This window comes from Teleopsis dalmanni, chromosome 2, assembly GCF_002237135.1.
Source record: "Teleopsis dalmanni isolate 2A chromosome 2, ASM223713v2, whole genome shotgun sequence".
NCBI lineage: Eukaryota > Metazoa > Arthropoda > Insecta > Diptera > Diopsidae > Teleopsis > Teleopsis dalmanni.
In genome coordinates, this window is record NC_051847.1 from 199,509,625 (window position 1) to 199,575,877 (window position 66,253).

A 66,253-nucleotide genomic window follows, 5' to 3' on the forward strand; every position below is an offset into this window, starting at 1 on the left:
TTTTTTCTTGCATAATAAAAACTTTTCAATTTGACTTTTCTCCCCTGCATTTCTCGAGCATTTGAACATTTGAACGAGATATTTTCCTCAAGAAGCGGCGAAAGAATTACGCGCAAATGTCGCTGTCACAGTCGTTGTGACTTAAAGATAATATTTTGCAATTGTGTTGCCAAAATATATTTTTTGAGATTTTTTTCCTTCCTTACTTTTGATTTTTTTATGCTTGGTTTTCTTTGGAGTTTCCTTTTTTGCATTTCAACTTAAATGAATGGCATTACAGTTCAGATACTGTGGACTCGCGAATGGCAACTCACTCAGTACACAGCATCCAGCATTCAGCATCCAGCATACAGCATCCAGCAATGAGCAGCAACTAGCAACCAACCCAGAATGGCGTAGAACAAATTTATCTTTCCGAAATTAGAAGGACACATTGCAGGATGGATACAACAAATAATGTGAACATGATTACGAATAAATTTCAAAAGTTTTTTCATAGAAATAAAAATGAAACAAAAAAAAATAAAAAAGTAAGTCGAAAGTCCAAAGTAATTGAAATGTTAACTAAGTACTTCATGTAGTTAGCATAACCATTACCATTGCTTTTATTCAGCGGACTGTCCATCGTAAATGAAGTTAGTGTTGAGAAATTCTTTAGTACTCGTAATATTAAGGAGAAGACGTAGTGTTGTTATTTTATTTTTAAACATTTTATCTATAAATGTTATTTGCATAATTTAGTCGATTAAATTGAAGAGCGTTTGATTTTGTTAGTATTGAATTACAAGTATTCCATATAAAATATTATACTCATACCTGTTATTAGATTTTTTAAGATAGATTAGGTTGCATGCTTCCTTCAAAAGAATGTAAAAGTTTTCTTCGAATAATGTTTCGAAGGCATTAAGCACCTTTATTGTCTGGTTTGCCCCAGTACACTTAAATGATTTTAACTGCCTTCATGTGTTCATTGATACGGGATTGGAGCTTTGCTTACATATTCGAAAAGAAAAAAATTCTATTGACACTAGTGGTTTTAACTTCGAATTTTACGATATTCGATGCATTGATTTTTGTTTTCGAGAAATGTCGCTTTATCATGCAGTGTCTTTTATTTCATCAAGGAAGTCATCATGTGTATGGTAGCTATATATCATATATGACAATGTTTCTTAAACGTGTCCAACTGTTTGTTTGGGTAGCTGACACTGACATTTACTGGTATATACCGAGCGTGATGTTACTGTTGTTGGTGTTTTTGTTGCCATCACCAAAAAATCTATGTGTATAGATTAAACGATGAATAAGGTTAAAAGGAAGTACTTGCTGGCTATCGCTTGAATGCACAGTTAGTTTCTAGTACCTGTATTTGAAGTCAACATGATATTCATTGTTTTTCAACTTCACCATTATAAATAAAAACAATATCAACCCAGAAGCCAATAGGTGTCAGTACAGGATTAGTAAACGAATGAAATGTAGACCATTCCCTCCATAGATAATGTTTATACCTTACTTATTAACAAAAGAGCATCAGAATGATAAAGCACTAATTCATATTAAAAGAGCTGATGAAGACCACCGCAGTTGACGAGCTGTAAAAGTTTTAATACGGCATTAATAATATTCTAGAAAATTTTGTGACGATACCACAATAAAAAAAAAGGTAGTTGGAGTAGATATATATAAGGAACAACCATATTTCCGATGGAGAGGTACAAGAATATTAACTGATTTTGATGCACCAAATTTGAAAAGGCAAGGGCAGAGTAGTGTTGTCTGAGACGAAAGTCGCCTTTGTCCGAAATATAAAAAGAGTCTCGACACGGTTATGCTACCTAAATTAATAAGAAAATGACGACCGGTAATGGTATATAAGTATAAATTTTGGCTGGATTTTAACGCATACATAATGTAGTTTAATTTGGCAACATTTTTTTTAACACTTATATTTTTTGTGAATGGAGGATACGTTAGGGTACGTTAGGTTAGTTTATGCCTACGACCCGAAAGACCCACTCAGGCTTATTGCCCAATTGTGTTGTCTTATAATAACTAAAGGATTTAAAAATCACCTTCAGCCTTTGGGGTGCTTAACTCCTTGAGCTGGGCATGTTTCTCAAAGAAGGAAATAATGGTTAATTGGTGCCACAGTAAAAGAACAGATGTGAGTTACTTTTTTGTTTCCTATACAACTGCTACAGTAGTGATTAAATAGGAAATTTAAACAGAAGATGTTCGCAGTATTGTTTATATCCTCGGATCAGGATTGTCATGTTGAGAACAGGATTGACATGTTGATCAATATAAACATGCACAGTTGCCATTTGGCGCAAATCAAAATAAAGTATTTTTTAGAAGTTTATTACAAATTATTCTATACTAAAAATAATATTAATTGAATCGTATTAAACTATGTTACAGTTAAAAAATATGATATTCTTGAAAATTACTTAATTTTTTTTCTCTTTTATTTTTAATTTTTTTTTTGTAAAATTGATTGCTGTTTAAAAAATGGACTATTTTTTTATAATTTATATTTAAATTTTGCAATCATTTTCCATTCAATGGCTTAACTAAATACACTTCATTTTTATATCAACAAAGTTTACCAAAACATTTTTTTTTTCTTCCATTTGAATGTCTGTCTGTCATCTGGTATTTTCTCCTAAATAGTTAGAACTGTTTGCGTTCATCCGTCTATTACCGTCTGTCCCGCTTGTCCCATTTGTTTCATTTGTCCCGTCTGACTTTTATTAAATTTTGTCAAACCATTTATGCCGAATTTTGTAGAGTCTCTGGACTTTATTTCTCACCACAAACAATAACAATAAAAAACAATTTAAATACGAATTCTGTTAAAATTTGCTTAAAATCTGAAAATATAAAATTGAAATTTACTTAAATGGATTTTGTGGCTACAAAATGCAATCAGCAACAGACAGCAACTACAGCGATATCAACATAAACATTGACTGCTGCGACGACAACAACAACAACAACGAACATAGCTGCAGCAACAACAACAGTGAAAGCGGCAGCACCAAATGCAGCTCATTAATGGCGTTGGTAATTTTGTTGGTGGCACTAACATAAAATAGCAATAACAAGGCGAACGAGGCGAACAACGGCACCGACACCGAAGGACATCAACAAAAATGACACTTCGCCATTTTAACACCCAACAAAATGGCCGCGAGTTAATTACGTTACATCGCATTGCAGCTTGTGCACGACATTTTTTTTATTAATTCTGATTTTTTTTTATTTAATTTTTTTATTTTTTATTGTGATTTCTCTCATTTTTCTGCATTGCGGTTACGACATAATTCCTTTCTGTTTATTTTTCTTTTTAATTTTTTTTTTTGCGTTTTTGGTTGAGGTTCAATTTAAATCTTTTTATCAAAGTGTCAATAAATTAATTTTTATAATTCCTTGCAACTGATTTTGAACGTTGACAATGTCTCTTTACTTCGTCCTTAAATAAATCAGAAAATTTAATGTAATAATAATCTCGTTTTAAAACGGACTAATTGGTCAATGGTTAAATTATACACTTTTTAACAAAATTTAATTTTTAAAATAATTTATTTAAACCAATATTTCAACTAGATTCTAAATATATCTTCAAAGTACCCTGAAGTTTTAAATTTTATTTTAGTTAATATATATTACAAATGAAGTATCTGTGTGTATAAAATTTTAATTTCTATTAAATAATTGCAATATGGTACATAAAAACTTCTTTATGTCATCTTTATTATCTTGAAGATATTTATAGACTATAGTCGAAATAAAGCTGCAAATAAAATAGATTTATAAAAATATGAAGGCTATAAGCCATCGCTAGCTAATCGGGCATTAGTCTCCTTATGTTAAGAGTATAAAGTCTTGTTATACAACCAAGTCATTAAGCCAAGCACAATGTATTGCTTACATCTATATAGCGATATCTGTTCGTAAAACGTAGAAATCCTGCAAAGAGCTCAAGTAAAGATTTTAAGAATGATAACTGGTACACTGTGGTATATTAGAAATAAAAACATACATTTCGATTAAAGCAGAATAAGGCAGAAACATATTTCATATCTTTAAAACCATGTGAATGTGCTGGATTGACTTCTTGCTAATAAGACAACTTCCTCTAGACTGAAACGAAATGATAGACACACCATCCTGCTTTCCTGAAGACAACCCTGATTAATTCAACTGAAACGCCGTGATATTTGATAAAAAAATCCCTGGCTACTTACTTAGGACCTTATTTAGAGGTTAAAATAGTTTACAAATCATTACATATATCAATGTAGTATGTTTATATAAAATAATTTGTAATGTGATGTTATTAGTCTTTATATTATAAAACTTATTGTGAGGCTTATATGTTTATATAAAATATGTTTATATGTATGTTTATAAAAGCATGTTTATATAAAATATTTCGTAATGTGATGTTATTAGTTATTATATTATTAAACTTATTGTTAGACTTTAATTTGAAGCGATTCAATAAAGCCATATTGTTAAAAAAAAAATAAAGTAAAAATATATATGTAATTTATAATATATATTCAAATTTTTATTCAACTTATTTATGTCGTTTTGAACGAATTTATAAATCAATATTTAATAATACATAATTTTTTAAACTATATTATTAATATAGTTTACATATGTTTAGATCTTAAAAAATATAGTTTAAAAAAATTATGCATTATTAAACATTTATCTATTAACCCGTTCGAAAGAATATAAATAAGTTAAATACAAATTTTAGTTTCGAATTAAAATTTTTTCATATAATACATATCTATTTTTAATAGAAAAATATGGGAAAAGTGAAAAAATTTCGCAACTATAAATTTTTTTAATTTTTATTTAAAAAATTTTACTAATTTTTATAAAAGAATTTACACAAGGTTTTTTTTTTAATTCTGTAAATTAGTTTTTATACTTTTTTGAATAGTAAATTTTAAAAAAGTTTTTAAACAAATCTACACTTTTTTGTTTAATTCTTTATTTTTTCCTATTTTATTTATTTTCCTTTTTTCTTATTTTATTTAGTATTTTTATTTTAAACTAACCGCAAAAAACATTAGTTAAATTCAACACCGCATTGACTTTGCTGACATTTTAATTTGCGGTCCATAGACCGAGTCGGCAATGTTTGCAGTCAGCATATGAAATTCGCCATTTTGTTATTTTAGTTCCTTGCCTTATTTGAGTTGATTTCATTTTTTAGTTAACCCCACTTCACCTTGATTCATAAATTCAAAAATATTTCATAAAACTTTGTGCACATATGAGAATTTAGTTTCTACTTTCGGCACTGCTTGTTTACCAACCAAAGTTGCAATTCATCTTACTGTTATTTATTTTGCTACCCGGCAACACTGGTCGTTTCAACTGTTAGTATTCTTTGTAAAATATGAATGCAACCTTGCAAGCTAGTATTCCTTTGTAAACTTAATATATTTGATTTCATAATACTCAAGCACACCGAAATGCGGTTGTATAAATATTTGTTCGCAACTTGAAGGTTCTTCAAACGCAAATAGTGCAATTAGTTTACTACCTATGGTACTATATTGATTATAATTTTTATACATTCAGTCCATTAGTAGGTTTGGTAATAGTACTTTTAGTCCAGTATTCGTATAAAATACATACATTGAAGAACCGAAAAGCTTTCGGAAATTCTCATTTAAAATTCGCGCGCTGTATATTTTCCGATATTTTAAGTTTATGTAGTTTGGCAGCACTGTCCTTAATTACTATGCCAAAAATGAGCGCGATCTGTCAGACAGTTCGTTTACGGCAGCTGTTGAAACCAGTTCACCTCAGTAGGGCGTTGCGAAAAAAACAATGGAAAAAAATATTGAACAAAGAGTTTGCATCAAATTTTGTGTTTCGAACGAAATTTCGTGTGCAGAATCGTTGCGAATGCTACAAAAGGCTTATGGGGAATCAGTTTTATCGAAAACTCAAGTTTATGAGTGGTACAAAGCCTTCCAGGACGGTCGTACGACCGTCGAAGACATTTCGCAACGCACTACTGAGGTGAACTGGTTTCAACAGCTGCCGTAAACGAACTGTCTGACAGATCGAGCTCATTTTTGGCATAGTAATTAAGGACAGTGCTGCCAAACTACATAAACTTAAAATATCGAAAAATATACAGCGCGCGAATTTTAAATGAGAATTTCCGAAAACTTTTCAGTCTTAATGTACATTGCCTTGGAAATTGGGCAGTGAAATCTTACAACATTCATTGAAAAAAAAATCTTACCATGGCATTTAAGATACTACTGTCTTAGTAATTTAATCAGTACTCAGCTGGGTGTGGATTTTGCATCTGTAATCCGGGTGTTTACCTAAAAGTAATCTCATCTCTTACTTGCGTTCGGTTGAAAAGTTTAAAGGAGAATTGTTGACCCATGTGTGACGTGGATCAATTCCATAGAAACAACAATCACGAACTATATGCGATATATCGCGATATACACACAGGTATAAAAGTTGAGGTTGATAGACTACGACGAACCTGCTCAATTTTTGTGTACTGATATTATGGTAAGCGGCAGCGTGGATATAACCAATGCGCTAAAAAAACAGCGTAGATTAGTACGTTTGCCAATTGGATAATATCGGAACGGTTTATTGAAAAAATTATTGTATATGAAAGAATTCCTTCGAGAGCGAAAATTTTAGAAAAAAAGAGAAAGGACTTTCAAACGATTAAGCTACAATTAACTAAAGTCACGACACAAAGGCTAATCGTCTAGCTTCGACTTTTATACCCATTCGGTTTTGTAAGAAGAATAGCAAGCTTTTTGTGCTAAATCTTTAATTGCACTAATGGGTGCAAGAAATAAGTTTTCTTTAATGTTGACTATATCAATGAGAGACTTCCTGCCAACAACCCAGTAGCCAGTAATTACTATCTATGTTCAGAAAGTGATTCCCTTTTTATCTGTATATCAGTAGTAATGTTTGTATCCATATAATTGTATCCTACTAGTCTCACATATTGTCAGTCTATTTTTGTCTAGAAATCAATTGAAGATTCTCGATATAATAGTTCATATAACCACACTGAATGTTATGAACACCTACACTGCAAAATCTTTTCGTAAAAGTTTGATGTTTTTATCATCAGTTTATCGGCTCTATATTTGATATGAGGGATTCCAAATCCTTTCTTAAAGATGGACCTATGTTGAAATTCTAGTTCTTATATTAGCATATTTAACTACATATTATTAACTTTAATATTAGTTACAACATGATAACAGCCTATGTCTATAAATGGATAACCTCACTTCATCTCAATAGATGGAGAGAGTTGAGCACTTGTAGACAGACCAAACTCATGCTGCCGAAATCGTGTGTCAGGGGAGCGATAAAAATGCTTAGCTATCCGCAGAGCACCCTAAGCTGTCTGACCACACTAATTACTGTGTGTCTACATGGCAACTTCAAGTATCACCTCAAAAAGTTAACTCTTGCTGAGGAAGATACTTGCAGAAGAAAAAGGAAACAGCGGTGCATATATTGTGCTAATGTCCAGCACTGGCAAGTAGGAGGATGACTGTCTTGGGACACCATTGGGTTGGTGATGACTTGACAGGCAACCTCAAGCTAAATGAGCTGCTTGCATTAACAAGCGATGTAGTTATGCGAACGAAAGCCACTCCAGCTTTAACTCAATAACGACATCCGAGAAAAGAAGAACGAAAAAGGATCCAAGTAGTTTCGTGGTCTACTTCGGTTAATCCTACACTTCAGTGGGGCCACTTGTTGGACGGTGCGTTGTCCCAACGTTCCACCATAAGTATAGTTAACCTTAATATTAAATTGTCAATGATGATGGTACAAATTTCTTGACTTTTTAATAAAATTTTAACAACAAATTTAGTGAGTAATAGTGAGTCGATTACTCAGTATTTTAATGAGAAAAACTCGTTGACTTTGACCTTATTTCATTTTAATTTTCCTTGAAATATAAAGCAAATACGTCAAGTAAAATGCATTCTTCTGTCAAAATAATACTCATTCAAATTTTCAAGGAACTCTGTCGTTTCTTCGTACTTCACATTAATATTTAAAATACTTTAGAGAAATAATTTCATTTATTTGCTTTGCTTTTTGATGATTTGATGGAAGTTCTAGTGTTTTCATACGAAACTCGGTTCGCAAATTGGATTTCTTCAAAGACTTCAGGAACTGCAAATGAAATGTGAGCCACAAAGCAGTTTTCATAACGAAAGGAAACCAAAATTTTGATAACTAAACCAAAATAAATACAAAGAGAGGAGAGTATCTGAAACTGCACATGCCATATGTAAATAATACGTATAATATTTGCGTTAAAAGCTTCTAAAAATCAACATTTCGTGCATTTACGGGAATTTTAGATACAAAATACGGAGAAATGAAAAACTAAAGGAAATGGTTGAATGAAAATTGGTGACATTTGAATGACACAAAATTAAAAATCACTTTTGCATTTCTGCATTTGGTGAAGAAACTTTATTATTGCATTTTTGTTTGTTGTGTGGAAAGTCTATTTTATTTTATTGCAAGTCATACGGTTTTATTGTATCCTCTGATAATATTTAATATTTTGTTTCATGGAAGCAACTTGGAAACACAAGTAAATTATATATTAACACGCCAGCAATTTTACCGAGAGTTTCTTCAACAAAGCCAGAAACCTCAGAAGTTAGTTTTGTTGTTTTCTTGCTTTCTTGTTTTCTTGTCGTTCTGCTGTCACTTCACTCGCATCGAATGCAATATAGCAAATTACGATTTTTACGCTTTCCCAGGCAAAAGAAAAACTTAGTCGAAAGTGAAGATTGAACATGGAAAACTGAGGGAAAAGCCAACCAACCAACTTGCGGAGACACAATTTCATTTCTAGCCATTTGGAGACACCAAACCGCAAAACTATGACAACTTTGCATGTCTTCGTGGCATTTTCTGATGCGTTGCACAACCGAAAATGGAAAACCTTTCAAAATTTTCGCCTTACTCCAATGCAGAATTTTCTAATTTTCTTGTTGTTTTGCGAATATTGCCACGTTTTGTTGCTTTGTTGCTTTCGTTATGGAAAATGGAAATTGAATTGCTAGCAATAAGCGACACTTTTGTCTGCTGTATTAAATTTCAAAATTGCCAATAACATCAGCAACAATGAATGCAGAATAGTGGCAGCATTTTTTGCATAAATTGAAATACAAGTAGAAACAGTCAAGTCGCCAAGTATAAAGTAAAACAGAAAATAAAATATTAAAACAAAAAAAAAAACAAAAAGGATATTGTTTTATTGTATTCAGTTGCCAGGTAAAAAATTTGTTATTATTTAAAAAAAAATTTTCAAGGATTTCAGTCGATTGGGTTTTGATATATCATTCATGTAATACACAGGGAATAGACATGAAATGACAAAGTTAATAAGTAACTATAAACTACTTTCAATAGAAATCATCAGATATATAGATTGACAGGAAACTGGCTGCTTACGAAGCGTACCACTGTAACTATGAAAAAAAAATAGCACAAGTAACTGAACTCAGCTCCAACAGAAGACAGCCAAAATGTTTGCCGTTAATAACTTCCTTACAATGGTTGGGATCCTAAGACTAGCAATAACATTCAATCATTTAAATTGAAACTATCAGTTTGCTATTCGGATTTTTCTAAGATAAGGAGAGTATAGAGACTTTCAAACTGATACCTACAGACTCACTTTTCAAATATGGATAGTTACAAACGATGTGACTAGAAGACCCATTTCCTATCAAGCAGAGCCAATATTATGCCCCATATTGTTGTGATGTCAACTAGACCAAAATATTGCATAATATGAAAGAGGGTAGAGCGCGGAGGTAGAGCTCCCAAACAACCACGAACTCACGAACTTTTGGGATTCAAGTAAAATAATTTTCATAGACTATTTGGTAAAATGGTCTATAGACCACATTTGTAGAAGAAAAACGTACCCGGTCACTTGCCAATGAAAAGTATTGCACTGTATTCTCCAGATTTGGCTCCCACTGACTATTACATGTTTTCAAACTTGAAAAGATGGCTTCAGGGAGAGATATTTGCATCAAATGATCAAGTGGGAGCTGATCACTGATTCAGTAAAACCGCACACGTATTACTTAATATCTATTAAGTACAATTCAGGAATATTAACAAATAGTTAAGATTGTACTACTCATATCCAATAAAGAATGTTTTAAAAAAAAAGAAAAAAATAATCAAGTGGAATGGAACACTGAGGTATATTTTTGAGGACTTAATAAATTGTATTATTCAAAATATATCCAAATGTTAAAAGAGCGTTGGTCTCGGTGTGTCGAGCTTAAAGCTAAAAAATATGTGTTTTTATTAGTTAGGTCGGGTGTCCACCTAGTATATATATATATATATTGTAGGTAGTGAAGAGAACTATAATATATATGTATCACTGTAATCATGATAGTTGCTGTCTGTCACAGAAGAGAAACGCAGCAGTTGTTGACAGTGGTTTGAAGGAGTCAGTCGTGTGCGGTCGGTCGTGGTAGTGAACGTATTATCATTTTTTTGAATTTCATAACATTTTATAACTTTTTTTTGCATAATAACTGCACTAATATATAACATTTCTTACACATATAATGCGTTACTATAATACATATATGTATATATTCCATGAAGTAAGTATTCCATGAAGTGGAGATGTTATTATATGTAAACGCATTAAGTACTTTAGTATTTTACGAAATTTAGGGTGTTATAATATGTTATATATAGTACGTTTCCGATTCAAAAGTGATCTGTATCACTTCAACCAGTTTATTTTGTTTCAGAAGTTTATAAGACTAAATAAGACAGTTTCCGATCGTTTTTTTGAAATCACTGAATAATAGACCCCAACGCAGATCTTTATTAAAAATGAGGTCATTCTAAATTGAAACCCAAGTAATTATAAAAGTAATTTCTTAGTTTCTCTCGCAATAATGAATTAATCAATGCAGCAGGATCAACAGTTATATACTAGTGAAACGAAATTTTAGTAAGTACATTCAGTTTGTCATGAGCCCTCATATTCCATGGAAATAATTTTATTTTTTTTTTTTGTGGCAGAAAACGACCATTCAACACTTGTCAGTTTGCATGGTGGTTTATGAGTCCTTCTACTCGACTTTGTGCCTGATTTCAAGCATAATAACCAATTGTTTTCAAGGATTTTTTTATTTGTACAGCTAAAACTTGAAAAAAACTCTTATAATTATTATGAATAAATTTTACTAAACAGACCTAGTTAAGCTCGTAGGCTCGGTTTTTGTTGGTTTCAATAACTTAAACTGTTACTTTTGTACTGAATCGTATTAATATTTGTTCAATTGTTATAATTTTGTAATGTGTTAAAATATTAAATTCATTTTTAAAAATTTTGGTGTAAATATTTTGATATTATGATTTTGAAAATTGTTCATTTATTTTGACCTAAAATTGGCTTTAAATTACATATACTTTTATGCTTTAGTACTTTCAAAAAACACTTAATAAAAATTAGCTACTGTAGTAAATAGTCCAGTATAAAAAAATATATCTATGAATGATTTAATTGGACTTTTAAAAATTTTAAAAATATTCTATATTTTCAAAATTTTCTGTATTTTATCATATCAACTTTCATACTTCAGTGAAGTGAACCGAAATGAACAGATACTGTATTATTTACAAATTGTTTACATCCAATTTGTGAATAGCACAAAATTTGTTTAAACAATTAAAAGCTCAAAAAGCAATTAAACTTAACTAATAAAACAGAAAATTGATAAACAAACTAGAGAATAAATTCCATAAAATAATGCGCTTTAAAGCTAATGCAAATGCATATAAATCAAATTTTCACACGCAAATACTGAAACACACAAACGCAGGAGCATCAATTTTGCATAGGCAGATTAATTGTATTTAGCAATAAATTATATATTTAAATATTTATTCTATCCGAACATTGAATGCAATAAATAACAAAAACAAAAGTTTAAAAATTGTTTTTAATTTGGATAAAATGAAAATATTTCTGATGCAACGCGCATCCAAAATGCAGTCCAAAATTATGCAGAGAAATGTATCCAAATATGAATTTACTAATACGTTGGCATTTCAAAGTACTTAGGTGGCCCACAATTCACGACCCACGACCCATGACCCGCGATCCGCGATCCACAATGCAGTACAAATGGCTTACAATGGGGTTAGCTCTGGAAAAGTACAGCTCTACTGCATGTAACGATGCATTTGTGCAATTGTGCATTTATGCGCATTTATTTAAGTGCATTTGTGCTATGTGCATTATTGTGCATTTCGCTTGCATTACTGGCAATACTGGCAACAATACAATGAAATCGTGTCGTCGAAGCACAATGAAGCAGGCTCAAGTGGCATTCAGCTGTGAGCGGTGAACACTGAGCAGTAAGCAGTGAGCAGGATATTTTCTAGCACCAAATGTGCAGTTCATTTGGGCTCTGATGTTCAATAAAGTTCAATGTTGGCTGTAATGTAAATGCACATACAAATGCAAACGCAAATGCAAATACACTTAATGTTCAGAACGAAAAAGTAACTGAAATTATTGCCGATAACAAAACAAGATTGCATTGACGCTAGCACCGATTTGTTGCCAGTATCCTTGCAACAAACAAATTGCCTTGTTACCTGCTTTTGTTGGTGCACTCATTTGTGTTATTTTTAATCTAAATGCAATGATTTATTTGCGATTTTTATAATATTTAATTCGATTTCCGCTCACTGCCTTCCGCTTTAATGCAAATCTGCTTTTGTGCCTCGTGCACAAATTGCCTTTGTTGCAAAAAATAATAAATTATCCTTCGATAATAATTTTTAGCTTATTGCGCTCGAACAGCCTTGGTCCGCGCTCGTATTGGCCAGTGTTGGGAAACGTGCATTTGCATTTTGATATCGTTTTGATTAACACTTGGCAAATTTGCAATCAGTTTCCGAATTTGGTTAATTTTGCAAATACTTTTCTAATTTATTAATGCAAATTGCATATGTAAATGAGACTAACTTTTCCATTTTCCATTTTCTATTTTCCATTTTCAATTTTATGTTTCATTTGTTGCTGCTGCTGCTGCTGTTGTTGTTGTTGTTGTTGTTGTTGTTGCTGCTGTTGTGTTTGTGTTATCGCCACAAAAATTTAAATAAATAAATTGAACGTGTGAAATTATTGTATAATTGGTGTGATTAAATTTGTTTAAATAAACGTGTTTATGGTAATTTTAAATTAATTTTTATTATTTATGTTTCATTGATAAAATTATGTTAGTATTCAAAGGAAAAAAAAATATCATTTCAATTTTTATCAATGTTTTTAATTATCAGATATGAACAAACGCGCATAGAATTAATTATTTGCTTGAATTTGATTTAAATTTAATGCTATATATTATATAGAAAATTAAATACCTATAATTTAATCAAAACCTAATTAAAGTAAAAGTTAATAAAACTGCCAAAGTGCACTTTTTTTATTAATTAATATGCAAACACAAAAATTCTAAATATTTAAATTAATGACACTGCTTTAATACTGATAACTAGTAAAATAGCCTGAGAAAAGATTTTAAATATGTGAATCCGAATACTTACTAATTTCCCCATTTTCTTTAAAGTAGTTGAGTTATGTAGTGGACTTAACGTACCAGACTGGAGTAGGCGGAGGCGCCTGGGTAGACATGCTGCGTCAGCTGAAAGTCGGTAACGGGTTGTTATGGCCAAATAAGTCAGTAAGTAAATAATGTATTGTGCACCTTAAAAATTTATTACCATACGCCGATAAAGAAAAATCTAATGTTGTTGTGGTAATACTTCAGTACTTGCTTGTTTTATAAGTATGAAAGTTCAGAAGTAATACTACCGTTGCAGGCAAAGGCACAACGGTAGTACTACTAGTACTGTGGTAATACGTCAGTACTATATGGAAAAGTTGAAGCTTAATTTACATCTCCAATTAAAAAACCTATGCGAAAACGCTAAAGTGTTACTTTCGGTTTAGATGAAATCTATGCCGAAGTTAACTCCTATATCAGATGAAGAAACTTGTGGAGAAGCGCAGAAGTATAACTCCCATTTCTGATGAAGAAACTTCTTGAGAAGCAGGAAAGTATAACTTTCATATCTGATGAAGAAATCTGTGGTGAAGCTCTGAAATATAACTCCCATTTCTGACGAAGAAATCTGTGGAGAAGCGCGGAAGTATAACTCTCATTATGAAAACCATTATGGAAACTCTGAAGCTTAATATTCCTTTCTGAACTTATGTGGAAGCGTTAAAGTACAACGCATGTTTCTGACAAAGAAATCTATGCAGACGTGCTAAAATATACTTATCGTTCCTATTAAAAAACCTTCGTGGAAGTATCAGCTCTTTATAGGAAAGCTTATGTGAAAGCGCCAAAGTATAGCTTTCGGTTTAGTTGAAACCTATTATCTATGAAATCTAAACGCAAAAGTATAACTACCAATTCTGAAGAAAAAACCATTATGGAAACTCTGAAGCTTAATATTCGTTTCTACTTAGGAGATTTATGTGGAAACATTAAAGTGTAACGCTTGTTTTTAACAAAGAAACCAGAAGCAGAAGTGGTAAAATATACCTCTATTTTCCATTAAAAAACTTGTGTGAAAGTGCTAAAGTGCCTACTTCTTGTAGGAAAACTTGTCTGAAATCGTTAATGTATAAGTTCCACTTCGGATGAGCAAATTTGCATGAAAGCGCTGAAGTATAACTTTCACTTTTAATGAAGAATAAGCTAATTGTAGATACTATTTATATATAAAGTAAATGATTTTTTATAGAATATCTTTACCAAATCAGAGAGCCTGGGGAACTTAATACCTTTCAACGAGTTGCGTCAAAAATAACACTCGTTTTATTTATTATTCATCATTTCTAATCTTAATATATACTTCCACTTGATACAAAATATAAAATAGGTTGTAATTATCAACAATATTACTATTAATGAAATATTTTCCGTTACCATAATTTAGTTTAAAACTGAATTTGATATATAATAACACATAATAAACAAATATTAATGCCGGCTTCGTTCTACGCTTGAGTTGCTTATATTGTATGCCTTTCTAAAGTACACTCAATCGATTTCAGCTCATTCTAAGCGCTAAAGGGTTCCTGAAACCACTTTGGTACGTTAGGTTGTTCAATTTACATAGACACCGTCACAGCAAGTGTTTAACTATACACATATGTGACATGGCACTGATACTTCTTGAAATAACCTACGCGTTTCGGAAGACTAACCTCTCTTAGCAGTATAAAACTTAAACTCCCTACAACTTTTTCGGAATAATCGACTTACATTCGAATACTAATCTCTCTTCGCTGAAGGCAATTTATACCAACGGGAACTTCTTGAAATAACCAACTCGAAACCGAATATAACATGTTGGATATAACTTTTAACAATACCAGCAGATAGGCGAATATAGATATGTAGTATAACAAATCAAAAACCTGAGGCAATGTCTGTGGGTTTAGACAATAAATTTATATGCAAAACTATGAGGTGAGATCCTTTTCTACCCTTCCAACTTGAAGTTAATTTTTAAAATAACAACAACAACTGTTTTAAGTATGAAAAATATAAAAAAAATTTCTAAAAATTAATTTTAATTTATTTTATAAAAATTTTAAATAAAAATAAATATTTTGTATGATTTAGTTTTAGTATTATAAGCCAACCACATTAATTTTTGATTTAAGTGAAGAATTTTATTTTAAATTAAATTTATGATTTAGTGCATAATAAGTTTAGTTTAGATTTTTAATTTATGAAACAAAAATTAAAACTCATTTTGGTTTAATGAATTATTTTATAATATTCTTTCGAAATCGCATTGGGGAAAATAAATATTATAAATTATACTGATAAGCTCAATCGTGCCATGCGACGTATATAAATATTCAATAGATTCATATATATTATTTAAGCAAAAAAAGAAAAGATTATAGCTGTGATTTGATTTTATTTATTTTATTAATAAATTTAATTTTATATATAAATTGAGTACCCAACACAAATCACATTACACAATTTTACCAGACTTCACGGCAGCGTCCTCTGCTGTCGGGCAAGTAGCCCGGTTGGCATGGGAAGTCAATCATCGCAACTTGCATAATACCTACTTTATCACTTTGTTGGCTCTCAATTAGTTCCTGTCTGACCAAATCCTCATTGAGTTGTGCGCATTGGTTCGGCTGTCCCTGAATCTTAATATTATTTGGACAAACAATATTCTTCACGCAATACTTGACGCAAGGTTTGGGTTGTGGTGGATCAACCTTCAGTTTCTTTTTGCACTCGAAATTGACGGTGCAACCAATATCTGCTTTAGGCACGTTGTTGTTGATGAATAATGGAAGTCGAGGCTTAGCGGTTGTTGTTGTGGTAGTAGACGTGAAACGGTTGAATAAATTAAACTCCCTTGTAAAGGCACATGCAGCCAGACAGAGTACAAGTAAGGAAATCTTCAACATGATAATGAAGTTCGCGAAACAGTACTAATATTATATTAAATAAATTATTTTTATGTATAAGCAACACTTTATTGTTTGAAATATTGTTTTTAACTAATTGTAGAGTCTCAAGTGAAATCAAATTTGATGAGCGGTGCTTGATTTCTCAGACACACCACATACGAAACTGATAAACTCTGATCCCACAGAAGAGAACGAATAGTTCAAATTTGATAATAAAAAATTTTTTTAAATTCATTTGTGTGTCTTGTCTAACTCGGTACTTTAAATCGATTAATTAATTCTAATAATAATTCTAACTTTTCGATTCAAATAAATGTGATTTATTCTTATATGTATTATAAATATTATTGTCAAATATTAAAAAATTGGAATCTGAAATTAGTTAAAGTAATTAAAAATCAGATTTGTGATTTCAATTTATTTTCAATTAGCCAAAGCCTGAAGGTGCTTAGCAAAAATCACATGAAAAATATTGCCAAATTATAATTGTTCGCGTATCGAAAATAAATTTGTAATTTTAATGTTTTTACAACACAAAAACTCTTGAACAATTTAGCAGTGATAACAAATCGTCACTGAAAAAACAACAACAAAAAACAATGTTTTGCTTTTTCACGGGTATACATTTTTCAATTAAGCAACTAATTTTATGCTAAATTTTGCCAAATTATGTATATCGTAGATAATTTGGATGTTTATTAAAATAATTTCAATTAGGCACGAGCGCGGAAGAAAAAACCTGGCAAATGTTTTTGAATTAATTAGCAGAAAATATTGTTAATCCTAAAGTATTAATTTTAATTTGAAGAGTAAACAGTCGGTTTTGTGTGATTTTCAAACACGCTACATATGTTGACACATCAGCCCAGAAACCTTTTAGCTCATAGTAAATGAGAAAATGGAGTTAAACAAATCATCTCTAAGTATTATAATCAAGCATACTAATTTTTAGTCTTCTACTATTGACGATATAACGGACTTTAACCATTTTAACTTTAAACTGAGTACAAAGCCATTAGAACCCTGGTTCCATACTATACTGGTTAGAGCACTTTAGCTTTAATTTTCCTTAAGCTCTTAATGTAGTGGAGAATCCTTATGAAATTACATTGTCTGTCCCGGTGTTGAGGCTTCATATTCAACACACTACGTTATACATTAAATATAATCTTATCTATGTACTTTAAATCTTAGAGCATCTCTAGAACACTTTCTGTGCTATCCTGATATAATGTTCTCTTGCTCTAATTTTCTTTAGCTCACAATGGAGTGTAGAATCCTCACGAAATTACTTTGTCTGCGTTATTTATATACTTTAAGTCTTAAAGTCTTAAGTGAAAGATCTAGAGATCTACAATCGCAAATTGTTTTCATTTACACTTATCAAGGGCATGTACTTTTAATTTAATACTATTGACAGTATCCAGTCATAAATATACTTAAACTCTAACTGAACCATAAAGCCCTTAAAAAATATTCATATCTATCACGATTTCGCACTTATACTATCAACGCTTTATTTTGAATGACATTCCATCACAAGTATTATTTGGATGTATTTAATCTGTGAAGTTTGTATAAGTCTGTTTCAACTGTCCTTATGTTTGTACTCTTAACGTGGTGCTATGAGTATCTTCTCAATATTTTGGATTGGTTGGGTGTTATTAAAAATTAGGCTTAGTTGTAGTACTATATTCCTTTCTGAATACATATTCAGAAAATATTAAAATTTTATACGATGACCCCATATCGCAAGTTGCATGATTTATGCGAGATATATATTTCTTTTCTCCTAAATGGAGCATAGAGCGTCAATAATAAAGATGTAAGATTATATACATTAAACTGCTCCATGTATCAGATGTATGGTGTGATGTAAGATGTGATTTCATTGTATTAGAGTATTTTTCTAATATGTATAGTTCAGTTAATTGGATAATTGGATATATTTACAATTCTTTAGTCTACTTGTGATGTGTCTAGCCTTTGTTTCTTCAATTATTTTTTTGGCATATGATTAAGTTCTTTATTTTTTTATGGAGTCAATTAAGTGTGCAATCACCTGACTATTGAGTTATATGGCCAAGTCCTTTTAAACATTTTGCCTCGAAATAATAGATGATAGTTTCAATATGATGCAGGAGATACCTTTAATCGACAGGTGATACTTTATTTTATTATTGAAGAGAATATTAGTTGCATTAGCTTTGAGTTTCTGGAATCAAATGGTTAGAGAATCCGCACATCATTTTCCCGATCGCCAAGGGTTTTGATGAACTCAAATGAAGCGCCACCAAAGAGGTAAACCATTTGTTTGAATTATATGAGATTTGTTATATTAAAAAATGTGTCAAAGCTAATATTACCTTCTCATTAGCGTAACTAAGGGACCCAGAAAAAATATAATAGAAAACGCATAATAATTTGTGTAATATTTGCTTTATAAATTTTTTAGAATAAAAAATGGAATGCTTTGTTTTTGTTTTAATTCCATTGTGGCAGCCGTAATTCCGCGAATTTGCATTTTAATTAAATAAATTATAATCGCACATATCTGCGAACATTTTAAAGCTTGTTCAGCGCAATTTTTTTTTATTTAATAAAATTGTATTTAGAAATAATAACAGCACTTCATATAAATAATGGACAAAATTGCAGCTTTGTTTTTACAACTGTTTTATTTAGAGAAATATTAATCCAAAAAAATTTGGATTTATTCATATAGACTAAGTACATACCTACGTGTAAAAAATATATGGAGTTTTTCATTATTTCTATCAAAATTAGATAAATATCATATATTTTATCAATTTTTTAAAATAATTTATTGAATAATGTATCTTTCTTTTTTACTAGTCATTTGCAGTCACATTCAATTTAAATTAGATTTTTTACTTCATGAGTAGCTACCGAATCATCTGATATAAAACATGAACGTCAAAAGCGACAGATACTTTTGCTGGGTTGGCACGATTGTGGTCAAATGCTATGGCAAATTATTGTACAAAAAACAAAATGTTTTTCTAATTGGTGTTACGTTAATTTGGTTCTCTAAAAAATTATTATAAAATCTTTCTTTTACTACAGTTTTCACCTCAACGAAACAGAAATATTAGAAATAATGTTGAGCAGAGCACAAATATTTTTAGACTAAAGGGACTAAAGGTTCTTGTCCTTGCTAGGCCAGATTATTTCATGTGGACGAAATTTTTCGTACCGAATACTTATAGTTACTTTCCATAGGACAGTCAGAGCTTTTTTAGCTGTGTTATATATATAAACTCGACATTAATTTAAATAAAGTGATTGACACGTAATATACCGTTATGACGTATCTATATACACACTTATATACCTATCATATATAATTCTATATGATTTGACTTTAACTGATATTGTGAATATTGAGATTGTAGTATTGTAACCTTTAATAGATTTGGTTTTATATTTGTGGTGCAAATATGGCTCCAGATAACACCTAATTTCACATAACTACTGCTTAGGAGTATACCCATATAACCCTATATTGGCGATATTGTTTATAAATTTTTATGTTTTTGTCTATATACTTATATTAAAAACTAAAGTTGTGGAAATAAACATTATAATAATGTCCAAACATAAAATCCCTAAATAAAAATATGTAGATAAGAATATATGTTGTACAAAAATCTTGCAGATCGATTTAACGGATTAGTAATCTATTTCGTAGAGCCAAAAAACAACACAATCAATACTACTTTTATTTAAAGTTCTTTTCAATTGTCGACAATTTTAAAATGTCATATCTCTCAGATCATCATCGAACCTGATAAAGTCTCTCTTTGCTGGGTTCCTGGACGTAAAGGTAGACTTATCCATAACAACCCTAATGTATAAACTATCTAAAATCAAAGACTAAGTCACTTTCACGGTGTCAAATGACTTTTGATGAAATTATAAAAAACTGTGAGTTTGCTAGAGTCTAATAGTTTTGATTGAAAATCTTAAGTCCTCAACACGTTAAATTTTAAAGACCGTATAACTTTATGGAAAACTAGAATCCTTTTTGTTTTCAGCAAACTTGTAGTTTGGGTATTTACTGGAATATTGACGGGGCATTATGCCTTTGTACTATTGCTTAAACACTGGAATATTCCGACAATCATTATAATGCATATAATGCATTAATTATTAATTGAAGGCCATAGGAATCTATTTTCTCAAAGATAACAAAAACAGGCTTGTTGGATCTCCATTACTATATGTAGAAGACCAAATGGTTTGACGAGGATAATACTAGTAGATAACAAGAATTAATAATAATAATAAATACAACGCACCTCTAATTTTAAGCGTCTCATAACAGATGAAGTTGATATTTCCAATTGAAAATGCTGGCATATCAGTATCTGTCGTCTAATGTAATTTAATTTAATCAAATCTAATCTAATATAATCTATAATAATCTAATCTGATCAAACTCCTTGTTAGCATCACACAAAAAATTTTTTTAACTTTTAATATTATCTATATAATATTCATAATATGCAACATCAAGATAAAAAATTGAATATATGCTACAATATTTTAAGTTAAGATTAATATTTAGAGTTGCCATCAATTTAAATTTTTATTTTCGTATTTTTTTTTAGTTGGTACATCGAATAAATTTTAATAGACTTGTTGGGTGACATATAAGTAGGAGTTCTTACTTTGGGAGATCCCCTATAAAGTGATATCAAATTCAAAGTCTGTTACTAATATACTTACACGTAAATTAAGAGCTTAATGAGTATCAATGAAGTTGCTCAGTACCCAATGGAATTTCTTAAACTTATTAAATATTTTTGTTGCTCCATCGCTTACATTGTCACTTAAGATTGTCCCACCCATCATTCTTTTGCAAAACACCAATCCACCAATGGAATCAGGCTACCTGTCAAAAACGAATACCAAATTTCACTAAAGCAGCAATTTTGAATAAAGATGCATAAGAATTTACTATTCTAAGACAACTTATTCAATAGGTAAGCCATCGTTGTGTTATAATATTGGAAAATTGAGGAGTAAAATTGATTTAATTAAAAGACCATCATTGTTTTACATCTAAATAAGTTTTATTTTTATTTAGTTTTATCAGTAATATTTCTTACACATATATATTATATATATTATAATATTAATATTAGTAATTAATGGTATTCATAATCATAATTATAATAATAATAGTACAATAATAACGTGTTTTACCATTTTATATAGCACGAATCAAGAAACATATGCTGTCAGATCCCCTCATTTTTAAATTTTAGCTTATAATTAAGAAATACACTTAAAATTAATTACACACAATTTATTTATTTATTTTTTTTTGTAATTATTTTTGATATATAAACTATTTTTTTTTGCTGACCAGTTAAAAAAAATTTATATTTTATTTTTTTTTTTTTTGCTGAAGTTTAAATTAATTTGTCTCTAAAAGAGTTTTAAAATAAAACGTTTGAAAAATTTGGAAAAATATGGAAAAAGTTAAATTGTTGATAAATTTTCTCTTAAAAGTGTTAAAAGTAATTTAACAATATTTCTCTATAAATTAAATTTGCTTTATGGTTGAAGTCTGAAACTGAATATGTACCAGTTTTATTAATTTAATTTATGTGCCAGTTTTGTTAATTTAATTTAATTTTTTTCTATTTTACCGTAAAAGAAATATTAATCAGCGAAGTAAATGCAATTGTTCTTCAGTTTTCAGTTTTACAATTAGTAATTTTATTAAAATAATTATAAATTAAATTTTTAATATGTATTTATATATTATTTATATTACAGACAAATAATTTCATGTTTGTTGTATATGATTTTTATATTTATTTTATGACAAGTTGTATTTCCTATTAATTCATTTGCGTTACTACGAACATACATAATTCACATTTTTATATAATTTTTTTTTTGTATTCTTAATTAACTTATAATATTTGCAAATGTTATATTTCATTTTATTTTATAATATTTATTTGTTATTCATTAGGTTTGAAGTATTTTTTGTTTCGATCTCATTTAATATTTGACGCATTATTAATGACAAAAAGCTTATGTATTTAATTTTTAGTTGTTTTTATTACTAATTTATTATTTATTACAATTTATCGCATTATTTACAATTATTTTTTATGCTTATTTAGTAACACATAATATTGAAGTGTTTTTGTTTTATTAAATATTTATATCAACTTATTAACTTAACACTATAAACTGACCGCACAAATTACTTATTTTATTTATAATTAACATTTAAAAATTCAAAAGAAAATTGGTGGTACATTTTTTTAATTTGTGTTTTTAATTTTTTTTAATTTAATTTTTTCTGAGTGCTTTCAAACTTAAACTAAGTTAATAAATATATATTTATAATATTTTTTTGTGTTATTTACATTAATAAATTCAAGTATTACATGCTATGTTGAATGTATTGAAAAAGCTTATATACAAAATTTTGCTATTAAAATATTTTAATTAGTTTTGATTAAATTTTATTAATTTTTCGTTTTGAGATTCTAAGTATTTTCGTTTATATTTTAAACCTTTAATTCGCATAAGTAATTATGCTTCAATATTTTGCACAGTTTATTTGACGATTCTATAACTATTTTTGTATCTTTCTATATGTGATCGAATCATATATTTATATATACAATTAAGTTTTGGTTTTATGTTATTAAAAAATATAATTTTGTGATCAAAAAAAAAATGATTCCGGAACATTAATTATAATAATTGAGTTATTATTAAAAATTATTGAAAGAGAGTATTATGAGCTTGAAATGGAGAAGAAAAATAGAAAATGTTGTTGAAAGTTCAGAACAAATAATACCAAATTCCATCCGAATAATAAGAGATGTCAAGTTAGATAGATAATATCCATTTTGCAATTCTGGATGCATTTAAATATCTCAAAATAGTACTTAGCGCTCAAGAAAATGCAACGGTGCCAAGTCAAGAACAAATAAAAGCAGCTAATTGGATCCAAAGTGCACCTAACACAAGTACAAAACATTTCTATATAAATGTTACCTGTAGATATGAAGCACGAACACTGAAAAGTAGTGTTAGAGGACACCTGATAGTTTCAAGCACGTGGAATTATCAGAATTTTTCTTTGAAAAAGTAAGCCCCCGTACAAATATTAGAAAGTTTGTTTCAAATAAACTACGAGTTGACGTTTGGTACAGCATATTTGCTGATCAGAACAATATCCTATGCTGCATATTTGTTAAAAGCATACAACAAGCGTCTGGAGAGCTAAGATAATACTCAACCATATATACTTCTCATATCGAGGAACATTACATGCCCAGTTGTAAAAGTGGTCTACGAAAACATTGTCTGCAAAGCTAACCGTTGTGTTCCTTAATTATATGGTACGTCAATTATCAATCATAGAGAATATGGAGTAATGGAATCAGTTTGTAAAGCAGTATTTTGATAATAAATGAAATGATTTGATGTGAGGACCGTTATAAAAAGAAGTTATTGTTAGAGCATGCGATGATAATAGATATTCTATCCCTCAAGAAAACTATCCATCTAAAAGAAATACTTTCCATGGAATACTAGCAATACGAGTACTAACGATATTATTTGCCAACGTTGAAAAGAGCTTTCACTTTACTTTAATAAGCACTAAATATTGGAATATATGTTATAGGTAAACGTCCTGAGATAATACAACAAAAAAAAATTTAGAAAATTTTAATAATAAAAATTTGTAAATGGAAATTATTTAGTAGAAAATTATTGGTTCAACTTATTTACAAAATCTGTAGGTGTATATATATATATATATATATACTGTATTCTATAAGTGTTTATTTAATGTAACATTTTAGCTATTGTAAAACATATGTGGCTATTATATAGTTTTTTTTTTATTATTTAATTACTCGTACTATATTGTTTAACTAATGTTTCTTGTGTTAGTTAGTCTATAAATTTTAAATATTAATTTTACACAATTACCTTAACTAATATTAATATTTCTTATGTATAAACTATTTAGTATGAATTTTATAATTTCGTATGAGACAAGACTTATACTAGGGCTGCATAAATTTATACTTATATTATGCATTGCTTAAATTATTTAATATTGAAAAAGTTAAAATTGTTTTCATTATATTTTTGTCTATATTTTTTTTTTTTTTGTTATATATTAATTATTTTTCAATTTATATATTTTTCCACTTTTTAGCTATACAAAAATAAATTTATTTAACAGTGAAGTAAAAAACTTAAATTTTTGGAACATCAGAGAAGTTATATAGAAAAAACAATTATTTAAAAAAAATTAATAAATGGTTTTTTAACTTCTATATTTTTTATTTTTTTTGTTGTTTCAATTAAAGTTTTTGTTGTTTTTCTTTTTTTTTATTTTCAGTTTTTGTTCAAAATAAATAATATCAATTTATGTTTTATAAATGTTTTGGTTTCACTTGAAGTGTAAAACACAAAAACAAAAAATAAAAAAAAAACTTATCCGAAACAAAATCCACGTCTGCTTTGATTGATAATCAGTAGAACCGCAAGCAACGCGTTGAACGCAATAAATTGTAGGGAGAGCGGCTGCAAGCCGAGGCCACCGTTGCTGCGTGATTTCGAGCTGGCAACCACTTCAGCATCCTCAGGTGGTATATCCACATTGTTGCTGGCAACAATAAATTGAAAAATATCGCTAACCTGGTAAGCGTAAGAAAAATTCGCACAAAAAAAATAAAAATAAAAATAAAAATTAAAAAAAAAAAACAGAGAAGTAGAGGGGAAAAAAAACACTGGTTAGTGGCGGTATTGAAAGCGGTACGAGTATAAATGAAGATTTAGTAACTCTGAGATAAGTTAAATTAATGTAAGTTTGTATGTGTGTGAGTCTGTGCGTCTGTGGTGAGTAAGTGGGTAAGTGGGTGGTTGGTATAGTGTCATCAGTTGACTTATGCTTGCGTGTTATTGATTTATTTAGTTTGTGGGTTTATTTATTTATTTATTGTTTTTCTTTTTAATTTTTTTCGGTGCGGTACTTACCTCATTCCAGCCATAACGATTCTTAGCCTGCACAATAGCCTCATAGTAAGCGCCCGGATGTAGATTCTTTATGGTGTAGGACATGATGTGTGTAAGCGGCTCAGATGCTGGACGATGTTCGGGTGTGAGTATGAAATCATGCCATCTGCCAGGTTGTTGGAAAGTGTCATTCATCTGGAAATTATTGTAAAGCAAAAATTGTATATCTTTTTATTGTTTTCTATGAGTCTCTTTTATTTTTAGAGTTTTTATGAGAAATTTTTTTCCGGGATGAAGTATGCTTTTGAAATTGCACGTTTCATTTATGCTTGTGTGATTTTTCACAAAACATTGTAGACTTGAATTTATGCATTGAAATTCCATGATTTTTTTTTATATGCCAGCAAGTCTGTTCTTTAAATAAGAGTTTTTGCCTGTATTAAATGTTATCTACTGAATGTGAGTGTTGAAAGAATTTCAGTAATGAAAATTAAAATAAATTTTAAAAATACTGATACGATATTTAAGTTGATGTTGGTGACATAACAGCAAAGGTTATTATATATATATATATATATGCAATAATGCAATATCGTGACATTTATTTATTTTTTCTAAGAGAGAAAAAAATTGTTATTAAATTACATTATATTGTAATTTACTAAAAGATACACGTTGAAATAATATGCCCTGAAATTCGTTAACTCGTGAGATTTATAACAAATGGAATATACATATCGTGTGGACAGTATAGCATAGCCCTGAAGCCAAGTGCGACAAGCGGCAGGCTGCCCTACTTAGCATTATCTAATCTTAGAGAAATCACTAACCGGGGTGATACGCAGATCTTAGATTAATCATTGAATAATCACGAAGCTTATGAGGAACACACAAATTAGTCAGTGAAATAGCTGGGATTCTGCGGAAACTCTCCAGTTATCAAAGATAAAAAGTGCCCAGATGAACTTACTCGGAAAAGGCTCAACAGTATAGCATAGTAAAAACTCTATTAAGCAGATATCTACGGTTTCAGCAATTCAATCCGGGTAAAGGGACTGTTTAAAAGAACTTACTTCACTATAAAAAGTAAAAAGTTGGTAAGAGATATATGTAAAACTAATGACGGTTTTGATAATTAGATCTGGGATTTACTTTAAGTGCAATTTGCATTTTTGATTGGTAAACCACGAGTAAAATGTATAATACTCAAGCTTAATTTTCACTTTCTGGATATATTGCCAGAGTAGTAATATTACCCTGAAATTAACAGCTGTTTTATATGACTTGAAAAATAAGATATAATTCGGTTCGATATATATATTTATGAAAAATAAAAATGTCTACTAACACAATCACAAAAGTGTTAGATTACCCTAAAAATGGACAACAAAATATAACAGATCGTGAGTAATTCTAGATTGAATCTCAACTCATCCATCTAAAACTTAATAAAACCAATCGATAAAAATTTCGAATGTCTTTAAGTAGTGAGATACAATAAAAAAGGTGAAAGTTGACTCTGTCCAAGATAAAAATTGTTAACGTTTTCGGCTTGGAGGATTCTACAAGTATATATAAAAAGAATGATATATTCCATATATCATTATATTTCATAAGATTAATTGCTATATGTGAAGTGAAAACAATAGAATCAATCTTATGGCTTATTTACTTAATTGAAATAAGAAGTTTTACTTCAACGAGTGGTAAGATTATCTAAGTGTAATATGCAGTAGTGATAATATTATTAGTATATACTAGTAATAACGACAATAATTGCGTTATGAATAAATCAACAGTAAAGCTGGAGTGTTAATATATAAAACTACTGGATATGGTGTTCCTACATAATGAGCAGCATATCTTAGATGAGTAGATGATCTTATTAGATTGAATCTACTAAGATCATGATCATGATGATCTGATTCTGATCATCTAGTTACTTGGAAAGTGCCACATACTTAATCCATAAAAATATATTAACTAATTTATGTTACACAATTTTAAGTATAATTAAATTTTCCATAGAAGAGACTGTAATTAATCTAAATTTTTAACCTAATAGATTGAATATTGAACTGTCTAAATTATACATTACACTTGTCTTTTGTCAAGTTTTTTGTAAGTCCTTATAAAAGCATAAGTTCTACCTATTAAATTTTTCTTATATACATGAATTAGTATATATGGCTGATAATACCCATACATAATTTATAAATAAAATAGCTCAACGAATGTGAACTGTTTGTAATATTATTATTAAAACTGGAATTCTGAAATAAAAATGTACTGTGCATTTGTAATCGATATGCAGTTAAGAAAAAATATTCAGATGAAGAGCATTAAAAGATATAACAAGAAAAAAAAAGAAAAATAATAAAAATGGAAATCAAAATGATAAAAATCTTCACTCTCATCGAATTGGAAATTTTCGATGTTTATCCTGACAACAATGTTGAAGTTGCTGAGTGGATTTATACTGAAAACAACTTGTAAATCGTGAAATTTAATATGCGAACCAGAATATAGAAAAACATAACGCAGTGAAACTGTAGAAATTGCATTGATTCATTATAAATATTCATGAAAAATACTTTTTCCAAGGTATTAAGTATCTTTACTCTTCATGCGTACTGTACTCATAGCTCTTTCAAGCGTAGTTCAAGTTAAACAAATATCGTAATTTTTATAATTTTGATGAGAATTTTTAGTGCTTGAAATGAAATTAAAATCCTAATAATTTTTTAAAGCAAAATCAAAACAAAACTTGAACTACGAAATAATATCTTATAGATTTTCATGATGAAAAACTCTTGAACTATTTTTTCATTTGAGTTTCTTTTTGGATGAATTGGTGGTTTTAATAATTAAAATAGTTTTTTATTTTGATTTTATTACATTTGGTGTTAAAATGAAAATAATTAATTATCATGTAATTCAATTTTAAGTATATTTCTTGGCTTTGGTAGTTTTTGATTTGCTTTTAAGTGGTTTCGAAATACTTTTGGCTTACACTAATTGGATTTGATTTTAATTACTAGTTTCTCATTGAATTACAAGTTGTTTTTGTGGTTGATCTGAATACTTCTTTTGTATATCGAATCAATTTATTTGTTTATATATTTTTACACTGCGGTTTTTCTCCATCGCCAAGTCCTTTAGTTAACACAGTTTCCACTCACGTGGTCTTCGGTTCCAGTATCTTCACTATTATCAGTTGAATTTTTTTCTCTTATTTTTTATTTTTTATTTTATATTTTAATCTTTAACTTTTATGGAGAATAATATTTAATTGCTTTCTAGCGTATCTCTTACATTTTGTTGAGTTAATTGGTTTTCAATTAAATGCGATTTTTTATTTTTTAATGATTTGCAAACTTCTCTGTAATTGATGAGAGATTCCCGCAAGGTGGCTTGGGTGGTAAGCAATTGGTTTATTTGTTGTGATTTCCTTCCCAGTTGCTTGTTTAATATGCAGATTAATTATTCAGTTCTTCATTTGATATTTAATTAAAAGTAAATAACGATGCAGAATATTCACTTCAATATCAATTTCAATTATTTTTTACCAATTATTTTAGTTTTCTTGCCGCGCTATTAAGTTTACGTTCGCAATATTTCAATTCATTTGTAAGTAATTTTTTTTTATTCATTTTTATTCCAATTTGACTATTAATTTTAATTGATAATGTAAAAGTATTTGCATATAATTATGTCAATATCAAAGCACTTGATTGATTTGCAATCTTAGTTTATTTATTTGAAATTGGAATAAGCGAGTTCTTATAGGATTAATCTAACGCAAAAGGACCTTATTTAGTTTAATTCAGAAAAAACAAGTCAATGACAAGAACGAGAACCTATTATGCTTACTGTAAGTCCTTCAAGGACAGTTTCGTCAAAGGAAGAATAAGAACAAAGACTTGGTTTCATTAATATTTCAATATAATTTTTTGTTAACATATCGAGTGGATGTCATAAATAAAAATATGTACTAATTGAATTATTTATATGGATATATAGTAGTCAATCCAAAAATATCAAGCTACTAAGATTACCAAATAATTATTTCTAAATTCACATAAATTTTTAGTAATAAACGTATGTACTATGTTAAACACCCGACTCTATGGTTCAGACATGACATGGTTTTATTTCTGATACCTGCAGTCTAAAGATTACGAGTGGTCAATTAAACCAATAGATGTTTTCAAAGACCACTGGTGATGGATATTTGTTGATATTCAAAAGAGCTTTATTAAATTAAAGTTAATTTAATTAAAGTTAAATTGATTAAAAATGAAAATCTTTTTTTTTTGCGCTTAAAAATTTCAACATTATTACATCCATTTCAATTCGGAATGGATTTCTTGTTATAGAACCAAAATAAATTTTAGTTATTATTTATTATTAATTAGTCCACCTTTCGTTTTTATTTTCTAAACTTAATCTCAAGGTTTGGTTCTCTGATATTTTCAATATTTGTCTAAAAAACCGTTTAAAGAGAACAGTTATGTTATATCAGTTATAAGACTTATTAATCAAAATAGTTTTTAATATCTACTTAAAACAGATAATATGGAGATCGGTAAGAAAACCATGACTATAAATAACTAATACCAGCTAGTATACAACATGGTACCTTAAGAAAAGGAATGGACAAAATCAAGACGCATGAATATCTCTAACGTTATTAATGATGGTAATAATAATAGCAATAGTTGAGATGATAATTGTGATAATGAAAATGATATTAGTAAAGGCAATAATGATAAAGTTGATGGTAATGATCTCGATAAAAAGAAAGATATTAGTAATGATAATGCTGGCGATGACAATGATAAGGACGTTAATGATTAAGATGATAGCGACGAGAATGATGATGAAGACAATGCTGATGGGGATAATGATGATAATGAGAATGGTGATGACGATGATAATGACCATGGTAAGAATGAAGATGATGACAATTTTGAGGGTGGGAATGATAATTATAATGGCGATAATGTTAACAATAATAACACAGTTGTAGATGATGGTAATGTTTATGACAGTGATAACAACGGGGATGATAACTTTATTCATACATAATTTCCAGATGTAATGAATTCTGTAGATAAGTTAAAGTAAAGAACAGATTGATATATCATACCAAATCTTGTCAGAAGTTCAAGAGTAAAGCATTTGCGAGCCAAATATGAGAAACATGTATCTTGCTTAAATTACTACCTTCAAAATAATACGTATTGTATCAATGATACTTATATTAAGAATAAGGGACATTTTTCCGTTTTGCTTTAAAAATTTAAATACTAACTCTTTTAAATGTTATTAACTTCGGGAAGGACAAGGACGATTAGTATGGAAGTTATTAATATAAAACAAATTCTTACATATATAGAAATAATTTTTTAACAATTTTTTGTTACTAAATCCAAATGAAATATTTATCAATAAAAATGTAATAATTGTAGATTGAAAGGATAATTATACTAATATTTATTATAGTTTCGGTTTTAATTATTTAATTATAGATACGATGAAAACAGCGTTACAATGTTAATTAGAAATCATGTGTCAATTTGTCAATTAATGTGACTAACATATACAATACAATACAAAATACCACAATTGATATAAACAAGAAGAATGCCTTTTGTGCTATTATTTTCAGTAATCGTAGTAATAAATTAAGCACGAATAAATTTATTCAATACTATAATTAATCATTAAACCGAATCAGACTAATTGTCTATGTAAAGTGTGTTCGAACGTTATCTTGTAATATGTTAATTAACTAATTAATTTGATGGTAGGTAACATCATAATTAATGAATGAAGAGGTGCCAATTAATTATTTCGAATGTAAAGAATTTTTAATTATTTATTAAAGTAACAAAATATAATTATAAATATATATTAAAAGTAAGTTTAACGATTTGTATCTTAAAAAATGGGTTCGCATAACCGTATAACATTTTTTATTTCTTAAGTTATGAAATCACGGTTTGAGTTTCTGAAGAGTTTGAAGACTATATAGAATTGCTTCTTTGTATGAATATAGGTTATCCATATATTATAAATCTTTATTTAACTTTTTTTCTTGTATGTACATATATATATATATATATGTATATATATATTTGTGCGAATATAGGTTATCCATATATTATAATTTTTTTTTTTAACTTTTTTTCTTGTATGTATATATATATATATATATATATATATATATATATCATAAATCTTCCCTGGTTTTGAGAATATGAGAATTTTAGTCTCATATGAATATGATCTGAATGCTTCTTTATGTTTATATCATGAATATAGATACTTTTTATTTTTAATTATTTTGTTTCACCATCCATTTCGATTAACTAATGAATACCAAATGGAATTATAAGAATGAGTTTCTTGGCAATCACTTGACACCATCATTTAAGGTGGGTAGATGTTTACTACGCATTTTACAGAATCCATTAACGTCTATGTTTTTAGATCTAATCAACTAATTGTATTGTTAGTTCGTCTTTCTATAAAAATAAGATAATATGGTTAGATATATCACTCTTCAAAAAAATATAACTGAAACGGTTTTCTAAAGTCCCACCTTTTGAAAGGTGTTACTTGAGAGAAGCATGTCTATTTATCTGATTGGCTTATTAGCCCGCCCGTACTTCTTTTAAAATAAAAAAAGATAAAATGTTTTTACTTCTCAAGTCATAGAATCTACCAATGTTAGTTTTCTTTAGACCCATAATTGAACGGTGGGAGTTAAGAGAAGCTTGTCTAGTTAACTAGTTGTATTATTGGGTCTTACTACTTTAAATATATGATAATATGAGCAGATATTTCATATTGCATTTCGCAGAATTTATCCATGTTGCTGTCTCTTTGTACCCTCTTTGAAAGATTGAAGTCAGTAAAAGCAAACCGAGTTTAATAGTTGTCGTATAAGTCTTGTTTTATTTTTTTTTTTAAATAAGTTAAGATGGACAAACATTTTGCTCTATATTTCGCAGAATATGACGATATCGATGTCGTTTAGTGCCATCTTTGAAACAAAAAAACAATGAAGACTGTCACTATATTTTTCGTTACATCATTGAGCGACTGTGTGAGATTTCTTAAGATATGAAAAAAAATGGGATTGTTATTTTATGGTGTTCATGAAGAGAATAGGAATGAGATGGCTTTATGGCGTTCACGAAAAACACCCTGTGAAACGATTACTTTTGTATTGGGAAATATGCTTTAAAAAGGTTATGTATTTAATAAAGCTCCACATTATATTATCAAAAAAGTCAATAATTAATAGAAAGAAGTGATTAGTGATTACACTGCCTTTATTAATGTAGCTATGGTGTGGGCTGCTGCATTGTGCGATTTTTTAATAGAAGTACCGATGACTTCATTGTTTCTAGGAATAAAACTATATTGCCTGCCAGTTTGATTTACTGTCGGTATAGCATTTGATATAAAAGTTTTGAAAATCGTTGGTTTATGCGTGCAAAGCGATAGCGATTTTAGCCTAGGGAAAAACAAGCTGACTGTACGTATCTTAAGAAATCGCTTTATAGATTTAAAAAAGTTCTGGAAATTGGAGCTCGTTATATGTTTTTGTAATCTTTCATAATGACAAAATATATTTTTCATTAAAAAAATAACTCAAGAAACTTGAAGAAAAGAAATAAAACAATCAATAATTGAATCATTTTTCATCATTAATGGGATAATCGATAACGATAACCACGATCTATGACTCATTCGCACAAATCGTGCGTATTGTTTCTTCTTTTGAGTTGTTATTTTAAAGTAAATAAATATATTATTAATTATAATAAATAAGCTTTTTGAATTCAATCATATTCGGTTATAAAAATATTTTAAGAATTTTTAATATTTAAGTTGAATTATTTTTCAATTCGTGGTTCAAGTTGTCTTATTGCTCCATTTCAGTTTGGCAAATCCGTTTAAAGTGATATAAACAACAACAGATTAAAATTCATAGCTATTTTGTTTATAAAGCATTATAAAATAAATTTATTAAAAAATATTTTAAAATTAAAAGAGATTTGAAAATAAAATTTATTGCATAGAATTTTTCAAATTAAAAGGACAAAACGATAAAACGACAAATTTTGTAGGTCAGCAGAAGCAATTTGTGTGTAGCTTTTGGCATGCGAGTCCTAAAATAATTAATTTGTATACACGATTTATATATAAATATTGGGTTTTTAGGTTTCATAATCTATTTTTTAGTTTTTATATATTTTAAAAATTTTGTTGACCTTTTCGGGAGGGAAAAAAAACTAATAATTTTTAATGGTTTGTGTGGTAGAAGTTATAAAAATAACAATAGCGCACGAAGCACTTTATGTAAACAAAGTGCAGAATGCAGGACGTTCAGTGAAGTTTTAATGTTCTAAAATGCAGATTTTTTTTGCAGTGTAATATTTTATTATATGTTTTGTGTCATATAAAAGACTAACAAATGTGTATAAAAATATATTTTTGGACAAATATTTTTTTTTTTGCATTTTTTAACATAACTTTATTTTTTTTTCTACTCGTACTTACCAAAACGCGTCGGTACAAGAGGCGCACCTCCTCCAATGGTGGATAACTATCAATTTTCCATGTTAGATTATAACTGTCCGTTGAACGACCCCATTTGGGTGAATAAAATTCAGCTGGTCCTGGACGACCTGACAGTTCCATATATTTGCGCGAACGTCCAAGTGAGTTATCGGCAACGCAGCTGGAATTTAATTGGTATTTATTATTTGTTTGTTTGTAAGTATTTTTGTTGACTAGTTGGTAGGTCGTATCGGGTCAGGTCAGGCCATTCAGCCAGTCAGCCAGTCAGTCAGTCGTTTGCTCTTAGGTTGGGTGGGTGGTACTCACTCTAGAATGTTTGATAGTTTAGTTTGTTTAGTGGTGTATGCCATTTGTTAGTAGTACTTGTTCACGGAGTAGTGTACTCCATTTTGGTCATGTACAACTGTTGTAAAGCACATAAACCGTAGGACATATACGGTACTCATGCTGGAATTACATGTGCCATACAAATACGAGTGCCATTTATTAAATGTGCATTTGTTGTATGAATAACTGCTCGTTTGTTGGTTGTTTATGTTATTGTTGTACACTACGAATTCGCTGTTTGTCTATTGTGCACAACAGTGTACACAACAGATTTATGAGATTTTATTTAATACTTTGTCTTGTTTTTTTTTTTTTTGGCCCAAGTTTTTAAATAATTTTTTCATATTTTTTTTTCCATTTAAAATGAGATTTGTTTAGCTGACCAAATTTATTTGTGGAATTATAAATTTCTGTTAAAATTTTTATTTAACTTAATTCAGTGGACTTTATTTAACATGAAATATTGAACTTAAATAAAATATATATTTATTTATTAGGTCAGTTTAAAGCACACATTTTAACGTTAGAGTTTGTGAAAAGTATTTGGTCAAAATTTCAAAATTTAATTTTATTTTACAAATATTTTGAATTCATTTCATTTGAACTTTTTCCCATCGATTTTTGTTGTTAACAGTTTCAAGGTAAATTCTAATTTCCTTTCTATTTCGATTATTTCAAAATTTTCCAAATTAACTTTGCCATAAAATCCAATGCCAGCCAGCATCTATTATATTCGTTGACATATTACATTGTATTGAAATTCCATATAGTGACACCAGCGCACATGGACTTAAATCCACAACACAACCTCAACCAATGTGAACTCGAGTAATCCAGCACGTCAGTCAGGTTCAAAAAAGTTTTGCCTAAAATATGTGTATGTTGCCAGCATGGCTATTTCCGGTGCTCTTAATATGTTTTAGACAGATTGACAGTGATGTGAGAAAGTTATTTCTTTACATATCTGTTGTATGACTGGCTGGCGATTAGTTTCACTGCCCAACGGTACAGTATCCATCGCACAGCCTAATGTCTGTAAAATCACTAACTGAGAGTGAGAAACCCCCCGATAAAACTTTTCGGACACTGTGTAGTGTAAATTGCACGGACAGTTGGTACCAAAGGAAAGCAAAGTCAGTGCATTAAATTGTTGTCATCCATAAACTTTGTTAACGGCAGAACAAATAAATAAAAGAAAAAATAAATAAAATTAAATGAAGTTACTCTACTCATTCGCCCTGCGTCTGTCTACTTCATTTATTCTCCTCTATTTTCAACACATTTTAGTCAATTTTTTCCTACACTTTTGTTTCTATTTTGCTTTCCGAACTCACCTGTAATTGCCAAAGTCCTCTTGCTGTATGTGACGTATGGTGAGCGTGTGTCGATTTCCTCTTGATGACATAATTCGCCTATCGGTTGTTTGTATCGGAAATGAGTTTTGGTACCAGGACACCTGCGAAGTTCCAAAAGATAAATTGTTAATAAGAAAAAAGCACATAAAACCAGTGCAGGAAAGATAAAGCAAAAAGTGAAAATTAGTCAAGCGCGCTAAAATATTATCAGCAATCAAATGAAATGGGAATGAAAACATCAACTGAGTTTTTTAAAAAGAAAAAAGGTGTGCTCCCAAAAGGATATTGAAAAAAAAAATAATTTAAAAAAACTTAAAAAGTTATACAATATAATATTATTTAGAATGTTAAAATAAAAAAAGCACTACTTAAGGTAATCACTAATAAAATTTCAGAAAATGATTGATACTACTCATATATAAACATCTATCTACTATCTTAGCGTAGAGTAAGTAAGATGCTCAACCAGGAATATACTTAATTATTTTTGCTAGAAAGAAATGTAAAATAAAACCTAATCTAATTTCAAAGTATGTGCAGTCAAAATATATAAACACTTAAAATCACTAAAAATGTATGTAAGTCATTAAGTAAAGCAACACTTCCATATTGTAGAGTTAATAATTAATCCAAATTGATGTCAATTTTGCAACTAGCTACCTCTATTATCACTTATTACCTCATCTCGATCTGTTGTTTCTAACTTAGATGAACTAAGCTTGTTGAATATTTAATCTATTCTCATCTCCTATATAAATCTCCTACGTACTAAAGTAGTATTTCACCCATTGATCCCTTATGGACCACGGGCTTTCTCTCGATTTATTTTTTAGACATAGTTTTAGTGGCTTCATGTCTTATTCCCAACGTTCAATTTACTTACAGAGTCCATAGTTTTTTAAAGTGATAACTTGGTGTTGAAGTTTAACACCATGACACTCTGAACATATGTATCAGTAATATGCACCAATCAATTCCACCATTGGATTTTCTTTCTAAAGGGGAACGCTGCTGTTTTTTGCTGCACAGCAGTTGCTTATAAAATACAACTTCACATCAAATGGAGGTAATCAATGCAATCATTGGGTTTTAGTAATTTTGGGTTTTAACTACAGCCACCAAATTGCTCCCATAAAAGAGAACAACTTAGTTTAGGACAGCCGCAGCTGACTCCGTGGTACTAGATTTACACCTCTGATCGGCCACGGCAAGAGAAACTTATTCACTACCACTTGTACTCAAAACAATATCAAATGGATTTTAGTCACCTTTTAAGACAAACATGTCTCATCTCTAAAATTTTTTGACTACTTTTTCGAAGGAGACAAGATTTAATCCTATTGTGCAGGTATTGTAGTATGGAGATAATTAATTAACTGCAGTTGTTAGTTAAGTAGATAGATATGTTAAAATTAAAGTTAAGTCCATTTCTGTGTCCGACTTAGTTACAGTCTCTGGCTACTGTATTCTATACAATTGAATTATCCAAAGAGTCGTCATCTATTGTAGTGTAATTTAATCGTACGTTGAGTAATACACTGCGGTTGTTAGCACTAACCCCCTTAATTTATGAAGTAATAAAGTGAGCAGTCATAGCCTGAATAGTGACAAGTATATATAATCAGAAGTACATAAAATCAGTAGTAATAATGCTACATATGAACGGGGAGTTACATAGATTACCATATATTATTAGTTTAAAGATAATTAAAAATTATATAGTTCATAGTTTTAAAATAATAAAAAATAATAAAATAAAAATTATATATTTTATATTAATATTAATGAAAATGAATATGAGACGCCATATGAATCAAATTTTATATTTCTTTCATATATAGTGGCTAAATAATTCTTATAATAATTCTTATTAATAATTCTTATTCTTATATATATACTTTATTGGTCTTGATTTTTGAAGATATTTATAGTATATACTAACCGTTGCAACGGGATCAGCATATACAATACAAACAAGCTTTGCTTCGAAACCTTCACCAGAATGTATCCAGGACTTCTCCACTTGTATATCGGGTGGATCTAAAAATATATAAATATATAAATATTAAAAATTAAAATTTTTAATTGTAAAATTGAATATATTATAATTTCAATTCAATTTTAATAATTATAATCTCTACACCAGTTTTTAACTTTCTGCTAATTCTATAGGTTAAGTTAGGTTAGGTTATGCTGGCAGACCAAAAACGTCATGCGAGCACCATTATGGTCCAGTGCAGAGTTTTAATTTTTAGCTAAAGTGTGCATCGCTTAGGATACGCGTGTTATTAGTGAATTTTGTTAGGATTTCGACAGAAATCTCAGATATGTGCTCCAGTCGGTAAAACTGACAGACTCCAAGTGTTTTTGTCGAGTTCTCAAGAGAGCCGGACAATTTCACAGCAGATGCTCGAGGATTTCCTTTGCATCCAGCTTGTTGCACTTTCTATAAGCATCGCTGCGAATTAGGTTTAATTTTTGCATATGTGATGCCACCATACAGTGATCTGTCAATACACCAATTAATGTTCTACAGTTCCTTCGGTTAGACGATATAACATCCTCGGTGTGCTTTTCCTTCTATATGTGCTTACACATGATCCTAGCTATTTTACAAGTGGGTAAGTTTGACCATCTTTCCTTTGCTCTCCTTGTCATGTGCTAGTCCAGAAGTTTATGTATTTGTTTTAGAGGTCTGAGTACTTCGGTCTATAAAACAGACTTTAACCTCGAGTAAATGTTTCTTGTTTGTTCTGAGATTACTCAGTTCTTTAAATATCTTTTTTCTCTAAAATGTGTTTCGGATTTTTGAAGTAAGTTGCGCGTATAATAAAATGTATTTATTTATTAAAATATAAAAGGAAAATAAATGTCTAACTCAATTGAGTAAATAAAAAATTAAATATTTTTTTCGTACCTTATAAATATTTTTTTCAAAGAAAATTTATAAAATTTTGCTGCTCCAGTTTATGTGAAATTTATTTTAACACATAAGGAGATGCGTTCACATGTGTTTCACATCAACTGCTACTTTCCACTTAGAATTTTCAGTAGCAATTTGCATGAAAACGTCTCACTGAATTTCAAATCTATGCTGAAATTGGTTTAAGCATCCTTTGTTTGGATGCATATGTTGAATTTTTCATCCTTTCAATATTTTTAACATTTAATTTATTTAAACATTTATCTTGCTTAACATATCAGAACAATTTGTGCGTTGGAGAAATTCGTTTGCATGTAAGTTTTCATTCGACATGATTAATGATAACTTTGAAGTAAATGGAAAATACTAGGAATTTTGGATATTCCCTTTGAGTTAGTAAAATTTAACTATTATGATTGTGGTAGTTTGGTACTTTGAAACAGTGGAAGTTAAGTGACATTTATAAATGAATTTTAAAAATATTTTAATCGTTCTTTAATTGTCTGAAATTGAAAGTAGTTATCCCTTTTGCGAAAAAGTAGAAATGGATAGTTTATTTAAGATTTATAATTATAGTGAGCTAAGATTTGTTTACTTAAACCATCCTTTTACATCCAATTTAGAAGGACGAAAAAGGACCCACGTAGTTTCGTGGTCTCTTTTGTCTAATCCTTTACTTCAGTGGGGCCACTTGTTGGATGGTGCGCTGTCCCAACGTCCCACCATAAGTAAGTAAATCGTTTTACTCGAATAAAGCAATTAAATCTATTAAGACAATAATACTATACATTAATAAATAATCACTAATATGGCATACTTTTTCATACAAATACGAGAGTTGATTTGTAAGTCTGCGATAACTACATTAAATGAATTTTATACTATTTATGAAATATATTTCTTAATATTTAAGAATAAAGTTTTTCAAAACTCTAGATTATTATTCCGATACAGCTGCTCTTTTTATTTCGATGGCTGCGCAACTAACACACACTATCTACTTATCGATATCAGACCCGCTTTTGACCTACTGCTAGAAATGATCCTTAGGCCGCTGAATACTCAAGCTTATATGGGTATTTGAAATGACGTTGAGTAGCACCAACAGTTCTGTTGTAATTGAGAAGAACTTCTCCATCCATTTGATACTCAATGAGGTGTCAGACAGGGCGACTCCTTGTCGTGTGATTTCTTCAATCTAATGTTGGAAACGATTAACCGAGCATTGGGTTTAAACGAAAGTGGCACAATATTTTACAAAAGTATGACGCTACTGACGAATGCCAATGATATTGATATTGTTGTTCTGAAAATACAAGCCGTAAGACTGAATCCTTTTAACTTAGAAAAAAACCTGACGCAAGACACATTTAGGTCTTGTGGTGAATGGAAGGAAAACGAAATACTTTCTGTCGAGAAGCAAATACAACTGTCTTTGCACTCACATTTCTGTTGATAACTATAATTTCGAAGTTTTGTAAGATTTTATTTACTTAGGAACCAGCGTAAATACAAGAAAATGCATCAGCTTAGAGACTGAACGAAGATTCGCCAACAGATATTAATTCAAGCTAAATAGGAAATTAAGTAATAAAGTCCCCTCTTGACAAAAAAAAAATCACTTTTCACTATTCAACTATTATGCTATATGGTACAGAGGCTTCAATAAGAACCAAAAGTAATTGAAAAATCAATCTAGAGAAAATTTTTTGCGGAAAATCTGTTGTTGCAACGAGTATCGAAATAGATGGCATGATAAAGTGTAAAAGCTATGTCACGACATTGACATAGTTAAGCGCATAAAAATTCAACGGTTTCCCTGGCTTGATGATGTCTTGTGAATGGAAGAAAATGCTGCGGCTAGAAAGGTAGCCGTAGATAAAAACGCGATAAAGGACGTTTAGATAACGGTGAAGAGATCAAGTAACCAAAGACTTGAAGATATTTGGTACTACCAACTAGCGGCAGCAAACCACTGATCGGGTTAGCTGGAGGAGGTTACTGGATGCGACTAAGGACGACTCACGTCTGCAATGGCCAACTAAGTAAGAAAGTTAGCATGTAAGTAAGCGTAACAAGTATAAGTTTCAGTAATTATTAACAAATTCTAATTGTATTCAGAAACAATATCTGTAGCTGATGAATTTTTAGAGCACCTTATAGAATCATATCTTTTATAATGTATAAAAAAATGAGAATACACTTGCAGATAGTATGAAGAGATGAAAATGGTCTATGTCCAAAAAAAAAAAATGTTTTTGTATAAATTAATTCTATAAATTCGTGTTTTATTGTTGAGTATTGCTCCAAAATTTTCCTCCTAAATCAGTTCGTACTTATAAGTTCAGTATCCAACAAATATCATATCTTCACTTCATCTCAATTAATAACTTATTAAAACACCACTTACATAAAACATCCAAACGCATATCAACTGTAACTGGATCACCAACTCCATTGTCTGCGGTACATTGATAGACTCCTGCCTGTTGGCGTTCAAGTTTTTCCAAAGTCAAAATTGGGCCATCGCCAATACGTGCAGAGCTCTTGCCAGTGCCACTCTAAAAACAGGAATATAAAAAACAACAGCGTAAATAAATTTGTAGTTGTTCCAAAAAACTACTGCTGCACTATATAACGTATAAAGAATAATGACAATAATTAAAATGCTGAAAATAAAAAATTTCGAAATCAAGAGAGACAAAAAAAATTACTTAAAAAATATATAAAGAAATTTTGCAAACAAATATTGTAAGCAAAATGATTATAACATAAAAACATTTAAATATAGCATTTGTATAACAAGCTTGTAACACACAGGATACAGGATATCTACTTTATGTACTTCTATTTTTTATTTTTTTTGGTTGCTTTGAAATTGTTTTTGGCTTTCCTTTTGCATATGACTACATGACTATATGAAAGCAACTTATAAATCCAAAGTTGAGCTCTTTAGCCAAGTTGTGAAAGAACATAAAAATGCAATCTGTCGGTGCATTTAACAGGAAAAGTCTCTTTACAAGAAATATTAGCAAAAAGTTAAAAGAAAAACTCAACATGAAAAATGTGAAGAAAAGTAAGGAAAACATGTCAACCCACTTTTTTGGTAGAAGATTGTGGAAGCACGAGTTTGTACTGAGCAAGCAGCAACAAAGGAAGAAGTCATTGCATATTTCCGTTTAAGTTCAATGCCATAAAAGGTGACATGCAAAAAAGGTGTAAACGGATAGCATCCGCAGAGTATGAACAAAGGTTAAAAAACGAGAAAAAATATAAAAGCAAATGACATCGTTTCAATAAAGCAGCCAAGGGTTGAGCTTAATTTGAAAAAGAAAAAACCAATTTCAAAAGAAGAAAAATAAATTCAAAAGATTCCCTAGAACTGGACAAAAGTTTATGAGAAAGTGTAGAAGTAAAAAAATTAAAATGGTTAAGTGATAAAGCTAAGAGCACAGAAAATTTGAAAATTTTTTAAAAAAAAGGACAATACCGCTTTACGCTTCGTTGATATGGAATAATGCAAATAAATCGAACGGAAACGTCGACATGCAAGATACAGCATGAGCAGACAGCAGGAAGCATTGCAGTGTAACAGAGTGGCAGAATAGCAGAATGTTAAAGGAGAGTATAGCAGTACATATAGTAAACCGCCTGCTATGCTCCCATCCATTGAAAAGGTAAAACTTGAAGCAGCTAAAGCCGCAAATGCATTTCTGGACAGTTTCTTGTAAGGCTTTGTGTAGTAAGAGTAGTGAGAAAATTTATTGAACTCGCATGAAGTGAATGATTTCAAATTTGTTAGTTAACAGTATAACAGCACAGACGACTGTAAAACCAACAACAGTCGGATTTCTTTATAAACAAAAAAAGCAGCAACTACTGCCGTTGCTGCACAGCAGTGCAACGAGGAAGACAAACACTTCATTTGTTGGCAAATATTTCAAAAATTTCTGCATATAAAGTAGCATAGGACCAACAAAGCAAAAAGCAGCGCAGTCACAGCGCAGTAACAGCGCTTTTTCTCAACAGAAATAAACTATGCAAAAGCGGCAACAAAGCGAAATGCCAACGCAGTAACAGTGGCTGCTAGCATATTCACATGCTAAATCAAACATTTTTTCTCAATAAAAATAAGCTATGCAAAAGCAGCGGTATAGCAATAGCAAAGAATGCGGCAAATATCTGACATACATGTAAGTTTAAAGTGAAAACAAAAACAGCGCTGCTATAGCAGAAAAAAAATTGTAAGCAACAAATATGCAATAAATAATTTTTTTAAATAAAATACAAAATCACACATATATATTGGCAGCGCAAGAGCAGCAGAATATGCTAGCAACAGAGCACACAAACAATTGCGGTACTCATACATTAACATAGTCAAAGTCTCAATGCTTTTTTGTTTTTGGTTTATTTGTGGTTGTATAAATCACATTAATTACATTTTGGCAGGTGCTTAATTAATGTTTTTTGTTGCTGTTGTTGGTCGCTGTTAGCTCTTTTTGCTGTTAGTCAGTGCCAAAGTTTATTGCAGTTTGCAATAACAAAACCCGGAGATATGTTAGTGTGAGAGAGTGACTGGCTTAAGGTATTGCTAACATTTCACCTTGTCATTTACAGTTTTCGGGGCGTAGAAAATGACATATTGACTTCATATTGACACTGTTGACCTGGCATTTCTATGCAAAGCATTGATTTGGCTTTGCCAAATATAGTGCAGTTCAGTAATAAATAATTCCAGTTCTCCTATGTTATATGCAAATATTTAGGTTTTTGGCATTTGCATAGAATTTAGTACACAATAGGTGTATATGGCATATATTTTTGGCAAAATGATTATTCAGTCACATTTACATGAAAGCTTCAACAAATGCATTTTAGAATTGAATAAGTGAATAAAATGAAATTTTTAAATTTAAATTTTAATTGTTAAATACTTTATAAATGCTTTATATATGTTAGATAAATTATTTATGTCTAACAAAGTTAAATTTAAATTCAATAAAAATTAAACCACATATAATGGGAACTAAATATTGAGTTATGTAACAAAATTTAAGATTTGGATGCAATTAATGCAATTGAAATCTGCATATAATACTATCCAAAATGATGAACTCAACTAAATTATTCAAGAACATGATTTTCTACTATATGGTAGTACTTATAGTAGTTGGTATCTAATTGACTGGATGTCCTTGTTACGGGGAATTATTTCTTGTTCCTTTTTTTTCTTGAAACTCTAAAAATTTGTGATAATTATCTTTTTTCATACTTTCTACTTTCTCCTAGCTTATAGATTTCACATATAATTTTTTTTTAAAATGTTTGTAAAAATGCAGAGATGTTTCGGGCAATATGCCCGTTCAAACTTTGGTATGAGAGCCGGCGTATTTGTGCCCAGTCACTAAGGCAACACAGTGTTGTTTAGTAATAAATTTAAAAATTTGCGCCTTTTAGTGTCACTGCCCGAGACACTCTGCATAACATGGCCTACAGAAAACTGGAAAAGCAGTGTTTTGAAACCTAGAATTAGGATTCTATGCTAAAAGTGTGAAAAATATATCATTAAGAATGTAATTTCTGTAAGTGAGAAAGGGACATATTTGAGCTCTTTCCAGCATTGTTGTTGCTATTGAGACCTCTCCACTAGGCTTAACAAGTATTAGATATTAAAGAAACAAAGTATTAAAGAGCTGTTGACAACAACCAATTATCGAAATGGAGGATATAAGTAGTCAATTTGAAAACAATAACCTTGATGCTAAGCTTAATCGTTGTGCTCTCTACTACTTTCAATAAATTATGTCAACAGAGAAGACAAGATTTTTGCTTGTACATCAGAGACGTAACAAAATGGCCCAATTAACGTAATAGGATCCTTAGGATCGTTGGAATAACCGATCAGGGTACATATAAGCAGTGAATATGTTTAAGACATGCTCTTTAACTATGAATTATCATTTTATTTTAAAAAAGTAACTAAGAGTTGAGTCTGCTTAATATCGTTAAGAACAATTCTATTGAATTTACACTTCTTTAAGACTCTTATGTTAAATATAATAAACCATTAAAGCACTGCTGGAAGAATTGGATGAAATAGCCAATCCCCAAAGTTTTCAAACGTATGACTCATTTTATTTCAAACATATATAAAATTATGATGAGTACCTATTTTTTTTTATTATTTAAAGTTAAGAGTGTTTCTTGAAAGTTAGCATTCTGATTTACTTAATGTGTAAAAAAGAGTTTTTCAAAATACTGTCAAAGTATCTTGACATACCTTATTAGATAGAATATAACAACAGTAATTAAGATAACAATATGTACCTGACCTGTACCTGTCTCTTTAAATAGTTTCATATAAGGTAAAATCTGTTACAGGAAATATAATATTCAGGCTTAGTAAGTACTAGATTGACGAGTACTTTAAACTATAACTGATATATTCTTTTTGAAATCTATTCATTATGCACTTCTTTATAGTTTAAACCAATTGCCAACATAATACTTATATTTTTAAATTATTGTTACTAACTTATATAAATTTTATTCGAATATCAGAATTACTATTAATATTTTAGTACTAATATTATTTAATATGTTCAACCATTCCTAACTTTTTTGTTATTTATATATAAAATGGAAACAAATTTAACTCTAAACTTAAAGTTATTAAATTTCTAATTTGTGCAATCAATTTTGGACAAAAATAGCATTCGATTTTTTTTCCTAAATGACCATAGAGCCCATTAATAATCCCCATTAATGAAACGCGCTGCTCATATGAAAGTTAAAAAGTTGCTTCAACCGAAGTTGAATTATTGCCGCTAATAGGAAAACACAACGGCTGATCCTGCCTTATAAATTCAGAAATATGTTTCCACTTGCGGGAGACGTAGCAATGTAATATGAAGCACACTGCTCTATGAGCCAGGACTTGTTAGTAATTCAACGAATTTCTGATTGTAGTTTGGTCAGTTCAACCGAGCGCGTTTGCATAGATGATTAACTGATTTACTGCATTTCGGTCATAATGCAAATAAGCGGACAGAGATGGAATATTTCGGGAGCGCTTATTCCTTGTTTGTGTATATATGCATGCATGTGAATGTAATTGGTTTCATATATATGTATGCTTATGGTTTTGTTTGGTAATGACTTTGAGAAATGATATGTTTGGCTTTGTGGTCATATAAGACAGCGAATCATTCGTAACAAAAGCATATTTGATAATACAAACAATCAGCGCCGCTATTGGATTTTGGATAGTTAAAGTGTTATTTATTGCAAGGGATTGAAATAGCTTAAGATTTGTAAAAAAAAATTCAAAATTTAATAAATATTAGTTTTAAAAATGTGCATTGTAAGATTAATATATAAATTGCTTATAAATAGAAAAAAATCTCAATATAAGTTTATCATTGCTTTACAAAACGAAAGTATTAAACTTAGGTTTTCTAAATAGTCAAGGTTATATAGAGATAAATATTTTACAAGAGTATTTCAATTACAAAAAATTTCCTAGAAATAATTTTTACTTGTTTTTAGTCCACAAGTCTCTTTGGAACGCAATGTTCTAAAAATCTACGCGCTTATATTACATATATATATATATATATATATTCGGTTATGTTGGCATGAATCTGCAATTTTTCTCTCAGGATGATGTTGGTACCCTTAAATTTGGTAACATTAATCCAACTATGTGATATAATACAAGTATTAAAGGTGGCATTCATGCTAAATATTTTGTTATAGCAGCTGTATAATTCTTCGCTCGTGTAAGAAGTTATATAGATTTTAATATTTAAATAAGTTATATGAGTGAAATATCTGAAAAATACGCTATGTGAAGCTTTTTGACAATAAAGAAGTGAAATTACTGCAAAAACATGCCAAAAAAGTCGTACGGTTGCGTCGTACGATGAGGATGCTGTGAATGAATGTTAGAGCAGAAGTGGTTTGCCCGATTCCGTTAGGCTATTTTTAAAGTCAAAGGTGTACATCGCTTTGAGGCTGAAATTCAGTAAGGGGTTATCATTATAAGTTATATTTACTTGAATTTAAGCAAGTAAGTAAGTAGCTACACCTCGCTCTGTGTACACCTCGTAAGTCACCAAAATAGTCGATTAAACTTTGCAGCTGGTGGAGCACCACCGACTTGGAACCTATCAAGAGATAGCGAAGGCACTAAACATCAATTACGCTGTGCAAAAAAACTCAATTAATGCAAAGAAATTTGATTAACCGAGTAACCATCAATGAAGTCCCGTTGGAACATAACTAATTCGAATTATTTTTAAAGCGAGTTGTTAAAGACAATGCAAAATGGATTAAATAAGAGAATATTCAATGCAAGGGATCATGGTCAAAGTCCAAACCCCCTATATGAACGACTTCAAAGTCAAAACATTTTACACATACGACTTCTTTACTATAAATTCTTTTAATTCCATATTTTCATAAAAAGAAACTCTCCACCAATGCATACACCAATGCGCCATCTTTAAAAATTTAAACGGGAAGTGCAAAACTAAGCAGAAAAACACGAAATTCATTAGATTTTACATTATTATTTTGAGTGGCTGTAAATTATTTACAAAAATGTACACACACATATACACCCACATGTATGTTTGTTTACTTTCCAATGCATGTGTAATGCTATTTACGAGCTAGCATGTGTGTTGTTGGACCTTAGCTTCAAACAAAAAATGGCTTAATGTGCACGTTTTACTGTCCGTTTTGGGCCTGCAGAGCCGAAACTACACGAACTAATCTGCATTTCGTTCCACAAGGAATAGCAACGTGAGCAGCAGTGAAATCTTAATATAAACACGAAGCACTGACATAAGTTTATACCGACACTTGCATAACATGCATGTGGAAGAGTATAATTATAGCGGCATCACACACACTCACACACACACACACATATACACTCGAAACCATTAGCATGCATATGAACTCAGTTATAAGCTGCCTTTGTCAAGGCATTCGTTTCGTTATGTTTGGTAATCGTCGTGACGTAAGCTTGTGTTTGTATTTGTGTGTGTATGTAGGAGTACATGTGTAAGTATTTCTGGTTTTACTTGTGGATGATTTATGGAACTGAAGCTCGTAACTGCTTTAACAATTACTTTGTTGCTCGAGCTGTGCAATGATGATTCCTACAAAATGACTGAGCAATTACTTTATTGCATTGTCTTAAGATATGTGCGTGTGCATATGTTTTGATATCTTAAATCAACTGTTTCAAGTTTGGTTTACTCATTTTAATTACTTTACGCTGTATTTTATTTTTTTTTTTTTACAATGTTAATAGTTATTTTGATGCTGTTAGGAACAAACTGTTGCGGATATGAATTTACAGTTTTATGGTTAAGAGGAAGTTTCTCCTTTATTGGATGTGAATGTATGGAGTTATGCATGTAAACATACTTTATGTAAAAGCATATTTATCATATAATAGAAATAGATATACAGAAATATGTATGCTACGTATAATAGAAGCAACAGATATACTTATCTATAACATCAAGTATTGGAGTTAGTAGGACATAAATTTAATTTCACTTTTCACTTCTTATTGCAAAAGACGTATTTAAATTACTTTAAAACAGAATTAAATTATATTAAATAAATATAAAATAGTTAGTTAAAATAGTCAGTTAAAGTATATAGAAAGGTAGTTGACGAGCTAAATTACTAGATAGAGGAAGATAATGACGGTATGGAAAAGCAGACAGTTTGACACGCCTTAGTGTTTTCCTAGGGATGTCGGTTTATGTTCCCTTGAATATCGTTTCAAGAAATACTTATTTTTAGTTTTTTCACCTTGGCAAAAATGGATGGTAGATATTTCGTTCATATGTAACTTCCCACTTCCGTTGGGAACTAGTACCCTGTTTATTTCTAAATTTCCCAGTTAACCGCGCTTTCATGTAAAAAGATTATATCTTGAAAACTCACTTAAACCGACTGCATGAATACTGCAATGGTTAGTGCAGTCTTGTCTGTTCATTGGTGTATAGAAACTCATCCCTTCAATATACACTGCAGAAGCTGTGGAAACTTACAGAAAAAAAAATCTGAATAGTTTTTTGTGGATGCTTATTTCTTGTCTTCAGGAGAGAAAGGTTTTTAGGGAAGTACTTTTTTACCAGTTTGTCGGATTATTTTCCTGTAAGAACTAAGCGCTACTTTTGCTTCCCTTAAAGACGACTATACTTTTTAATGAAAATGAATTAAAATTCTTATTGAGTGCTCTTGATGCTTACGAATATATTCGTCTCCTTGGAAAAAACTCACAAAATTTTTTCCCGAGATACGGGTCTTCTTATTTTATGAAAGGAGCTCATAAAAAAAATTTCAGCCAAATCGGGGATCATGAGGTCTTTTTTTGCCAAAATCCGTCCGGCTTGTAAAAGAATGACCCATATGTTATTGTCAATTTAGATTTTAAGTATAATTCTGTAATCAGTGTTGTATGAATTTTTAACAATCAATAATAAATAATAGTAATTATATTGTACTTTAAGCAGTATCTAATATCTTTTTCTAAGTAAAATTTATATAATTGCACAACAAAACAAAAAATATATATATAACAAGTACTCTTAAGGTTAGATTATTTAATGAAAAACTAAAAAGATATTTTGTTAAGAGATCAGATTTAGTTTATACATATAATTACAAGATGATATCGAATCTATATCCATTATAACTAATGATATTTCCTAAAAACCGATGAACGCAGGTAAAATAACATTGCAAATAGTCGTATTAATATTCTTTTCATAAGTTCTCACAATATTTTCTCATAAGCCCATAAGCATAAAATACTACTTTTTCGTTACGAACCTAAAAAAAAAATAGCAAAAATTGTAAACAAAAAAAAAAATTACCTAAAATAATTTTCCTTAAAACGAAGCTGCGAAAATTTGCTTATTAATCTCTTACAAACAAAATAAATTGAATTAAACAGTGAAAGTAATTTACTTTCACTTACTTCCTACTCATTACTATGCAAATCCCACAAGCCCGGCAGATAGGCCAGTTACGTAGAAATAAAATAATTAAATAAAATAAGAATAAATTCGTTAAAAGGAAGTACAACAAAATTTTGCCAAAAAAGGAGAAAAGTTGGTGAAAGGAAAGTAAGGATAATACATATATATTGTATATATAATAATAATAATAAAGATGCACAAACCTTTTTAGTCCAATATATCGACGGCACGGGATTACCAGAGCCTTTGCATTCCAAAGTAATTGGACCGCCTTTACGTGCCTGTAACTGACCGGAAGTGGGAATGGCGCGTACACTGGGCGGAACTGTAAGCAGATATTAAGAGTAAAAGTTTTAGACGACAAATAGATAAATTTAGTTAAATATTATAACCATGTTTTTTGTAGGTTGTAGAAAAAGGGAAATAGTTGGTTAAGAATGGAAGGATAAGCTATTTTTGGTAATATCACATAAATGCGCACAGATTTAAAATAAACTTTCTGGCAAGTTTTTACAGGAAAATTCCATTGGATTTAACTTATTTTTTATTTATTTTTTTTTGTTGCTTGCTTTTTCTGTATCTTTTATTAATTAAAATAAAATTTTATTGACTGAAGCATTTACAAATAATGTTGAGTGAATCATTTGTGCATAAATTAAGGAAAGTTATTTAAAAATTCATGTACTGCCATTGCCGTTTCAGCTGAGCGAAAAAGTTTTGTTGGCATAATTTGTAATTATTTTCTATAAATGGCAGATTAAGACGCATTTAAGTGTGATTAATTGAAAATTAACGAAATCAGCAAAAGTGTTCATAATGAGATTAAATTACTTAAGTAGAATTTAATTGTATATTCAATTTGTTGTAGTATTAAGAGTGTAGAGTTTGGTGCCAACTTTTATCAATCGAAAATAAATGAAATTACAATCTTAATACTGTGTAAATTGTTTTATTTTAAAATTAAATAATTTGTATTTATTATTTGAGTTTAACTTACCCAATATTTCCACTGTGTGCACTTGATCACGATTTATTTTGTCACTGATTTGACACACATAATCCCCAGCATCTTGTGGCTCTAAATCTGATATTTCTAAATTATAACCATCTATCAGTCTTATGCGCTCATCCCTTGTCACCATAATATTTGAGGCTGTAAGGACATTTGTGCCGCGACGCCACAATAAAACGAAAGTTCCTGTAAGCAAAAACGAAGAAAAACAACATTAGAAATGGGCATAAGCTATAATACTCGAAAATGCTAAATAAAATATAAATATAAATATAAATGTAAATGTAAATGTAAATGTAAATGTAAATGTAAATGTAAATGTAAATATAAATGTAAATACATATATGATTGTGTAAATGTGGCATGAAGTCGAAAAAGAAATAACAAACTCAAAGACCCAGAAATGTTAAGAAAATTGTTTGGAAAATGTTAGCACATTTATAACAAAGCATCACAGCCAGCTTATAAGGATGCTGCCAGTCTCACACACCACTACTCGTACATTTCTTAGCTACTACTTACAAACACACACACAAATGCACATATCCTTGCACAACACTTAAAGCCAACTTTCACCATATGTTATAGTTCCTTTTTATATCCTCAGGCTGTTGAGCTGCGAACATGGCCATATTTTTACAGCACGAACGCATATGTGTTCGCTTGTGTTTTACTACAACATTTACTATAATTTCACTGTTCTAGTACTATTTTTTTGTTTTCATCTCCTTTTTTGGAATAATATGCTATTTTTATATATATCCTGTTTCGCATATCCTGTTGAAAGATGTTTGTATAGAACAATTTCTTGCTTTTATAGTTTGTGCGCGCTAATAAATGACATAATCTTCCAGTCGCTCTAGAGCACTTGATTCTGGTTTGTCTTTGCTTCCTTCATCCCTCCCTTCATCCCGAGTATAGCCCACCATTTTTCGTCATGTTTACTTTTTTTAAGTGGTATTAAGTAGTTAATAATATGTTTATTTATTTATTTGGAAGTTTAATGACACTAAATTAGGTAATAATTTTATTGAAAGTGCGTGTACAGCTTTTATTTGATATTCATACTCTTGCCGTTTCACTTGAAATCCCGCCAAAGCAAATGTCTTCCGACACTTAAGTTAGGCTGTTAATGTTATTTTTATTAAGAGATTAAAGTCAAGCTATGCATAAATTGCAATATGACAGATTATGGGAAGATTTTTGACATCCTTATATTTTCGTTAGATTAGGTTTGTAAGCTTGATAGACAATTTACGTGGGTTTTGTTTATAAATAGCGCGCACGTGTATATTCCAAATAAATACATAAAAATCAGCATTTATAAAATACTCGAGTAAAGATAAAAAATGAAATGAAAGAAAGCTTGAAATAAAATTTTAATAAAATAGGAAATAAAGTAGGAAAAAATAAGGGAATAACTCTGAAAGATTATTTGAAATAATGCAATAGATTAAAAGTTATTTTTCATATAATTTCTAAAATATGGTATATATACGTAAGAAATAATAATAATACGCTTATTATTTAGTTCTATATATTGTTTATTAAATGCTTAGTGATTATTGTTGATTAAATGTTCACTGGTTAACGCAATACACTCTCCGACCGACCACAGACGACCGACTCCCTCCACCAACTGCCAACAACTGCTTGGCTTCTATTCTGTCACTATTGCTATCTGTCATGATTATAGTGATGATACCCTGTTACATATATATTTATTAAAATATATATTTTTCAAATACATTTTGACTTTTTAAATAGAGTTGCCTGAGCATGGAGTGACTGAAGTATAGTGAACACTTCTTATAGTTCTCTATAAATTAACTATAGTTCTGTCATAGATGGTAATAGTACCATTCCGGAAATAGTTTTAGAAATGGTAATAGGGAGAGGTTAAGCAGTTCTTTCTGTAAAACTGGCAATGTTTAAGTATTAATAGTTTTCTAACCACTGCAGTATTTTTAAAATATATATCGTTGCTAAAAAGAAAACTAGAATTTGCCTTGAAGTGAAAAATGCATTGCAAAAAAATGTTTATACTATCTGATACTTAATTTAATCTCTACTGCAATTGTACTTAGTTTAAATTACATAAACAATTTTTGCTTTCAGCTTTAGCTTTACAAAAATATTTGTGACTTCACTCCACACCCCACAGCCTCTTACTCTTACTTTAAAAAAAACATTTTGACCAAAAAAATTCAAAAAGAAAATTCTTGGGCGTATATGGGTTAATTACTTTATAATTAATGAACAATTTAGTTACTGAATGATTGTGAAGAAGTTCTAGCTATTTAGAGATATATAATAACATAAAAGCAGATTTAAATGCTGAATTCAGCACGATTAGGGTACTTAGTCAATAGAATGTTATTTTGATAATATTTGCTATTCCGATTAAATTTTTTCAACACTCTGTATTCCAATACTGGGTAGTTCCTCAAACATCGTAAGTCAAATCATGACATCTAGTAAACTGTAAATGTTCTTTGATTACAAACTTGACTTCTGCTGTATTTATAAGTTAGACGATTCTAAATATACATTAAGGCCTGTTGTCCGATTGTGTTAGATAAATTTATATGAATAAATATTCTTAATTCAGATCTTATTTTTAGTTTGTTACAAAAGCTTAGAGTAATAGAGTAATTGATTAACTAAAATATATTTTCTTAAACTTATATCCAGAATGGCTTTAAGCCCATTTTAGTTCATAACCACATGTTATTATGATATAATAATTCATGTGTTATTATTGTAATTTCTATCATCAATATTTAATAGTTTTCTGCTCTTAATTATAATTAATTAAATATATGTGTCCTTTATGCATTTAATTCTGTTGTGTTCTTTTTCTCTATTATAATTTTACATTTAATTTGCAACATAAAATTATGCGCCATTTAAATTGAAACAAAAAATTAATAAATTTCAGTAAAATCCCTACAATTTGGTAGACAGTACGAAAGAGAACATATGGCCATATAAGAAATCAATAAAACCTCAGCGAAGTAAGCCTTTTAAAAAAATATGCGCGTATTAATAGCAGTAAAGCATTAAATTTCATAACATTTCCCTTAGGTTAATAAAATAAATAAATATCCCAGAAATAAGGGAAACGGAAGTACACAAACTGAGTCAACAGAGAAAGAATTTTGGTAGGTACTTAAATGGCAAACTTATAAAAAGGAAACAGAAAATTTTATGCATGAATGAGCATAAAACAAAATGAAGGCAATATCAACAACAACAACAACAACAACAACAACAACAACAACAACAACAACAACAACAACAACAACAGCAATAGAAACTGCCTATATTACTTCAGTATACGTGACCTACGCACGCGGTACTGTTATGCGTACTGTACAGACAATGGGCACACTTACGGTCTTACGCTTTTACACATACGAGTATTACCGGAAACAGGAAACTAAGCATAGACACTCATGTTTTTATTGCTTTCGATTATTATTGAATGTTTATGAACATAAAAATAAATTTTTATTTTATTGTCTTTTTATTTTTGGGAGCTTTTATACTAAAATATATATTTTGCTTAACAAAAATATTACTTCACTCCTACAGGATTCAGGATGCTTCATTTTTGTTTTGGTTTTGGTTTCTTGGATTTACAGCATAAACTGAAATTCATCTCTATTAGCCATAAAAGCATAAATATCCTTATTGTTTACTGCCAATGCATAATTATGCGTATGTGTTTTATGCAGGCAAAATGAGGATGCCACATGTTTCATTCATGTGTTCGATGGTATGTGTGTGTGTGCTTTTCTGTGTACTTAAACAGTCTTGTCTTCCAATGGTTCGTCTTTATGCCGTCTTGCCTTTAGCCTCCGTATTCAATATGTCTGCTGTTGTGTTTCCTTTTAATGTGAGCCTCAAATCTAATAAAGCCATAAAAATTTAATTTAAAATTTCTGGCTCAATCACGCGAAAGTATAATTCGATATAAATTTATTTAACTTGCCTTTTATGAACTTTGAGGTTTTTATGTTCGTTATAATGTTTCATAGCTTTTTGCTATTTTTACTACAAAGCTGATTTTGTAGGATTTACTTAAAGGATTTTTTTTTTTACATTAAATCTTAATATGTTTACTCTTACTTATATTTGGAAGTTTGTGAGAATTTTTTACTCACAGTTTCGAAGTTATTAAATTTTTCACAAAATCATGTTAGATGGGATGATGGGATTATTTTTGGTATAAACATTTTGCTAAAAAATTATTCGGATTTAATAATTAGGACATAAAAAAATTACTAATAAATTAAATTTATGTTTTCATCTCAAATTTAGTATATTTACATATTTTTTATGTCGCACAATACAATGATTAAAATTACAGACAGAATTCTGTATGTATCTTTTAGGGATTATTATAAATATTCCATGAATTTGTTATTAATATATACATATATATTACAAACCAAGTTTTAAGTCTCTACACTTCTTAAAGGGGAGGACACGTAGTCCAATGAATTTTGTACGGTAATATTTCAATAAAAATGTTGAACTAGCATTTAGAAAGGGTGGAATCTTTTGACAAAGGAATATGGTTGCCTCGTATTCTTCAGTTTTTATAAACAGAAATTTTTCTGATAAGATGGTTTTCTAAACCGAACATTATTGCCGGTCCTATCCTTCCTTCTCAATCCTTTGGTCTTGACAGAGCGTGGTGACGTATTATAAAAGCACTTTTTTTTAATGGCCGATCCTATAACTGCATGGACACCAATTACTGTATTAATCTTGAAAAGGTTTAAGCTTAGAATTGATTGGCTGGCTTGTAAGAGCCTCACATAGTCCAACTTGTTTCTAAGTATACCCAGCGGGAAAAACCACCATAAAGATTGGGGGATTATAAACTCAAAGAAGAGTGACACGTTTTTAGTGAATTTTAGCAATGCGTCCAGGAAAAAAATCAATTCAATTAGAATTGCTTGGCAGGCTTGAAAGAGTCTCACATATAGTACAACTTGTTTCTAAGTATTACCAGCGGGAAAAACCACCATGAAGATTGGGGGATTATAAATTCAAAGAAGAGTGACACGTTTTTAATGAATTGCAGTAAAGCATTTAGAAAAAAATTAATTCGATGTACGAGTATGTATAAGTGCATGAAGTTCTTAAACGATTTCTATCCAATTTTATATAAACATTCGAAAACACATAAGAGGTTCAACATCTTTCAAGCCTTTTATTCACTACTAAATCACACGAAAACCACAAAAGTTCGAATCGTAGAACATGGAGTAACTTGTACATAAAAGAAATATTCTACAACTATTAAAACCAAATAGTTTATTTGCTCCAATAAAATTTTATCTCCACATGTCCACAGTATTAAATTTCATTGAGTTTTTATGATGAATTTTCTTTACTCTTTCTAGTGCAAATTTTTCCATTGCTTCCTTCCATTGCTCATATATAATCTTTAATAGTTGTTTGTCGTCGGATACATTAAACGTTAATCTTGTTTTGTATTTAATTGCAATTATTTTTCCCTGAAACAACAGAAACAAGCAATGAAACATCAAATGTTTCCGTCGGTTTTATTTTGTAATTAAATTTCTGTTATTTAAATTTTATTACTTTTGCGTGCTCATTTCGTTAGTTTACACATATTATTGTGAACAGAAAGAAAATTTAATTGTATGGCTTTATAATGCAATAAGAAGCAATTAACTAATTATTCAATATAAAATCGTAGTAAAACGATATACGCATATTTGCCTGAAAACATTCTTTCAGTAGTGAAAATACTTCTTTTCTAAAGTATAGTGAATCGTGGTTTTAACTCAGTATTCACAACTGATTGTATAAATTGATTTCTAGGTATTTCCTTTAAATTGATTTCATCAAATCATTGTTTAGCACACTAACATGACTGTTAGGCTTCAGCAAATTTGCAATTCGTGTGGTTACTGGAGTACTAACGGGGCACTGTGCCATTGCGCCTATGCTCCAACTGTGGCGAGTACCAACAAGTGGAATATACAGGAGTTGTCAAGATGAAGAGGAGGTAGAATCTATCAACTACTTATGGTGCCTATGTCCAAGACTTCAGACACGGCGACTTCAAAGTCTTCGATATCGTTTTTTCACTGGTTTGGAAGAGATAAAGAAAGCAAACTTATCGGATCTTCTCAATTTCATCTGAAAAACCAAAGGGTTTAATAAGGATAACAAAAGTTAACAACTCGTCTCTCCCGGCAAAATGTTTTGAGGGTATCACAATGGGCAATATATGCCAACGAGTGGAAGTGTTGACAATTGTCAGCATTTCCATACGCCTTCCGAACCTAACCAAACCTAACATGACTGTTGCTATTATTTTTCTCAGATATTGTTAAATAGTACATCATTTATAATTTTATTTTTATTCAAAATTTTAATATCTACTTTGCATTGTTATTAGTTCTATTTCTGCTGGACTTTCCATCCATATTTTTATGTTGACTCAGGATATAAACTCAATTGAGCAAACTTAATGTTTTTAATAAATTTATTTCAAAGTTATCATTGCAAATCAACCTCACTACTGTGGCTTTGTATTATTTTTGAATAATCCATTTCAAGTGCAGAACTCCATGAAGAACATATTACTAACAACAAAAAAAATTACATGACCACGTAATTGTGAAGAATCGCTAAAACAAATTTTTTGACAAGCCAAATATTTATCTACATCATCTAACTAGCATATATACATATGTTTACTCTGTATATATGTTGACAAGAAGTAATATTATTATTAGAGATACGTGTCGTTTGGCCATTAGTTTGTTTAACATGTTTGCAAAAAATGTCACTCATACGCCACGTGGGGTCCATATGACGTGCAACACTATAGTCTTTCACATTGAATATTTTTCGAAGAAATCGTAATTCATAATAATAAAGCATTATTCCATTATTATCAACTTAAAAAGGCATTATGATGGACAGCTCTATAAAAGGACGAAAATGCATTTTTATGTCAGAAACTGCAACTGAATCTCAGTTTGATAAATTTATGTGCAGCAAGAGTGTGGTCAGCCAACCAGGGCAGCACAAGAACACAATTTTAGTAGAAAAACAAAAAAAAAGAATAGAGTAAAATAAAGAAAAGACATGCAAATAAATAGAATAAAGTAAGGCATGTCAGAGCGAATGTAGAATGTAGGAAGAAATGAAATTTAATACGCTGCAAACTGTTGGAATAGCAAATGGAAAGGATAATAGAGCGCAAACATGGTGAAGACTATTTAGCCGCCATTAAAAGTGCACCATTACTATTGCTATTGTTGTAACTGCTACTGCTGTTGCTGCTACTGCTGTTACTGCTGCTGTTGCTGCTGCTGTTGTGTTAAGTCTCAACTGCATTTAGTGTATTTGTAGCAACAGCTGAAGTAGCAACAGTAGTAAATTTTTTTTTAGTTTTTATTTCCATTTTACTAGAAGCACTATTAGTACGCCTCATGTCACATGACATGTTGAATGTTGACATTATGTTGGCTGTATAAAGTTACGTATCATTTACTAGCTTAGACAAGTGTGTCCATAGGAGTGTATGCACAGTAAGTGCCAGTATGCTGCAGATATATTACAGAACGGTATAAAATGCAATAATACTAACTGCTGCAACAATTCTAAAAACTTTATTATACTGGCGAATGGTTTTTATTAAAGTCTTTGCTTTATAGCGTTATGTGTACTCTTTGCATACATTAATAAAGGCACTACCTCTCTCTGTATTGCAAACGAGAACGACTTATTGCCAGTTTGCTGTTTTTATCTGTATAATGCAATAGTGACAAGTGTGATATCATATAACATACTCGTATCACAAATGAAATTTAAAATGAAACTAAGTGCAGGTAAGTTGGACTAATGAAAGAAATTGCTACTTAAAACCTTCTGAAAACTATTAAGTTTCTTTCGTGCAAGAGACTATTGTCTGCTATAATTTGACTGTACATATTTTCACTTGACAAATATCTTCGTGATGGACGTTATGATTAGCATATCATAATATCAATTTCACTTATGTCTTTTACAAATGCTAAGCTTGTTGATTAGTAATTCTTTGCTAATTGGCATATTATACCTAAATCGTACAACTCAATCAATATTTGCTATCGAATGTGTCTTTATTAGTAAATTTTTAATTAATTATGTTCTTACATTCCTCGTTTTAGCATAATTAAACATGGCATTAAAAATGACAATTTAATAAATTAAAATCCATTTCAAAAGGATGAGAAAAATGAGAGAAGCGGATGTATATATAAATTATATAAATTGTTTTATATTGGCATTACACCTACGAACGTCATTCACATGCAATGTCATTTCACATTTTAAATGAAAGTGCAGCTGGTTCAGGCGCTGGTCGTTGGAATTGTGGTTCCAGTGGTGGGAGGAACTCTGGTTGCGCCTTGTTTTAAAGTCATTTTAATTAATTACTCGTTTCATTGACATCAGATGAATTATTATCGTTAATGTTGTGATATATCTTTGGTTGTTGTAATATACGTTCAAAATGATTGCTAATTTTGTTTTTTAATTTTCTTAAACATAATCATTTAATGTAATGAGCATTATTATGTTTTTTAAATATTTTATGAACAGCAGCTTTTAAAATTTATTTTTTTAAAATTTTAATATGACCTTTTTAGTAGCTACTATATACATATATATATATATATATATATATATATATATATATATATATATAATATGTATAATATATATATATATATATATATGTATGTATGTTATATGAGTTGTAATTTACAAATATTTTATATATTTGAAATAAATTTTTTTTTGTTTTAATAAAAACTTACCAAGGTTTTCAACTTGGCAGGGTAGAACCAATGTATCACCCACCACAGCTCGATATGTATGACCTCGGGATAAGAATCGTGGTTGTGGTCCTGTCAGTGATGACGTTTGTGAAGTACTTTGGGGGCGACTGTTGGTGGCTGCAAATATACAAAAAATTATAAACAATATTAGTATTTTATGTATATTAATGATTACTTAATTACTTCAACTAATATAAATTAGACTTTAAAATAAAATTTTAACTTAATTTAATAAAATTTTAACTTAACAAAATTTTAATTTTTATATCATCACATTAATAAAATGATATATTCTTAGTAAATAATACTCTTTGTGGATATAAGAAGCGTTATAGGTAGTGAACCGTTCGATAAGAACTTCAATTTAGTATTTACTAAAAATCAGTATCTGTCGTTAAATCGGACGTTAAAAGTCGATTTAATGTAGTCTATTTACTTTACTTTACTATATACATCTGGGCACTTTTATTCTTTGATATCTGGGTGGTTTCTGCAGAGTTCCACCCATCTCACTGATTAATTTGTGTGTTCATTAGTTTCGTGATTATTCAATGACTAATCTAAGATCTGCGTACCGCTTCTTGCGGTTAGTGATTACTCTGACATTCGATAGTGTTAAGTATGGCAGTCTGTCGGTTTTCAAATAGAGCTTCAGGGCTCTATCCCTTATGTATTTTTTGACCGGATCTATTCTAAGTTCCAATAGCATTTCATTCGCGCGGATGAACCATGTCACTTTGAAATGTTTTCGGAGAGCCTAACTGTGAGCAACTTGTAGTTTCTGAATAATTATAATAATTATTATAATTAATCGATAAAATAGACAAGAATTGACATTTTATTTTGAATGTTTTAAGCTAAATATTTTAACTCATAATGCTTTCAAGCGTCACTGATGATGGCTAATTGGCCATATCTGAAAGAGTTTTACGGTCCACACAAGAATCGAATTAAAAAGAAACTAAATTCTACATATTTACCCTTCTATTATTAAATAATAATAATAACAACTTGTCTTTGGTTATAATAACTTTCATTTGAAATATTTATATTACAAAATATTAAATTATTAAACTTCCTTAAAACTTATAAAAACATTAATAATTTTCACACATTTTAGCGTGTCTCATTGTCCTATTATATTCGTCCCAAAACTGAGTTCACTAGAAATACTTACATAAAAAACTTTGATAGACACGTTGAACGATTTGTCGAATATCAACGAGTTGGGTAACCAATTTAGCAGCTCCACTGACACAATGGAGTACAAAGGAAACAATCAGGATAACAACTAAAATTACAACATACAAATGTCATGTCCTTGCTCAGTGCTGTAACTTTCAGAATGTACGCATTTATAGTCGCAATGGGAATACGGAGGATCTATGAAAGTCCAGCAATACTAATACCAATAACAATTACAACTACAACAACAACAGAACATAAAAGGATATTTTTATGCTAATTGAAAGTAATTCACATGGAAATAAAGTGCGTTGAATACTCACGCTGAAGTATAAAAAATATCTTTCTATGTTAGATATTTTCTTATATTGGTATAATCGAAAATGTCTTGATTATAATCGTAAAATTTGTTTATGATTATGGAAGAAAAAGGATACAAAGAAGTAGGATTCATTCACTTTAAATAAATTTAGTGAAAAATTATGCTTCATTTGCAATGCTTAGGAATTTATTGCATGAGTATGATATTAAATATTATATATATTAAAGAGAGAATTAAGAATTACAGAAAGCCTTATCAGACAGTGATTGGTCATTAAAGAAGTTGGTCATTATTCAGTAATGCATTTTAAATAATGATAATTGCATTGCATTGTGTTTACACTATGGGTAGTTATTGTAAGAACTTAAGTCCTGTTTTAAGAAATTCATTTTATGTTCTATATAAAAGGAATTTAAAGTGCATTGCATTATATTTACACTATAAGTCATACTTATATATAAGAAATATTAAATTCAATTTTTAGGAATTAAATTTCTTTTTTAAGTACAAATTTTTTATTGCATTGCTTTGTGTTTACACTATAGGTAGTTATTGTAAGAACTTAAGTCCTGCTTGGAGGAACTCATTTTATGTTCTATGTAAAATCAATTTTAAGTGCATACAAATAATATATAAACTCAATTTCTAGGAATTTAATTTATTTTTTATGTAAAAAAAGACTTTAATTGCATTGCATTGTGTTTATACTATATATAATTGTTATTAGAACTTAACTCTTTCTTTGAGGAATTCATTTTATATTCCATGTAAAACCAATTTTAAGTACATTGCAATATATTTACACTATAAGTCATACTTATGAAATATTAAATTCAATTTTTAGGAATTAAATTTCTTTTTTAAGTAAAAAAAAATTTTAATTGCATTGTATTGTGTTTACACTATAGTTAATTGTTGCAAGACATTAATTCCAGATTTGAGAATTTTCTTTTATTTTCTATGTAAAACCAATTTTAATTGCATTGCATTATATTTACATTATAAGTCATTCTTATGAGATATTCAATTCAATTTCCAGAATTTAATTTATTTTGTATGTAAAAAAAAATTTTAATTGCATTGCATTGTGTTTACACTACAAGTAAATGTTATGAGACCTTAAGTACTACTTAGAAAATTGATAAAAATTCTTATTTATTCTATGATTTAAATAAATTTCAATTTTTGTTTAAGTTTAAAGTACTTCCAAGTAATAAAAATTTTCCTTTAAATATTCTGTAATAAAATTTTAAATAAATTCTTCACTGATCACTAATGATAAATTCTTAAAATTTTACTTATATTTTATTATTTTAATTTCTTTTTTTTTGTAAGGATTTTTTTTTTTGTTTATATTATTTCGTTTATTTTTGCTTAAAGCAGCTAAAAATAATGTTTGAAGAAAAACCCTGTGAAAATGAAAAAGGCAACCTCCAGCAATTTGTTTTATGTTGCGTATTGCCTTCAGGAATTCGCTTGCGTTATGGTTTGTGTACATTCTTATCAACACAAGCAAGCAAAAGTCCTTTCAATTAGATAACGCATAAATTTTCAAAGGCAATATGCTGTCAAATAAAAAGCCAACAAACAACACTTCCCCAAAGCTAAAAAGGAAAGTAATTCGAAAAAAACATCAATGTAAATGAAAGTAAATAAAAAAAAACATTTAAAAATGAGGAAGGAATAAACGAAATTTTTCGCAGTAAGGAAGGCGAAGGATCGATGCGACAGATACTGCCAATTTGCAAGCCAAATTAAAGGAAAAACAAAAAAATCCTGAAAGCATATGCGTAAAGAGTCCATTTTTGTTAGAGATAATAATAATATTCAGGAAAAATTTTTACTTAATTTTTTTTTGATTCAATTTATTTATAAACTTTAGTACTTAAGTCCGAACTCTACTACCTTAAATTTTAAATATAACTTTTAACATCAATTTTTATTAATAATGTCTTTAAATAACCAAAATAGATAGAAAAAGTCACCAAATACTGAAGAGGCATATGAAAAGCAGAAAAATGCTGTACGCACTAATTGTTTGAACGTAGGTAAAAACTGCACTTGCCATAGGAACTGAAATTCACGAACAAATAATGTAGTCATACCAGGCCATCAACTGACTAATAGATAGACAAATATACAGCATTCACATTCACTAAGTGCCCTCCAAACAACGTAGACATACTGACATCCTTAAAAAGCACAATTTACAGTCAGAGCCGCATTTCTTTCTGTGGTTGTACGTTGTACTTATTTTACGCTGGAAAATATCCTGCCAGCAGTTACAGTCACAGTCGCAGTCACAGTTACAGTCATAGCCGCAGTCCTAGTTTGTGTTGCATTTGTACATCTTCACCACTGCAGGTGTATTTTCATTGCAGCTGTACACCGTCTGCCATTTATCATATTTCTTTTTTTTTTGCTCTTCTCATCATAGAGAATCCTTTTTATTCGTTCCTTTTTATGGCTGGCTTTGGCAGCATTGTTTGTGTATGTGTCTGTGTATGCCTCACTGTTTGCAGTACTGCAATTGCTGGTGCAATTGCTTTCGAGCTGGCAGCATCGTATCTTAATAGACACTTTCACAGATCCTTGGCGTCCAACAACTATAAAAGGACACTTTTCACAGATCATAACTTTATGGCGCAGGAGTTTTTATACATTATTTCAATGTAATTTTTTTTTCATTCCCTATTTTTATGTTGTCTTCGTTGGCAACACTGCTTCTTCATCATTTACACATTAAATTTGACTTGGAAGTGTCTTTGAGTTAAGTGCGTTCTGTGAAGTGTTTGTGCCGTTTTAGTGCGTGAAGTGCATTCTCGTCTTGAGTGTTGCAGAGAAGAGAATAGAATAAAATGAATGGAAAAATGGTAGTACTTTTTTTTATTAATAGAATTTAGTTGAGCGAATATAAACATTTTTTGGTCACTTGATTTTATTGACTTCACAATATTAAGAAATGTCAATTTAATGAAATCTGGGAAATATTAATAAAATTGTACAGAGAAATAAAATTGCATTAAATATTTTTAAAGGACTTAAAGTTTCAATAAAACAAAAAAAGAATGTATAAGTTTAAAAAATTAAAATTAAATACAAGGACTTATATTATTGTCTATTGATGTTGGCATAATTAGGTTAACTTAAGGAGATACAGTAATTTTAGTTTGAATAACCTGAGTTGGGCCATTCTGCGGTATAAATAATTTGTTGAAAAGCAATCTATTTTGCGAATATTAAGAGAAAAAGTCTTAATAAATAATAGAAGACTTAAGATAAATTAAGAATAAAAGCAACTAAATATAAATTGAGGTAGTTGACAGTTCTTTATATATATTTTTGGTGCTGCCACAAACTAATGCTTAATTTAATTTGATAAATTTATGTATGCAAGTAGCTAGAGTGAAAACCACGGGAATAGGCAGGTCTAGCAAAACTTGAAATTGGTGCAATTATACAAATAATCATACCAATAAAAGTATGAACCCAGATATTCAATACTACATTTTATAAAACAAATTCAATGTATCACAGACTCTTGCTTAGCTGAACTATCGATTCAATCAAAAGTAACCTACTATCGCAAACAAAAACGTGTACCATTAGTTTTTAAGGTGTTATCATAAAAGGTGTTAATTAAAAGGTATTCAAATACACCTAAATAAACACTAATTTACAATGGGATTATATCCATAACGAAACATTCACTGTAGCGAATGAAAGTAAATAAACACTAATTTACCATGAGATTATAACCATAAGAAATCATTTTTTGCAGCAAATATGCCGAAAAAAATTTTAATTTAACTTTGACTTAAGTTCTGTGGTGAGTATTTAGTAATCAGAATTCACATATGTTACTAGAAATCAGTCAAGAACTACGGTGTGTCTAAATGTATAAGTCAAGCTAAAGATTCTTTAGGTTTGAATAGTGTCATTGTCGTTATTCTTTTAATAGATAAGTCATAAGACAGTAAATAAATCATTGCATCCAGAGAGTTTAGCAGTATTTAGACTTTATGCAGGATGCGCTAGTTATCTAGTTATACAGAATGCATCTCGTTCATGCAAGCGCTTTATATGGTTCAGATTATTGTCCTATAGCATGTCGTCAACCAAAACAAAACTCCATTTAGTACGATAAAGTTGTGGACTTATAAATAAACCATGTTTGTTGAGTGAATTGTATTTATAAATTTATTAATATTTATTAATGTCATTATTCTGATAAACGAGCAATTAAATGAAAGTTCATAAGTTACTTATTTATGTATATTGGTCATTCTTTTACAAACCGGATAAATTTTGGCAAAATATGACCACATAGTCTTCGATTTGACTGAAATTTTTTATATGAGATCCTTTTATAAAATATGAAGACCCGTATTTCGGGAAAAAGTTTTATATTTTTATAGTACTTGAGATATAGTCACTTTAAAATGTGTCTATAATGCCACATGCTACCATATCTTCTAGGAAAAATATTACAAAATTTTATCCCGAGATATGGGTCTTTTTATTTTATAAAAGCAGCTCATATAAAAATTTCAGCCAAACCGGAGTTCATGAGGTCAAAAAGGTGTCCGATTTGTAAAAGAATGACCCATATACATTCAGTAAATTTTATTATTTATCATTGGATTTTATTTTGATAAAATTAACAATAAATTTGACTTTTTATTTGGAAAATAATTACATTTATCTAATTTATCATTCTTATATAAAGTACTTTTTTTTATATAATTTAAAATTTATTTTTTTTTTATTAAATGATTGCTTTCTGATTTGATAAAAGCAGCCAAAAGCGTATAAATAATTTTGCTATTCAATAATTTTATTTGCATTTTAATGTTTCACTTGATCCGCTTGACATGGAAGCACTTCATTTCTTAGTCAGTGCATAACTTCATGGTAATTTTCACTGATTTAAAACCAACAAAAAACTATGAAAATGTAAAATCGAAAGCATAACTGAGTATCTGCACAGGAAGTAAAGGAACAAAA

General features: G+C 29.6%; 2 protein-coding genes across 2 annotated transcripts; both read right to left on the bottom strand.

Moving 5' to 3' along the window:
* Window positions 1-16,061: 16,061 nt before the first annotated feature.
* LOC119675119 lies at window positions 16,062-16,684 on the bottom strand. The gene has a single exon (XM_038086305.1). It carries the CDS (start codon window positions 16,583-16,585, stop codon window positions 16,145-16,147), a length of 441 nt encoding a protein of 146 aa, XP_037942233.1. The 5' UTR covers window positions 16,586-16,684; the 3' UTR covers window positions 16,062-16,144.
* Window positions 16,685-25,102: 8,418 nt separating this feature from the next.
* Window positions 25,103-59,856, bottom strand: LOC119676536 (hemicentin-1; the record flags this gene model as incomplete). Its single annotated transcript, XM_038087777.1, is given in 9 exon segments — window positions 25,103-25,306; window positions 25,646-25,819; window positions 34,205-34,385; window positions 35,887-36,008; window positions 37,850-37,947; window positions 41,241-41,391; window positions 50,049-50,170; window positions 50,843-51,043; window positions 59,719-59,856. Coding segments are annotated over 9 exon segments (1,391 nt in total), but the record flags the coding sequence as incomplete, so codon positions are not given.
* Between the last annotated feature and the right edge of the window lie 6,397 nt (window positions 59,857-66,253).

Bases quoted from the DNA above. Each gene is read 5' to 3' on its own strand.
- LOC119675119 (XM_038086305.1), bottom strand. From the start codon at position 16,585: ATGTTGAAGATTTCCTTACTTGTACTCTGTCTGGCTGCATGTGCCTTT.